The 72,089-nt window shown below is 42.0% G+C and overlaps 1 protein-coding gene across 4 annotated transcripts; it reads left to right on the forward strand.

Annotated features, from left to right (window-relative positions):
• The first annotated feature begins 15,369 nt into the window (after positions 1-15,369).
• Positions 15,370-59,517, forward strand: arhgap12 (Rho GTPase activating protein 12). Of its 4 annotated transcripts, XM_018094772.2 has the most exons (19): positions 15,371-15,521; positions 16,263-16,330; positions 20,302-21,007; positions 39,194-39,457; positions 42,013-42,150; positions 42,641-42,721; positions 43,867-43,992; positions 49,035-49,097; positions 51,198-51,259; positions 52,109-52,181; positions 52,580-52,684; positions 53,617-53,715; positions 53,914-54,031; positions 54,726-54,845; positions 55,205-55,303; positions 55,433-55,510; positions 56,026-56,160; positions 56,417-56,519; positions 57,240-57,879. In XM_018094772.2, exons 3-19 carry the CDS (start codon positions 20,372-20,374, stop codon positions 57,412-57,414), a joined length of 2,475 nt encoding a protein of 824 aa, XP_017950261.1. In that variant the 5' UTR covers positions 15,371-15,521; positions 16,263-16,330; positions 20,302-20,371; the 3' UTR covers positions 57,415-57,879. The 4 variants fall into 4 exon arrangements, with proteins under 4 accessions (XP_031759389.1, XP_017950261.1, XP_004915509.1 ...); XM_031903529.1 differs by lacking the exons at positions 16,263-16,330; positions 57,240-57,879 and adding an exon at positions 59,266-59,517 and having other exon boundaries at positions 15,370-15,521; XM_004915452.4 differs by lacking the exon at positions 16,263-16,330.
• Positions 59,518-72,089: the final 12,572 nt, after the last annotated feature.

The following is a 72,089-nucleotide window of genomic DNA, read 5'->3' on the forward strand; positions in this document are numbered from 1 at the left end:
TCGAAGTAGTACCGCCAGTTTAGGCAGTGGAGATTCATATTGTTCTTTATTTAGAGACAAAACAAACAGTTTGTCGCTGGAACTCGCTTTATAAAAATCGTAGAGACTAATTTCTCTGTGGGACATCAGCCTAAGACTGCAATTCATTTATTGGCAGCCGACGCAGACGCAGCCAATACTTAAGGAAACCCCCCCCCACCGTATGGAACATTGAGATTTCACACAACAGTGACTCATTGCAACACAGAAAATAACCCTAGGAACAGAAACACTTTGTAGAACAAAATGACTAATAAATAAAATAAACTATTTTCAAAGCTGCTAAATTATTTATCAAATGTGGTTTCGTCACTAAACATGAAAATTCCCCTTCATTTGTCTCTTTCTCCAGGCTCATACCGGCAGTTGTGACCGCTGTACAGCACATGGTACCAGGGAACAGAGTTGGACTGGGGTTTCTGGGCTCACCGCTAAGCTCATAGCAACCAATCAGCAATTAGATTAGCTATATCCTATTGTAAGGGGTAAGAAAAGAATACAAACCTTTCCATAAAATCTAGGTTTAAAATTCTCTTTTATCAAATGAAAGTTCTGCTTTGTAGAGGTACAAAGTACAAATAATAGAAATGCCAGAGGGGCTGCTGTAAGTTGCCATAGACAGTCACTATTTATTGGGCTGGTGGGGGGCTGTTTGGTCTCTGTGTACTTCAGATACTGGGGAATATTTTGAAACCCAGTCCACACCTGCAAGAGTCATCTGTAGCTTCTGTGCCACGGCAGCAGGCTTTTTTCTGCATACTCCTTTATGCATCGGGGTTAGGAAATGAGGGAAATATCTATTGATTTGGCGATTTTGGTGAGAGATTGTTATGTGACTGTGCAAGTGTGGCAGTGTCAATGTGTTGTACTACTGTGGGTAATGGGGCACATCGTGCCATTACTCTGACATTACAGATGACATTTATTCAGCTGGCTCCTATACCCTGCGCTCCCTTGCAGGATCTGTGTCAATAATGACAGAATGTTCTTTATCGGTGCCAGTAACGCAGGAGCGCTGTCCAACAAGACGAGGGAAAGCAGCAGCACAATAACACGAGCACATTCCTACACTCATCTGTTTAGTGAGACCGAGAAATAGACAGTCCCTTCATCACTAACATATTGTACTGGGTCAGAAACACAAGTTCTGAGAATAGAAACGCAGAGCTAACTGAGAAATAACTGTGAGTTCTGCTTATGCCATCTGCCAAGTGTGCCCTCTCCCACGCTCTGTGCCCATCAGTACTGACTGCTGAGCATCGAGCCACCATCTTCCTGTTCTCCCAGGTGCTTCAATTCTAGGAGGGCTCATGTGCTGTACAGAAATTTTAGCAAATGTTCTGTACAGAGCAAACCTGGACTGGGATTCAAAATAGACCCCGATAATGCAAACAGCCCCCCACCAGCCCAATAAATAGTGAGTGTCTATGGCATCTTACAGCAGCCCCTCTGGCATTTGCCAAAACCCACTGGTTGCCAGTCTGGGTCAGGGGGAAGCATGGAAGATGGTAGAGCAGCCCTCAGCAAAAGTGCTGGGGCAGTTTTTGAAGAATAGTAGTGCCAGCCTGTTTTCCTAATTTAAAGGAGAACAACACCCCCAGGTCGAAAAGCCCCCTTAACTGGCCTGCACAGACTCCCCTCACCTCAACCTTCTGGCATAGTCTGCAACTTAAAAAACTGGCCCTATCGAAAACCCAACCTAAAAAAGCAGAGCAGCGCAGCAGTGTCCATGGCCATCATCTTTTGTCCCTTTGGATATGCTTTGGGTCTCAACGCTGATACGGACCCTGCTTGGGAGATTTCAGAAAAATTGGGAGAATGCTGTTGGGGGATGGGAGACTGGTGGAGAGCCACCAAAATAGGGTAACACATGAAGATATGAGGGGGCGGTTGACAGCTCTGCGGTAGTCATACAAGCAAAGACAGGATGCAGTTCCCTATCAGGTCCGCCGGCCCCCTACACAGCCTGACAAGGGGGGCATCAGGAAGTGGAACAGATGGGCGGGACTAGCAGGGTTTAGGGGGAATTTCTCAATAAATCAGCCCCAAAACACAACTTTTTTAAAGCACTATCCCTCTATATTTAAAAGAGTATAATGCAGTGGAACATTTCTGTTTATCACACAATATACTTCCTTTACGAAAGAGCAGTAGAGAGAATGGAATGTAATAATCCCCACGCAGGTGTGTGTATATCATGTATTTTATGCGCCATGGCCGATGTACAAGACACCAGCTGCCTCGTAATGAATTATTCGAGTGTAAATGTCTCTTATCCATGTCTTTCCTGCCTAAACCAACGCATGCACAATTCATGAACGTGGCGCCTCCTGACATATGGCAGCTAGACACCGGAGTGAGCGCGCAGAGTATAAACATAAACAGTGGAAAATAACAATAAGCTGTGAACATTTCCACCGACTGCTTATGGGTTTATTTATTCTTTCCTCCGGATGTTCCATTGAGCAGCCTCCCATCACTCATTCCTGCTTTATTCCCTTCTAGATGGTATGGAGTCCTGTCAGCGTGCTGGCTTTTCTCGTTTCTAAATTTAAAATTATGGAAAATGTATTTCATGCAAGGGCAATAAAAGCATAGCATTTTCAAAAATTGCCCTCATCATATGGCCAAAAATCTTAAAAAGCTTAAAAGAATAGCTACCCTTTAGGGCAGGCAGGCCTGAGTGCATCACACACATGGGCTAATAAACCCTGAGTGTGCCATAAATGGGTCAGTAATCACTGAGTGCACCATACATGGGCCAATAAGACCTGAGTGCACCACACACATGAGCCAATAAACCCTGAGTGCAACATAAATTGGCCAGTAATCCCTGAGTGCAACATACACGGAACAATAAGACCTGAGTGCACCATACATGGGCCAATAAGACCTGAGTGCACCATACATGGGCCAATAAGACCTGAGTGCACAATACATGGGCCAATAAACCCTGAGTGCAACATAAATGGGCCAGTAATCCCTGAGTGCAACATACATGGGATAATAAGACCTGAGTGCACCATAGATGGGCCAATAAGCCCTGAGTGCTCCATACATGGGCCAATAAGCTCTGAGTGCTCCATACATGGGCCAATAAGCCCTGAGTGCTCCATACATGGGCCAATAAGCCTTAAATGCTCCATGCACAGGTCAATAAGCCCTGAGTGCACCATACATGGGCCAATAAACCCTGAGTGTACCTACCATACATGGGCCAACATGAGCGCACCATACAAAGGCCAATAAACTGTAAATGCACTATACACAGGCCACTAATCCCTGAGTGCTCCATACACAGGCCACTAATCCCTGAGTGCTCCATACACGGGCCACTAATCCCTGAGTGCACCTTACACTGGCCAATAAGCCCTGAGTGAACCGTACACGGGCCAATAAACTGTTGACCTAAGGTGGTCATATATGGGCAGAATTATGATGGCAAACAGTGCAATCTTTGTGGGCTCAGGCTTTTGATCCAGCCCTGCTGCTGTAAGCTATAGGGGTGTATTTGATAACATTTGAGACAAACATAACCATTAATGTTGCTTATAACAAGGAATCACATCTTTGCTTTTGTTTTCTAGCTTGTAGGTAACCGTTTAAATCTAATTGCTGATTGGTTGCTATGGGCAACATTACTGTAGATTTTTGTCTCCAATGTTAATAAATATGCCCCACAGTGTAAATTTCTGGGCCCATCGGCGCCAGTTTTCAGACAGAATGCCACCTTTACACATGGGCTGTGGATGTTTGAAATGATCCATGCCTATGCAGTGTATAAACAGATTTTATTTGCAGTATCTGTATCTGGTAATGACTTTTACTGGAAGCTGCTGAGGTTCTTTAAAGTATTTGCTTGAGGCTGTAGAAATGTTTCATACAACTACACAGAGCACATTCTTGGTAGCTGGGTTAGTAGAACCTTCTGACACCTCTTGTGTTCAGCCTTTCAGCTTCTGTATTTACATCAAGGCTACAGAAACAGGCAGCACATTATCAGCAACTTTCTGTTAGTTTATTCAGCAAGGAACATCTTATCCCTAAACAAAGGGTGCAATACTGATGTGCCAGCAACAGGGAGACCTAGCAGAACAGGCACTGAAAATAATCTACTGCAGGCATTGCAGTGGTAAAGACACAGATACTACAAATTTGGCCACTACCTGTGTACCCCCGATGGGCCTACCCTACCGATATCTGGCCAATAATTGGGAAGATCTCGATAAGGCAGGTTTGATTTTGCCCTTTGATCAGAGACCACATCGGCTAGTTGATGTGGTCCGATGGCCCATATACCAACTGTTTTCATTTGATTGTTTGGCCCTAGGGCCAATCAATTGAATTAGCCCAATATCACTAATCGTAGGTATATTGGGAGACGATCCGCTCATTTGGCGGCCTTGCCAAAGGAGTGGTTCGCACAGTGTATGGCCACCTTTAGGTGACAGATCTGCTCGTCTGGCTCTTATAATGTGTGGCCTGCTTTAGTCTCAGCTTTTAACAGAAACAGCCCCCATATGGTCAGCTTAGGAAGCTATTGATGGATGTGCTCTACAGCAGTCCTATGGCAGCTTACAGAAGCCCCATTTGCCAGATTGGACCTGATCTGTATCAAATGCCAGGTAAAGGGTGTGGAAAAAAAATTCTCATAATTTTTTCAATTTCTTTTGTTTTTACTGCAATTTACTATTGATTGTGAAAATATATCCTGAGTATGAAATACCTCCCCAGAGATGTTTATAGGAACATTTCTCATTTATGACAACGTTAATATCTGCAAGTCTGTATAGGTTCATTTAATATATAAAACCAAAACTCCCATCCTTGCTATCCCTAATATTTCAAAAAGCCTTTCCCTAATACTATGTAACCCAAATAATAACATTGCACTGTCATCTGAATGCAGCTAAGGAAGCTAAACTTTATTTACAGATCTGGTTCTGTTTTCACCTAATTAATTCCTATAAATACAAGCATTGTTATGGGAAAGAGCTCAGCCGCTCATTCCAGAGTTCAGGACTCCTGTGAGCCCCCGACAGTGTTTATAGTAGAAGGGGCGTAAGATGAGACTTGTCTGTGCAGGACGGCCCATGTTGCCTGGCTGCCAAGCCAATAGCACTTTATGAGCTGAAATGGTTCGAGTTGGCCCTCGTTTAGAGAGATGCTCAGAGACAGATTGTTTTTTTCACATACTTTAAATATGAAAGTGGCTTCCTTTTGGGATTAAATGTACTTATGTCGCTTCCAAAGCAAACACTGAAAACTTATATTAAATACTAATGTAAAAATAATTGGTTTTTGTACAAAATATTTTGTATTTTAATAAAAGTTACGCCACGGGGTAAAATTTGGAGCCACTTTCCTATGGGAGGGGTCAAGCAGGGGCAATTGCTCTTTGCACCACACATTGGGGCACATTTACTAAAATGTGTTTTTTTTCTGGGCTTGAAACGCAATATGGTGTAATTTCAAAGAAACCACGATAATTTCTGTAGTTCTAAAATGTCTCAACATTGCTTTTATTTTTTGCTAAATATCACAATTGCGTTCTGAAAGTCACAAAATTTTCGGACCGTAAAGTTCATAAACACTTCGAAAACAGTTCTGGCTTTGAAGCCTTCCATGTTTGGCTTTGGAAGCTTTCCATAAGACTCAATGGCACTCGACAGATCAAACCTGGTGAAAATATAGTCCTTAAATTGCATTGGGCCACTAGGATACTATAAAGTTTAAACCATACACATGGTAGGTGATATTGGGCTAATTTGATTGTTTGGCCCTAGGGTGAAATGATCGAATTACGAGGTAATGTTTGGGCCTTGGTCTACTTGAAATGCCAGGGCCTATTTTTAATCCCAGTCCAGACCTACATCACCAAGATTCTAGATATACTGTACACGTGGTATTAGAGCAGTGATCCCCAACCATTGGCTCGTGAGCAACATGTTACTCACCAGTCCCTTGGCTGTTGCTCCCAGTGGCCTCAAAGCAGGGGCTTATTTTTTGAATTCCTAGCTTTTAGGTAAATTTTGATTGCATAATAACCAGACATACTGCCAAACATAGGCTTGTGTAGGCTGCCAGTCCACATAGGGGCTACCAAATCAGCAATCAGAGCCCCTATTTGTAACCCCAGGAACATATTTCATGCTTGTGTTGCTCTCCAACTCCTTTTACATCTGAATGTGGCTCACAGGTAAAAAAAAGTCTGGGGACCCCTGTATTAGAGCATTCACAAGCCATGAGGCTGTATCAACTATTTTTTATCTGAAAGGCTTTCATTTAGTTAAGAAAGAAGGGGGCGGCAAGGCATAACTTTTGCAGAGCAAACAAATTCAATGAGCCACTGAAACGTGAATTCTTAATGTCTTTGTGTCACCAAATGGCAAAATGATGTTTTGTGACCCTAAGGTGGCCACACACGTGGCGATTTTGCCATACACGCACCGAATATTGTACGAAACGAGGTTTCGTACGATATTATCAGTGCGTGTATGGCCAGCTTAACTCAAGACGCATATGGCTCTATGCACCATTGATGCTTGGTTGCCACTAAACATTGGTTTGAGCTCAGTATCTGCCTATGTGCAAGGCTATTTATACAGTAGCACTCAGTTCACGAAGTGCTAAAAGCAGGAAATGCATGTACACAAGGGCTTATCTAAGGGGCTGCAGAGCTCATTTACAAACCTAGCACAGTGTGCAAAGTGCCACATTCAGACAACATGCATTTAACTCACAATACATCACTGCCTTAGAATTCCCGCTAAGTATCATGCAGCTGCATTTAATAACTGCATTAGCATCCAATTCACTTGCTATAAGTCAGTTAAAGCTATGGATGCAAGCCCTGGAAGAGGATGTATGTTGCATTCTTTAATAATATGTAGTTTAGTTATACTGTTTGGCAGCAGTATCCTAAAGCCAACTTGGCTAGTTCTGTTACATTGGCCTGATGATACATATGCAATCTTGAACATTGTTTTAAAGAAAAACTATAGAATGAATACTTAACCAATAGTTTATATCATATTACCGTATATACTCGAGTATAAGCCGAGTTTTTGAGCACAAAAAATGTGCTCAAAAAGTAACCCTCGGCTTATACTCAAGTGCACCTCCTCCAACCTACCTCCTTCAACTTCTGCCGACTCTCGATCTGATCCGCGCTTGCACACATCCTACACTCCGACTTTCCTGCATAAAACTCCCGTGACGCAGTACTGCCTGCGAGTCATGTGACAGCGGGCGGGTTACACAGACCACTCATTGACAGACTGCTGTGGATGCCGCAGAGTAGGCATTACCTGACAATAACGTTTTATAGGGTTGGTAAGGCAGCAGTTGTGTCTCTTTAGGGGGGCAGTGTTCAGCTGTGTTTGATATGGGGGCGCTCAATAAGACTGCTATATGCTAAAGTTGGGGTAGCACCCCAAAATGGACCGCCGTCCAAGGGGGGGGGGGGCGCGTGTTACATCTTCGGCGCTAATTAGTACTGTGGTGGGACTTGTACACTGGGGTCCAAGTACTTGATAATTAGTATGGCAGCTTCCTTAGCGTTCCCAAACTTGCTTATGTCTGCTGCTGTAGCATTTTTCTTTCCCTAAAGTTATCTATTTATTTATCTGTTATTTATTTGATTATTGAAACTTAGCAGTAGCGGTTGCATTTCCCAACCTCGGCTTATACTCGAGTCAATAAGTTTTTCCAGTTATTGCCGAGATCACCTGACAGGAAATAATGTAGCTCGAACTGTTAAAGGAAGAAGTGTGGGAGTAAAAGACAGAAATCTGTCAGTTCATTGGCTGATGTAGCTTAATATGTACCCATGTATGTGTGCCCGTGGTTTGTTTGTGTCCACCGTGAAACTTATGATCCGAGAGGGGAATCCCTAAGTACTTAAAGGAATACTGTCATGGGAAAACATGTTTTGTTTCAAAATGCATCAGCTTCTCCAGCAGAATCCTGCACTGAAATTTGTTGTTTTAAAAAAAAAAAAAAAAACAGATTTTTTTATATTTAATTTTGAAATCTGACATGGGGCTAGCCATATTCTTCATTTCCCAGGGTGCCATAGCCATGTGACCTGTGCTCTGATAAACTTCAGTCACACTTTACTGTTGCGCTGCAAGTTGGAGTGATATCCCCCACCCCCAGCAGCCGATCAGCAGAACAATGGGAAGGGAGCAAGATAGCAGCTCCCAGTAGGTATCAGAATAGCACTCAATAGTAAGAAATCCAAGTCCGGCTTGGGACTCCTCCAATTACATGGGAGTAGGAGAAACAATAGGTTAGATGAAAGCAGTTCTAATGTGTAGCGCTGGCTCCTTCTGAAAGCTCAGACTCAGGCACAATGCACTGAGATGGCACCTACACACCAATATTACAGCTAAGAAAATACATTTGTATTTTGTACATTTTGTTGGTTCAAGAATAAAATGTAAATGGTAGAATGAATTATTTGCTATGTAAACAGTGTAATTTAGAAATAAAAAGTACCCCCTAAAAATCATGACTGTATCTCTTTAAAATGGCTTTTTAGGACTACCTAGGGGTCCATACTAGTATATAAAAGTATGTTATTATAAAAATGGTTTATTTAGATGAAGCAGGGTTTTACATATGAGATTGTTTATGCAATATATTTTTATAGAGACCTGCATTGTTTGGGGGTATAGATTTCCACTATGTGTTTTAGGCTTTTCATTGGACTTTTACACAATATTGTTAAACACTTCTTTTTTTTTGTTACGTTATTAATGTTATTTTAAGTGCTTTTCCTATAATGCAGCGTCTGTATGGTTCCAGTTGACCTTAAAAGGGTTACACTCGATAAAACTTGATTGAGGCATTGACCCAAAACATAACATTTACCCGCTACCCTAAAACTCACTTGCTGGAGTCCTCCTTCTTAAAGTATGATTTCATTAGATGACCTTTAAGTTTTGCCAAGATAGGAAAATGTTTATAGAAATAACTGACTTTTAATATATGCTTTGCTGAAAATGTGTGCTGCTATGGAAATGGTAAGTTTGCACGGTAATGTGAATCATGGATATGTTCCCTAGGCAACTAATCTTGGCATCACATTGCACCGAGTGTACCTGCTGCACGTTATATAAGTACAATTAGCACTGCATGATTGCATTTAGAACTCGTCCGATGAATTAGGTAACAATCACTGGTCAATGTACCTGCTACGTGCAAGTGTAAAGTCCTACATTACAATTTAGAGGAATATTCAATAGAATTAGTAGGGAGTATTGCTCAGGTTTTACTGTAGTTTGCACACCGATTGCACCAACACACCTGGAGTACTCACACACTTAATTATAATATAAAAAGGGCTAAAATATTTTTTAAATGTTAGAAATTCCTATCTGTCAACCATTTTGGTGGCTTTTCCAAAAAAAGCTTTCTGCTGCGGGGGAGAGGTTGTTGCAACTACAGCAACTTGAGTCTTGTTAAATGGAGAGAAAACCTTTTAGATGCAGTTCTTATCTTGGAAGTACCAGTAATGGTCTTGTCTTGTCTTCAACTGAACTGACTAACCATTGTTCTCTGTCTAGGCCCTTTAGTCAATCATTTTGCAAGATCAAACTATGACAACCTTGAGTACACTCGCTAACTGGCTGATGTTCTTCATCGATGAAAGAGGGGCTAATCAACCAACATAGGCATAGCAATTAGTGCATCTCTTCTACTCTTCTTCTTTTTCCTAAATCACCCCCAAATTACAGCCTATCAAATTCCTTGTTGATTGCTAAATAGCCTCCCTCGCACTGTTCAGTGAGTGCTCGGAAACCTAGGGGTGATACTGAGCTCAGATGCAGAGTAGCAGAAGTGCCAGGAAGAAATGGTGCAATAGGCACAAGTGTAAAATCAGGTTGAGAAATAAAGGTTGCGATAGAGGAGGTCTACAGGCATTATCAAGGTCAGGACCCACAAGGAACAGAGCCAAAGTCTAATACCAGAAGTGTTAGACAAGAAGAAGCTGAGTCAAAATAATAAGAATGCTCATTGTCAGTCATAGAGAGGATCATCTGACACTGAACTGGCCAATTAGGGTAGCAGCTACTTTTTTATGGCTACCAAGCACCAGAAAATAACCTGCCATAGACAATACTGAGAATTGCCTCTGCTAAAACACACATAGAGACAATTATCAGTAAATGATCAGCATTGTCTATTTTAGTAGCCGTGACAAGTAGCTGCTACTAGTAGCTCTGTGTGTCTTCATCCTTAGGCTGTATGCACAAGCCTCAAAGCATGAATGCAAATGCGTTGGGGCGCACTTGTACCCCTGAGAACACAGTGATGTGTGCCCAAAAATACTTTGACCAGAACAGATTAGCTGGACTTACCCCAAAAATGGCACCTGTGAAATTTTTAGACAAATTCTTAGACAAATCTAATTCTTTATACTACCTGTGAGTGGTAGCTTCTACTGCCCCCCCAGTTGATACACCCCTGCCAGAACTTCTTATGTTATATTTAGCTCAAGGACTGAAACAATAAAATTTGTATTATTTAGGCACGTGTAAATGTTGAGAATCATGTGGGCCAGCTATACCAAATGTAGTTTGCAGCTTACAGGGAGAATGCAAGGATAATGCAAGATTCTGAAAAGTATTAATAGAATTAAAAGAACAGCGTGGGAGAAACAAGAAATCTTGAAACGAATGCAAATCTGACAGCCTTGCCTTGACAGGAGTGAACTTGCTCATTAGGTCACCAGCAAACTTATGGAAGCCTGGGATAATTTGCTCTTTACTTCTCAAGGCTGGGGCTTCTACAGAACAGGATTATGAAAAGATCAAACTCACTCCCCCCCCCCTGTTCTGTTATAAATTGTGCTCTGTATGATAAGGAGGCCCCAGGTTTGGATGGAATATTCTTCTGAAAAACACATTTTTGTTTGCCTTCTGCTGGATCAACTTGTAGAATGTTTTTGGAAGAACTGAACTTGATGGACTTGTACAACCTTATTTATAATGCAAAACTTCGGCCAATCTTATGATGCTAGGGAATTGGCAACAATATAAGCACCTGCCATCTGTTAGTACCGTATAGTGAAACCAGACGGACAGAAGGATATACTAAGGCACCTATTTGATGGGTAAGTCACCACACTGTGCTAAGTGTACATTGCATAGTGTGGAAAGGATGTTGATATTTTATCTTCCATATAACTCTGCCTTAGCTGCCTAAGCATGAGCTGATCCATGATTTGTTAGGCTGGATTTAGGGCAAAGCAAACAGTGCTCTGAGTGATTAGCCTGTACTGCATAATGATTCTGTCAACAAATGTCTTTCTTTTATATTGTTGAAAATACCTCCTAATAATCTTAAATAAAAACCATATCATTGAGGCGATGCTGCTGATACCCCATACTCCTGATACACCATGGGCACTCTACATTTTGCACCCTATCCAAATAGAAAGCCCAGGCTATTGCTTAGCCTTGGTCCTTATATCCACTACATTCAGCCCCACTTGTCAAAATGGATTTTCATTCCCTACTGATCAGCTGTGATCCAATGGGTCTCTCAACACTCTTGGGCCTGCATATCAGACTACAGGCAATTTAGACTAAAACGGCTACCTTACCTGACCATATGCTCTGTGTGACTAAATAACCACACAATTGCCAGTAAATTCCATGGAATCCTCCTTAAGGAAAATAAATGTAAATGTTTGTTTTATGAAAACACATAATGACTCCTGTTAGTCACACAAGATTCCAACGGCAATTGACATTTACACCCTCCCACAAATGCTACTTTTGTCCCTGACGCTGGAAATACTGACAGGGAAATATGCAGCCGGAAGACACCATTATAAATATATAATTTTTTAAAATAAGTTTTGCAAGTTCTAAGTGGCTGCCAGTCCTGTAAATAGAAACATAATACAACAGATTCTGTAATACTCTTAGCAACAAATGTATGCAAGGTGAGCAATGTAAATGTACTGTATATATATAGGGGGAAATGCAAACATTAACCCATAAAAATTCCCCATTATTCCAGTGATTTAAAATTCTGCTGATAAGTACATAAGCCAACAGGAGTCCTACAAATACAGTGAAAGGGGGATTTCACAGGTGGCTGCTAAATCTATGTACAGAATAAAAGGTTTGTGAAGCAGATGGCATGCCTTTTGTGTGTGTTTGTTTGTGTTATATTAAACAAATGGATGGATGTGATACTTTCAGTCATACCATGTATATGCCCCACTTGTGGTTTATATTATACTATGTATAAATAACTAACATTCGCATTGCACTGTAGTAAAAGAAAGCAGAGGGAAGATTTTAATAGAAAGCAAACCAAAAAGAACGGAACCTGTTGAGCCCAATTAGGCCCCATGCCCAAGGAGGATGCATGGTGCCCACCTCAGAATGAGAGTCCAGGAGGATTGCTGATGTTAAAGTATGTGCAGGGCTGGGGAAGGGAGGGCTATTACTTTTTCAGACGTGAAAGACTTGGGGGCCACAGTATTGGGCCAAGTGTGTCACAACCTGCTTGGGAGCCAGACTGTACCATGAAAAGAAGGGGGCCAATGAATGACAGCAGCAGCCAGCAGGAGAGAGTGAGAGGCAGTCACCCATTGCCCACCCAGCAACAAGAGCCCCTGGAACCTTCCAGCCAACAACATTGGCCCTATTAAAATGGTCCAACTTGGGCCTTGCCGTTGAAAACATGACCCTGTATCCTCAAATGAGGGTAATGTGCTAAGAGGCCCCATAACTCAGGGGGGATACATAATTATCTGAATCCTGTAAATAAGAAAGCAACTTCAAGCCAAGGAGAAATAAAGCACCACTGCAATCTTGTTTCTTTGACTGAACTTTTACCTCAAATTATGCTTTAATGACAGAGACTTGGGCAAGATGGGTGCTAAATAACAGATAGGGTTGAGCTTTAAGGGTAGGAGAGTTTCAATTTACTGTCCTTATTGCCAACTATTACCCTTTCAGGCTTATTGTCATTCCTACAAAATACTGCTGTTTTCAAGCACCTGTCTGACATGGGCCAGAGACCAGTGGCTGTCACATCCCAGTCAGAGGGGGGGGGGCTACAGTGCAGCAGCCTTATTGCTCCACTCAGTGGCTGTCACATCCCAGTCAGAGGGGGGGGGGGCTACAGTGCAGCAGCCTTATTGCTCCACTCAGTGGCTGTCACATCCCAGTCAGAGGGGGGGCTACAGTGCAGCAGCCTTATTGCTCCACTCAGTGGCTGTCACATCCCAGTCAGAGGGGGGCTACAGTGCAGCAGCCTTATTGCTCCACTCAGTGGCTGTCACATCCCAGTCAGAGGGGGGGGGGGGCTACAGTGCAGCAGCCTTATTGCTCCACTCAGTGGCTGTCACATCCCAGTCAGAGGGGGGGGGGCTACAGTGCAGCAGCCTTATTGCTCCACTCAGTGGCTGTCACATCCCAGTCAGAGGGGGGGCTACAGTGCAGCAGCCTTATTGCTCCACTCAGTGGCTGTCACATCCCAGTCAGAGGGGGGCTACAGTGCAGCAGCCTTATTGCTCCACTCAGTGGCTGTCACATCCCAGTCAGAGGGGGGGCTACAGTGCAGCAGCCTTATTGCTCCACTCAGTGGCTGTCACATCCCAGTCAGAGGGGGGGCTACAGTGCAGCAGCCTTATTGCTCCACTCAGTGGCTGTCACATCCCAGTCAGAGGGGGGCTACAGTGCAGCAGCCTTATGCTCCACTGGCTGAGGCGGCATTTCTGGGCCATAACTGTAAATGAATAGGGTTGGGTGCTCAGGCAGGCAGTAAATAAAGTCTGTGTAGCTGACTCTAATGTAACAGCTGTGGGTAGCATCAGCCGGGAGTCCTGACAGGACTGCAAATGCAGCCCCAAGCTATTAGCCATCTCCATCGCCATGGCATTAAAATTAAGGAAAAAAAAAAAAATATATATATATATGTAACCACTTTTTGGCTAAAAAGCACTTTCGAGACCAGGCTAAGGGTAGAGCATGGGGCACATTGGGACTCATTTTCAAAGGAGGGTATGATTTGCACAGAGAATGGTAAATAATGGAGCGGAGGTTGTTGTGTAACTGCAACTCACTGAGGCTATGTGGCGCAGATGTATCAAATAGGATGCCAGAAGGTTCTTGATGAATAACTGTAGAACGGTTTATTGTCACAGACAAAGTTGAAGCAGGGTTATACTCACAATATTTAAGGTAGAATATCAGAGTGGTTAGTGGCAGTAGGGAAATACAGAAACAGTGCAGAACCACAGAGGAGATCAATAGGGTTGATAGCCAGGAGTCCCAAGGGTGAGTACCTTTTACTGGACCGGATCCCTACAGCCAACGGTGGTTCAGGGGTAAATACTAGCCTGATACCTGTGTCTTAACTGCGGTCCCTACAGCAAGGCAACAGAGCCTGGGGTATGCTAAACCCTTAATGTCTCCTATGTTGGAGCTACAGCCGCTCTTTCTAGATAGCTCTAACTACGTCACACTCCTAGAGCGTGCTATAACAGAGTTAATCCTACAACTAACTTTAACTCATTCACGTGGCCCTGTCCCCGACTTCACTAGAGTACAGAGGGCTACTCTAGGGCAGGTGGCTTTACTGGGGCCTATTCTGATCCCAGGCTCAATGAAGATTTTCCTTGACATTCAGAAGGCAGCCAAAGAAGAAGCCACCCCTCCTCGCTAGACACTTTATCAGTCTGCAGGGGGAGTGGTCATCCTAACTAACCCAATGGGCATAAGGCAAACTATAAATTGTTACAAAGGCTTCTGCCCAGTAACAAGGGAAGCTATGTGAAAAGTAGGGATTCACTGCATAGGGCATTTAACCCTATGGGTCCCTACATATATATATATCTCATGCTCATAAAACTAGATATATAAAATACACTATATAAACTTTATATAATAATAAGAGTGCTTGTCTTTATTGGCCTAGTTGGTTACAGGAAGATTCAGCACCGTTCCACTCTTGCGCAACTCCCTTCCCATTCAAGCATACAGAACTACAGCAGCCAGCAACAAACCCCACAACTCCCGACCATGTGACACAACGCGGTGACGTTTCTCCTGCTGATTTGCCAAGCGGAGGCAAGGGGGTATACTAGGTACCCAATGCCTGAAGGCTTCGGCTTGTCTCCTCCCCCCTATGGAGAGTGACACCGGAGGTGGGGTGTACAGTGAGTGACACGGGGGGCGGGGTTTGAGCCTCTCAGTGCTGAGGGGCGGGGTTTGGGCCGCTCAGTGCTGAGGGCGGGGTTTGGGCCGCTCAGTGCTGAGGGGCGGGGTTTGGGCCGCTCAGTGCTGAGGGGCGGGGTTTGGGCCGCTCAGTGCGGAGGGGCGGCTGCGCGTCTTACTTCCTCAAAGTGGTCTCTGTGGCGGGAGGGCGGCCGCTGTGACCGCAAGGCAGGGTGCTGACCCGGGGAATCCCTCTCGGCGTGTGGCAGCTTCAGCCCGTGTGACAGGTAGAAGGTGAGTGGGGAGCGGCCGGGGTGGGACACACCGAGGGGTTACGGTTCGGAGAGGGAGAGAGCGGTGTGTCGGTGCGCACTTGTGCGGTACGGTGTGTTCCCCTGCCTCATACCTGATTCAACTCACAGGGGGTAAAAGTATGAAACTTCCTGCCTCCCCCTCCCTTCCTCCCGACATGTCTCAGCAACCTCCAACCTGCTACTTTCCAGCTTTCCCTGAACTACATTTCCCAAGAGCGTTTGGTGTGGAGGAATGCTGGGATGGATTGTTGTTCGTCCGTAGTTATAATACCTGCTCCCTCTGACAGGGTTTGTAGTTACAGCTGATATTGAAACTACAATACCCAGCATGCTTTGCACTCTTCTGTTTGTTCTGCCACAGAGGGTGACGGCTTGCCAATGTGTAGGGTTTGGCAATCTGTAAGTAACCAGGGAGGTTCATTTTATTGTACCTGGAGGGAGCAAAGCCATCAGCCATTCCCTGGCTACAGCCCTTAGTAGTGCTCCTTGTCTCCTGACAGGGCTGGTTGTTAAGGTGCTCAGCTTTACAGGGGGTCCTTCAGTTGTCATTTTTAAAAATGTCTCACTTTATATAGCAGTGACATGCCACAGTCTTGTACTGAGATTATACGCAGTTTCTGTTCTTGTCCCAGTGGAGCTTACAATCTAAGGTCCGTATCACACTGACACACACTAGGGTCAGTTGTACCAGGAGCCAATTAACCTGCCTGTATGTTTTCAGTGGGTGAGGAAGACCAAGTTTACAGTGAAGCCAGTCTGGGATCAGCATCAGGACCCCTGCGCTACAAGGTATCAGTGCCATCATACTGCCCATCCAGCCTGCAGCTGAACCAAAACTCCCAAGTATCCCTCTAGCAGCCTTCAACCATCAGGGGAGTGCAGGGATTCATGTGCCCCCCCCCCAGCTTTTCTACATTGGCCTGGTGGCCTCTCCTCAAACTCTTTCCCTGTTCTCACAAATGTCTGTTTTCCATCTTGCAATCCATATCTGTTCTGCCTGCGAGCCTCCGGCTGTTAAACTACATCTCCCAGAATTCGTAACTACCAAAGGCTTTCGAGAAAAGCTTGTTTACTAGCAGGGTTAAAGTCTTGCAAGCGTGTTGGAAGACGTTCTGCTTCACCAAGCAAGGGTTATTGTTTCCCGTTACCCCAGTTTGATTGACTGTATCGCCCCCAGTCTTTGGTGCATTGTTTCTTTTGGGAGATGGTTGATAAATTGTAGGTCTATTGCTGTTTCTGAAACTACAACCAGTTGCTGGGAATGAAATCCAGCTATTGGCTAACCATCACTGATATAGCTCTTTCTCATGTTAACATCCCATGACCTCTCCCTTTGTTTTCTCTAATGCTTTTTTTTTTCTCCCCCCCCCCCCCTCCTTTGTTGTCCTCCCTGTCAGTAGGATAAAGCAGACGTGATTTCCCCCTGAGGGGCTGTTTTATCTAGCCCCCCCCCCCTTCCCTGGTTTTCCTACAGTAGAGGACATACATCTGCTTGACATGAGAGGAGTTAATATTAAAAATAATCACTGTGCCATTTCACTCTGATTACCCATGTCATGCTGGAATGCTTAAGTAGGTGCCTGGGGTATGTTCTGACACTTGCTTTTTACCAGGGTAGAAATTAATAATTCATTTCAGGACAACAGCAGCGCTGAACCATCAGCTATTTAAAAGCACATATCTCCCTTTCCTGACTGTGCCCTACCCACTCCTTGGCTTTCTCTTGTTTCTTTCCTTCTAGTTTGGAAGCATTAGGTTATTTAATAGTGCCTCCTTCATCTTTTATATTGGCCTGTATTTATCTTTATTGCTGTTAAATCCCAGTAGGCAGGGTTGCACAATATATGCATGATCATGACATGCTTACATTTATCACTAAAATTAGCATATGCTTATTAAGCCTATTTGCATGGCCTTGCATATTGTTACATAATTATTTCCTAAATTTGTTATTATGCAGTGGTCACCACCTAGTGTGCCCAAACAGGCAGATGGAGGCAAGGGGCACCCCAAAAATATATTGCATTATATATATATATATATATATATATATATATATATATATAAATAATATTAGGGCTGGGCGATATACTGTTTAATACCGAATACCGGTGCTTTTTTTTAAAACTATATTCATTTTTCAGATACCGCAATACCGGGGTGTCAGGGTACTCACCCGTGCGGCCCGGTCTCGCGCGCCTCCTTGCGTGCGCGCGGCCCGATGTCCGTGGCATGTCAAAGCGTGCACGTCCGTGACGCGCTGAACGGCGCCGGTTCTGCGCATGCGTGGGGGGTATTTAAAGCTATCAAACGCCTCCTCCTGTGCTATGTTGTCTGCGGCCTTGCCTGGGAAACTAAGCCTGCCTGATTTACCTTACGACTTTCTGTTGCCGATCCTTCGCTTGCCTGACTCTGATTTTCAATACTGCAGTAATTATTCTCTAATTTATTAGGAAATGGGGTTAGGGGTTAACACCTAATCATGCATGGGAAAAAAAAAATACCGTCAAATACCGTGACACCGATATAATTTTGAATATATATATATCAGAATTCATGTGTTGGTGTTTTTTCTAGGGATGCACTGCATCCGCTTTTTCCAGATGTTGCTGAATGCTCAATCTTCCACAAATTGTTTTTGTCTGTCCTAAACCAAATCCTAATTTGCCTACACAATCCCAGGGGCAAAAAAACATCAATTTTCACTGTAGTTATTTTAAGTGTTCCAGTTTAGTTCAGCCAGGCACTTGAATTCATCTGAAAAGGCCAGAATCACCCTTGATTTTCCTGAACCCCTGCGTTCCATGCGGTCTTTCGACTTTTTGACAACCAGGGTGACATTTTGGACAAAACCCAAATATACCAGTTTACGAAAACCTATTCGATAATCTAAATCCCAAAATTAGAATATTCAATTCCTGTAGATAAAGGGGTTCTTGAAAGTTTGTGAACCCATTCTTTTTTTATATCGGTGAGAATTGACTTTGATTCCATTTTAAATTATTATCTGATTTTTATCCCTTTATGTCCTGCCGCTGTGTTGTGTCCATACTGCAGTTAGGAATGCAGATTTTCAGTGCTGACTCTCTTTAAATCCCTTAATAGACAAGAGTTATTCGTATAACTAGCCACTTCTTTTAGGATCTTGTATTCCACTTTATTTTTCCATTCCAGTGTTCCGCCATCTGTTTCCTTGAATGGCCAGCATTTTTGCCTTTTGTTCAGTGAACCCCAAGTGCAAATAACACGAGTGCCTTCAGTGCAGAGTAAATACTCATTTATAAGCTAGAGATTGTTCTGGATGGGGGGGGTTAAATCATTATTGATTATTGCATAACATAGTTTGGGAACATGACCGTGCCAATAAGCCTGAGTAGCTCGCTGCCAGTGCCTGGGCGTATAAGCTGCATTATAGCTAAAACATACAATTAATAGGATGAAGGGATTATGTATGCTCCCCCACTAATGGGAAGCCAGTTGCAGGTGTTTTTTTTACCCTGCTTTACGTTGGGAGGGGGCCCATACAATTGCAAATGCTACTTGCCCTAGTTATAATACTGATTCTGATCATTTGTCTGCAGCGGTAAAGCAGAAAGAACTTGTTTCTGCCTGCAGTACTTTCAGTACGTAGCAATGTGCTGAAATCCTCTTGTGTAGGCTGTATGCAAAGCCTGAACAGCATGTGGTGAGAGGGACGTGTAGTCATTAGTGCTCGGTTCAGTGGGTTTCAAGCACACTCGTTTTTCATTGTGAAGTTGAGCAACAGCCACTGTGCCGAAAAGAACTGCTATTTCCCCACTGAGAATTGCTTTTAAAGTTATCACATTCAAAAAGATAAATAGATAGAGTTTAGTTTCGTACTAGCCTAGTTACTTGCTCGTGTATTTGTCAAACTGAAACCACATCTGTTGGCAGATCTGTTCTTCTGTATCTTGTTTTTGCTGTATCCTGTGGGATATTTATAGATTTGGGAAACATATTACAAATGAAGAAAATACCATCCATTTACAGCTGTACTTGGCGGTAGGTGTCCGGCCTACTGCTAAATTCAAATATTTTTGGGCTTTGTAAAGCTTGTTCCTTCTGGGCCAAGACTATCCATGACGATCATCAAAAGTAAAGTATATTCTGTGTAGAGTAGGAATGTATTACCTGAAAGCCTTCAAAAATTGTTAAACTGCTAATTATTATTTTTTACTTTTTTTAGGGGGGCTGTTTCTAATTGAATAGCTTGAGACTGAAACATGGGTTTCTGTTCTGTTTAGAATTGATACCATAATCTTCTTTAATATTTCTTTCTACAGAGCAGAATAGTAAACAAAATAAGATATCCATTCTTGGGTTGCAATGGTCCTATTCCCTCATTTCACTTTAGTTGTACAGACTGATCTTATTTAGCTTCTCTTGAACAGGTAATTGCTAAAACGGGGAGTTCAGTGTTACTTGATATAAAATAGACAGTGCTTGTCTATTCTAGAACTCCTATCTTCCTACCTGCTCCCCAGTATTAGATAGTCAGCAGCTGCTGAGAGCTGCAGTTCTGCAATTGCTGACTTGGCAAAGTTTGTTTGTTGGTATGGCATAACGTTTCCTTCCATGCCCTTAAGCATTCAGACTTCTTTATTTTTAACCTTTCAACAATGAAACCATGGTTCTTCCACTTTCATGAGGTTATGTGGTTTTGAGTGTTGTAAAATGCAAAATCTGAGGAAGACTTCTTTTGTATAATGTCTTTATTTTTCTCCTCCCATTGCTTTTAGGACTCCAATAAAGCTGTCATCATGTTGCTTAGCCTTTATCTGAAGAGGTGAAGAGTTCTGAAAAAAAGAAATGGCCGATAAAAGCGGCAAGCCTGTACCCGGCCCGGTGTACATTGAGGTGGAATATGATTATGAATACGAATACAAGAACAAAAAGATTGTCATAAAACAAGGTGAAAAATATATTCTGGTGAAAAAATCAAATGAAGACTGGTGGCAAGTAAAAAAGGATGAAAATGCGAAACCTCTCTATGTACCTGCACAATATGTTAAAGAAGTTGGTAGAAAAGCTTTGATGCCCCCTGTTAAACAGCAGACCTTGCTGCCAAACAGCCCGCTCAAAGTTGCTCATAGGTCCACAGAAAATATCAACAAATCTCCCGAACTTTCCAGTTTTGGAAAAACCTCTTCGTTCCGAGATGCCAATCAGAATATGGGACCCAGCAGTAGCCCAGGGCCGACTAGAGCACTGACTCTAGATCTTGTGCACAACAATGGCAAGCTGAATTGTGATTTGCATTCACCTAAAGGTACTAGCCGGAGTCCGTCTGCCACTCACTTTCCTGGCCCCGAGTTGATGGAAGTAGAAAAGGCAAGTCTCTCAAACGAGCATTCGGGGGATTCTGCTGGCGATAGCTCTGAGAAAATTCTTCTTGATTCCGAATCTGGAGATGAACTTAGCAGTAGCTCAACGGAACAACTACAGGTGAGGCACCATTCTGACTGTTACCTATTCTCTGACACTCGGTACTTTGTTGTTAGGGGCAGAGATTCTAGGGGTTTCTAACAGTCAGGTTTTGCTTTTTATCTAATGGCATGTAAACATGACTAGTTATGCTTTGCTGTGTTTTTTCATTGGCAAGGTTGCCAGATCTTTCACTGATATGCCCACCTTGAGTTGGGTGATATTTCATTGATCTGATTGTTCGGCCCTTGCGCCAGACAATTTAATCACATTGATGTGATGCAGGCTATCGGGATGAGGACAGCATCAAGGGCTCCTCTCTGACAGGTTTTTTAAACCCGCCCGATCAACATCTGCCCGATTTTCACCAATGTATTGGTCGGGCAGGCCTGTCTGAGGGCCCCATACACAGGCCTGTAAGCTGCCTGCCAACCATTGGCAGCTTTTATCGGCCAGTGTATGGCCTCCTAAAGCTGTAACCACCCCAAATATTTTTTGCCCAAATGCCACCTGTCCCAGTGCCTGGCCTGATGCTACCCTCAAAGGTCCATCCATTTAGATGTCATCAAATAAAATTTGCCCTCTTTTGTGTTTCTTTATGCTAAAACCCCAAAAACTCTGCTGCAAATATATATGTATGGGATGTTCCAAATGTTCAAGGTAATTTTTGGTCTGTCACTGTCTTTATTGTAAAGGAAAAAACCCTATGCTGGATATTCCATAGTTTTTCTGTACACTGCCTGTAGGCACTGTAAGACTTCTATAAAGCATAAAGGCTGCCAAAGTATCTGAAAAATTCTGTCTGAACGTAAATTGTTTGTGTTTGTACTGTGTGGGTGTGTTGACGAAATTACACTCAGCAAGGTGTGATCTTCCTGCTTGCTGCCTGAAGAATCTAAGGACTTTGGAACTGCTATATCCTCGTCATACTTTGGCTCCTTTGGGAATAAAATTTGTGCAAATAGAATAATACTGTGGGGTTCTCACATGATAGCAACGCAAATATTGTAACTGTGACAGATCCCAGAGCAATTTGTTGTTCATATTATTATAATTATTTGCGTATGTAGAGCAGACAAATTCCACAGTTCATAATCTTCATTTTAAACTCTCTAAACTTCAAGGGTAAAAAAAACCAATGCTGTGTTTGTGCCTTAATTAAAAAAAAAAATGAAGACAGAAATTAGGCAGAAAATAGAGGTCTTATTCAACAGAGGTGTGTTTATATACAGTAGGTGTATATTGCCCCTTAAACAGAGTGCTTTGATCATAAACTTTATTATTACTCAGCTTTAAATGTTTATTTTAGGAAGAGAGAGTAAAATGATTTAGTTCCTGTCTTGCTTTTGGTGAAAGGAACCATAATATGCTTTGTATAAGGATCTGCTGCCAGTCAGCAAAATAAAGTGCTATTCTGCATAACTCTGATTATACAAGGTGGTGGTGTTACAGAGCAAAGAAGTTAATACACAAGGGAGTGCCACTAGAATCACCCACAGACTGGCGCTCCTGTTAAGTAAAAATTGCACTGGTCCTGGGATCTTGTTCAAAGGTATTTTTTAATTTTTTTAAAGGTGGTTATTTTTTTTTATTGTAAGGTAATGCATTGTCAGTGAGAGTTTCTATAACTGTATAAAAATACAGAGCCCCAGGTCATGGAATGCAGTATAGATATATAATATACACATACGGACACAGAAGTAACCTGTGGGTGTGCCGCTGCTGTTCCATCTGTTGTATCTACTTCCATATGGAACAGTCACAAATACATGGGCATAGTGGTGCAAGTACTTAGCGTGGTGACCGGAGCTGACCGCGAGGAGATACTAATACTTAATATACTGAATGGGTCTGTTTGTTATCTCTGCTTACAAAGGTAACAGATTGTGCTTTGGAAAAGCACCCACATTGATATTTAGCTTATTTAATGCTCACTCCCTATATTGATAGTACAGAGATTTGTTCAATATGACTGATAACCAAACATCCTTCCTTTATGAGAGGCCTGTAATGGTTTTCAGATGCTTCCATTCGACTCTTTCCCTTGCCAGCATCCTAAATTATAGTGTGTTTGCATTGTATAAAGGATAAGTAAAACATATGGTTTAGGTTATACTGCCTGTTGACTTGTCAGTCACTATATATTTGTTTCAGTGGGTGGAAATGTCATGCTGCTTATTCTGCTAAGGTAAAATGTAATGTCTCCTATGGACATTTTTTTTGTCAGCATAAATGCCAGTATAATGTATAAACGGCTGTGCAGTTTGTACCAATGGGACAGGTTGGGCACAAGCCCACAAATTGTCTGGAGAAGTGAGACAAAACATGTTAGGCATTTTCCTTGGGAAATTTAAGGAATCCCAGCTACAAGGTGGTTTTGTGTGTTTTGTTCAAAGCTGCCATATCAAGAAAAACCCTTCTTTTTCTAGATATTTGCCTTTTGCTTATCTCTTGTTTTTTGTAGGCTGCTACCTTGTTTCTTGGTTGCACCAGGACACATTGCATACTGTTTATATAGATGTGGGATCTGTTATCCAGAATGCTTGGGACCTGGGGTTTTCTAGATATCTGATCTTTCTGTTATTTGGCCCTCTATAAATAAAACAAAAATCATTAAACAATGAAATAAGCCCAATAGGATTGTGTTGCCTCCAACAACAATTTATTATATTTTAGTTGGGATCACGTACAAGCCTGAGACCTGTTATTCAGAATTCTTGGGACTTTTGGTCTTTCAGATAGGGGGTCTTTCCGTAATTTGGATCTCCGTACCTTAAGTCTACTAAAAAATCAATTTAAAACATAATTTAAACCCAACAGGATTTTTGTCTCCAATAAGGATTAATTATATCAAGTACAAGGTACTGTTTTATTATTACAGAGAAAAAGGAAATAATTTTTAAAAATTAGATTTATTTTTTTATAATGACTCCATTATAAGAAAGTAGTTCTAATTCTCTATGGGAGATAATTCGGAACTTCCTGGATACGGGTTTCCGGATATTTGATCCCATACCTGTACAAGGTTCTGTTTTGTTATAGACAAAAACTTAATCATTTTTATAAATTATTTTTTATTATATTTGATTAAAATGCAGTCTATAGGAGTTGACCTTGCTGTATTTCAGAGCTTTCTGGATAATGGATCCTATACCTGTATTAATATTTGAACAAGCCGTTTCAGCCACGAGCTGGTTAAAGTTTTCGTTCGGATCTTAGTTTTTCAGATTTACAGCTGAGCATTCCTCCTGCAAACAAAGCATTGTTTTCCCAGCCATTTATTCACTGGAAAAGCGTGTGGGGCTGTGGCTTATTTGCAAAGACTTAGTCTTCTATCCTCTTAAGTGGCGCGCTATTGCCTCAGCCGTGATGCACGTGGATTACAAGGAGGCCTGTCCTGGTTTCATTAATTGCAAGTAGTTAAGATTCTGTTTGAAAATCACCCTGCTGTGTTTGTAATCCGCATCGAGCACAACTCCCAAAAATAAACTGCTGCAAATAGATATACAGATAGCTACGGCCACAGTTTGTACAAGGTGTTACATATGTAGTTCAACATCCGCTAAAGGGGCCCGCATGTAGTAGTTTTTTTTTTCTTTAAATGCTGACCCTGATAGAGCAACAAACAGTCACTATTGATATAAATATTTATAGCAAGGGTCACGATAATTTTCTTCTCTTTATCTAATGCTGACAATATGGTTTTAGTATACACAGACTGTAAGGGAAGCTAAAGCCCTAAGGCTGTTCTACAGTACACTTATGGAATATAATGTGAGAGTGTTTTGGACATTTTTTTTTTTTAATGCTTTTGAAAATCATAGATAACAGCTTTCTATCGGTAAAGTTAAATAAAACACTCAGATGATGGCAGCACTGGCATTGATGCAGTTCGTTCCCTACTAGTCTTCCTAGACCCCCATCATGATCCAGTCATTCGTCTGCAGGTCAAACATCGTGTCATGCCGATTTGGCCTAGGGTGTTTGTAGGCAAATCGGGTAAAAATTTGCTCATTTTGGAGACCTTGCCTATGAGTAAATATCCAATATTAACAGAGAGGGAATGGTATAAGTGCCAAATGTTAGGCCACAGAAAGAAGATGGCGGTGTGGTGCTCCTACAGTAGTACCCTGTGCTCAATGAACAGCAGCACTGGCCCCGATCCAATGGGAAAATCAAACCTGTCCGATTGACATCTGGACAATTTTAGGCCAGATATCAGTCGGGTATGCCCATCAGGGGCCCCCATGCATGGGCAGATAAGCTGCCAAATCATTCTGAAGGACCCGATTCGGCAGCTGAAATCTTCCTGTGTATCGCCACCTCTTCTACTATTTTAGGGGTTGGATACATGTACCTACATGGTCAGCAGAAAACCAGGTTTTGAAAGTTGACTGGTTCAGAATTCTTGAATTTGATGACCATTATCCAGAATGCTCCGTACTTTAGGGTTTTCTGGGTAACTACGGTGTTTCTGTAATTTGGATCGCCATACCTTCAGTCTACTAAATAATCTTTAAAACATTAATTAAATTGAAGGTGATCAGCCCCTTTAATTAGGATTGTCCTGCCTTCAATATGGAAAAAGGAAATATGGTTGATATGGTAGGCAGTGCAAGTAAGGGATGGCAATGTGGTTAGAGCTTCTAATTTCACATTTCTTATATATTATACAGACACCAAATTCACAATTTAATCAATTCATGATAAAACTGCTAATCGAGAAGGCATGACGTTTGGGTATGCTGGAGTAGTTTGGGTTTGTGGGTCACCACTATCAGCATTACTCTTGTTATTTCCCTGCCCTCTTTTCACCTTTCGATACATGACGTTCTCTTGGGCTTTGTGGTTTCAGCACCATAAACAAAGAAGTCTATTTTCAGTTTCAGAGCTGCTGTGAAATGCTTGGTCACTAATTGCATTTCTTTAGGCCCTGGGCTATAGCTCTGTTATAGGCTTCAGGGGAACAGAGCTCTCAGTGTTGCACTTTGCTTTCTCTTGCTCACACATTAAATGAATCTTGGCACAGTTCCCGTTTGTTTGGGTCATTCACTGGCTAAGTCAATTTTAGCAAATATGTAATCCCAAGACAATTCTAGACTCAAAATGCACATCAGATATAGCAGATTTGCTAATACCTGTAGAAATATTACTGATGCAAACTGTCATGTAATACAGGTATGGGACCTGTTATCCAGAATGCGTAGGACCTGTGGGTTTCTGGATAAGAGAAATTATGTTATGTAATTTGGATCGCCATACTTTGCCATTTAAATCAACCCTATAGGACTGTGTTACCTACAATAAGGATTAATTATATCTTAGTTGGGATCCAGCACAAGCTACTGTTTTGTTATAACAGATAAAATATAAATTATGTTTTTAAATTTTGAATTTGGAACTTTCTGGATAATAGGTTTCTGTATAACAGATCCCATACCTGTATTTGTTTTTAAATGGGAAATTGGACACTAGTGTCTCTCCAACTGCATCATATTCAGACCAAAATGTCCATGGTAATTCCTCCAGAGGTTCATCCACTGTCCATTCTGCTTTCTGAGGCTTGCTACCTTACTACACACTAAAGCAATTTGCTCCTCATAAACTCCTAGCACCACCACTATGTATAATGAGCTTCAAAACAAAATCGACAGTGCTCTGAAAAGAAGACCTCTAAATAAACAACCCCCCCCCTTTACCCAGATACAGTCTGTTAGGCTTTAAAATAAAGAGCAGCTGAATGTGTGTATGTATAAAATAAAAGTACTTATTCAATAATCCTTTAGTCATACATTGAAAACATCAAGGAGGCTCAATTGACCCTAGATTAACTATTTGCCAGGGACAGTTTCCCTAATTTTGTTCTAAGTTCAGCGGAAATTCTTCTTTTATTAACATTATATTCAAATAAGGGGGTTATATAAGATGGGTTAAAAAATTACTTCCAGTTCCAGAAAAAAGAAAAAGGCAAGTCAGCATAAAAACATCGAACTAATCACTTCTTTGTTCTAAATTTGTAGCTTCTAATTTTCCCCGCAGATCTTTCTGCTGTTCCAGTAAGCAGAACATGAAATAATAGCGTGTTCCAGCACAGAGCCGTAGAACAGAGCCAGTGTGTGGCAGTTGTGCTTTGTGCGGCACTTAGCCTCTTCTGAACAGTGGCTGCTCTCCTTCACTTCTTTCATTTACTGCATTTGAACTTTTAACTCCTTAAAAAAACAAACCTGTGGGAATGTTATTTTCATTATTTATTATTATTGTTATTATCATTATTCTCTTATAGAACTAATATATTCCACATTGATTTATAGAGATTATACATCATTGGCATCAGCCCTTTACTGAGCTTCATATCTATGGTCTCTGTCCATCACATTCACACTTGCCTATATACAGGTATGGGATCTGTTATCCAGAATGCTTGGGACCTGGGGTCTTCCGGATAAGGGATTTTTTCTGTAATTTGGATATCCATGCTTTGTTTACTAAAAAATCATTTAAACATTAAATAAACCCAACAGGTTTGTTTTCCATCCAATAAGGATTAATTATATCTTAGTTGGAATCAAGTAGAAGGCACTGTTTTATTATTACAGAGAAAAGGGAATAATTTAACCATTAAATAAACCCAATAGGACCGTTCTGCCCCCAATAAGGGGTAATTCTATCTTAGTTGGGATCAAGTAGAAGGCACTGTTTTAATACTACAGAGAAAAAGGAAATCATTTCTAAAAACTAGAATCATTTGTTTAAAATGGAGTCTATGGGAGATGGCCCTTCTGTAATTGGATAATGGGTTTGCAGATAACAGATCCTATACCTGTACTTTGGAGTGTTGGAGGAAACCCAGGCAGAACATACTAGTCAAGATCAGGTCTGGAAGTGTGTTGCCACCTTTATTTGTTTTATTTATGCCCTATGGCTGAGCTTCAGATAGCTAACCTCTTTATTTGGTGGGATAGTGTTTCTTCTGGAGCCTGGCTTCTTCTGTCATTATCTCTGAAGTCAGCTAGGGCAGTGCTGTCCAACTTCTGTGGTACAGAGGGCCGGAATTTTTCCGACCTACGTGGTGGAGGGCCGATAATGGAAGCCAGTTTTGACCACTCCCCTTTTTGAAACCGCACCCACTTGAAACCACACCCGTGTTATCACATGACCATACCCATATTAATGGTTGTAGTACAGCAAAAACCTGCCATACACTGCCTGCCCTACCCTGCCTGTGTGTGCCATACTCTGCCTTCCCTACCCTGCCTGTGTGTGCCATACTTTGACTGTGTGTGCCATACTTTGACTGTGTGTGCCATTCTTGGCTGGTATGTGCCATACTTGGCCTATTTGTGCCATACTCTGCCTGCCCTACCCTGCCTGTGTGTGCCACACTCTACCTGCCCTACGCTGCCTGTGTGTGCCATACTCTGCCTGCCCTACCCTGCCTGTGTGTACCATACTCTGCCTGCTCTACCCTGCCTGTGTGTGCCATACTCTGCCTGCCTTATGCTGCCTGTGTGTGCCATACTTGCCTGCCCTACCCTGCCTGTGTGTGCCAAACTCTGCCTGCCCTACCCTGCCTGTGTGTGCCATACTCTGCCTGCCCTATGCTGCCTGTGTGTATGGGACACACAGGCAGCATACAGTGAATGCTGGCACTGTTCCTACAGTCTGCACAATAACTATATATTAAAAAACATTTTAATTGCAGTACCACCACAGTATATGTTCTTTTTGTAGTGTGCAGGGATTATTTGTGGGTTTCTACTGCTCCTCCTGCTCTGAGGTGTGAACAGGGGAACAATGGGGGTGATTACAGCCTGAGCCTGAGGTGTGAACATTGCAGGGGGTGAACAATGCAGAGATTAAAAGGTGTGAACAACACAGGGTATTACATATTTAAACAATACAGCCTAATTACAGCCTGAATCTGAGGTGAGAACCATGCAGGGGGCAGTTAATCACAGTACTGATACCATTTAAAGCTTACACAAGAGTAAGCAGCCAGACGGGTGGGGGGCCGCACAGAGGGGGGTTGCGGGCCGCCAGTTGGACAGCACTGAGCTAGGGGGACAAGCCAAGTTCATGTCCTCATGTCCCTTCTTAACCATAGACTAGGTGGGTTGGGTTAAGGTTAGGGTTGCCACCTAGCTGGAATTTTATCAAACTAGCTGGTAAAACACATGTTGGGGCAGGGCAACATCATTGCTAAACTTGTCCCTGTCTTTGAGACCAAGGCTGTCAAACTTATTTTCATTTAGGGGGACATTTATTAAGGCACGAATGCTACGAGCGTTCTGAGTCTATTTTGTGTGACAATTTTGTACCTTTCAACAAAATTTGTGCGACAAAATCGTATTGTCGTGCCGAGTACGAAAGTTTCCGATTCATTCAAGCTTCGTTATCGTGACTTTCCTTGGGCCGGGTTGGAGCTGCAGAGTGCCATTGAGCCCTATGGGAGACTTTCCTTGGGCCAGGTTGGAGCTGCAGAGTGGCATTGAGCCCTATGGGAGACTTTCCTTGGGCCAGGTTGGAGCTGCAGAGTGGCATTGAGCCCTATGGGAGACTTTCCTTGGTCCGGGTTGGAGCTGCAGAGTGCCACTGAGCCATATGGGAGACTTTCCTTGGGCCGGGTTGGAGCTGCAGAGTGCCATTGAGCCCTATGGGAGACTTTCTTTGGGCCGGGTTGGAGCTGCAGAGTGCCATTGAGCCCTATGGGAGACTTTCCTTGGGCTGGGTTGGAGCTGCAGAGTGCTATTGATTCCTATGGGAGGCTTTCCTTGGGCCAGGTTGGAGCTGCAGAGTGCTATTGATTCCTATGGGAGGCTTCCAAAATCATGCACTGAAGGATCAAAGTCAGAAAGGTTTTCCCGCTGTTTACAATCATTCGGTACGAAAATTTTGTGACTTTTGGATCACCAATACGATACTGTGACTATTCTGATTTTTTCGTGATATTTGCGATCATCAGGAATTATCGTATCCAATCTGAATTTTACCCATTTCGGGATTTGAACTTGTGATTTGATAAATGTAGCCCTTAGTGTACCAAATATATAACCCATTAGATCAGATATTCGGGGCTAATTACTTGAAAATAATGATATAATTCTTTGGAGACTCTGGGCAGGAGCAGCTGTTTGTGTGTGGCCAGGTAAATTGCAGGGTATAAACTGACATATTCCCTGTGGTGCCTTTCTTACTACTACTTTCCTGTGAGAGAGCTGAGATAGGATTACTAAGCAAGTCCCCAAAGAGCAGCGTTGGTATATTTATTTACTGCATGATCATTTGGAATGTTGTACAACAGTAGCGCCTAAGCTCTCTGCTTTCTGGGATGCACCTAATAATAGCAATACAGCATTTAGATATCTTTATGTACAATGGCCTGGAAATATGTCCTCTTCGACATGATAAAATACTTATTTTATCCATAATTGTACATTTCATGACATTCAATGCCAAGAGTTGAGATCATAGAGGCAATGGAAATAAATAATGCAGTGAAAAAAGTCGCTGCAACTCATATTTTAGCCTATGGCAGCTTAATTGCCGAATTTACTTGCTGTGACTGAGTTTTTAAAAGTCACGGTGACTTATTGCCCCATGTGTCTTTGCCCTAAAGGTTTCAGGAGGTTATTAAAATAATATATGAGCTCATTTTCCTCATCACTTGAGATGACTGCTAATGGACACTGCAGTCAGCCTACTTGAGCCTACTTTGCTGCTATCGTGGCAGCAGATATTATAGTTAATTTGGGTTGGAAAAAAGACAGTTGTCTAAGCTTTACATTTAGGAACAAAATCCTTTTGCCCATGGTACAATTTACCTTAATTTTTAGCTCTAATGGGATTAGGTAAAAGGAACAGAGTATTTTATTTTAGCCCCAGTTGCATGTGAAGCTTAACCTGTCACCTTTCTATTTTTTTGTTCATTCGGGCCAACAACTTGAATGGTTGGAACAGAAGAAAGTAAAGAGGGCTGTACTCCTTTTGGTAGCCTCCCAATGCACCATAAACTGGCAGACATACTGCATCAGCAGATGAAAATTTATGTTGTGCCAGTAAACAAACCTATAGGCCAGTATTGCCTCTCCACCATAAGTGTACTGAATTCCTCAATCAAACATGCCCAATTGACATCTGTACATGAGCAAATAAGCTACCGCATAGGTCTGAAGGGACCGAATAGGCAGCTTAAATCTGCACTTGTGTGGCCAATGGCAATGACAAATGGAGCTACTGGTAGGCAGCTACTTGTCTGGCCTACAAAATAGACAATACTTTACGTGTGTTTTAGCAGGAAAAATGCTCACTATTGTCTGCTGTTGTCTGGCATTTTGTAGCCACTACAAGTAGCTCTGTGTATCATAGCCCTAAAGGTCCCCATACACGGGCCGATTCTAGCTGCTGATATTGGTCCCTGAGACCGATTCGGCAGCTAATCGGCCCGTGTAGGGGCACTACTGATGGGCCTGCCTGACCGATATCTGGCCTGAAATCGGGCAGGTTAAAAAATATAGTCAGATCGGGGACCGCATCGGCTCATTGATGTGGTCCCCGGACCGACTTTGACTATACCCGCCGTAATAATTCGATCGTTTGGCACACCTGTAGGTGGGGATATCTAGAGAAGATCCGATCGTTTGGCGACATCGCCAAGCGAGCGGATCTTAAGGTGTATGGGGACCTTAACTCTTTGAACCTGGAAGAGGATTCACTGTTATTCTTATCTTTGCAGATATTGCTAATCCCCATTTATTGAAAGTAAAAGTTTAGTGAATTTTTTGTGCTAGTGAAACATAAATTATGGGGGAAAACCACCTAAATTGCCTGAACCTGAAGTGCTCTCCTACTCATGGAGCAAGGTGCGGAGACATCACCAATTTCAGCGGGATGTGGTTGAAATAATAAATCCCTTTGCGCAAGGAATAAGGCAGTGGTTGGTGTTACTGTTTGGTTCTGCCAATTTTATGCTGCACATTAGTATCAGTGAGAATGTTCTCAAAATGCTGTTGGTTCTAACTGATCCTCTGAATGCTGATCCGGAATTATATTTGAGCACTGTGGGAGGGGATGGTTTGTTATAATTAATGGCAAAGCTCCAGATTACTGCATGCTGCTCTCTCAGCACAAAACAAGAACTCGCTTCCTGCCATCTCAGCTCCAACTCACTTTGGGTTCATTCGCTTATCACTAAGCCACACAGACCTTTCTCTGAATTCCACCGCATTTTATAGTCACGAGTGTGATGGATCTGTAGTATTTTAACTCTTATTTAAAATGTGTTGCTTTTCCATAAAGACTGTGTATATGTTTCAGTACCCTACGTGCAGGGCCAGATCAAAATGATAAATAGCTGGGGGTTAATAGCTGCACCTAGTACTTATTACATTGTGCCTATCTTGTAGGGCAGTGATCCCCAACCAGTGGCTCAGGGGCAGCATGTTGCTCACCAACCCCTTGGATGTTGCTCTCAGTGCCCCCAAACCAGGGAGTTATTTTTGAATTCCTGACTTGGGGGCAAGTTTTGGTTGAATAAAAACAAGATTTACTACCAAATAAATCCCCCTGTAAGCTGATAGTGTGCATAGAGGCCCCTAATAGCCAATCTTAGCCCTTATTTGGCACCTCCATGAACTTTTATGGTGCTTGTGTTGCTCTCCAAGTCTTTTTACATTTGACTGTGGCTCACGAGTAAGAAAGGTTGGGGACCCCTGTTGTAGGGGATCAGTTTTGCATTTAGTGCAGAATCCTGTTGCCCAATTTATGTTTGTTTTTAGCTCCAGTGGAATTAAGGAAAAGGAACTTCATATTGATTTTTAGCTCCAGTTATGTGTGGAGCTGAACTTGTCATCTGACCTGAATTCTTTTGTAAATCCTTCTGCAATAATGCTTTTATAGTACAGATATAGGACCCGTTATCCAGAATGCTTGGGGCCAAGGGTATTCTGGATAAGGGGTCTTTCCGTAATTCGATTCTCCATACCTTAAATCTACTAAAAAAAAATCAATAAACCATTAATCAAACCCAATAGGACTGTTTTGCTTCCAATAAGGGGTAATTATATCTTAGTTGGGATCAAGTACAGGTACTGTTTTATTATTACAGAGAAAAGGGAATCATTTAACCATTAAATAAACCCAATAGGATTGTTCTGCCCCCAATAAGGGGTAATTATATCTTAGTTGGGATCAAGTACAGGTACTGTTTTATTATTACAGAGAAAAGGGAATCATTTAACTATTAAATAAACCCAATAGGACTGTTCTGCCCCCAATAAGGGGTAATTATATCTTAGTTGGGATCAAGTACAGGTACTGTTTTATTATTACAGAGAAAAGGGAATCATTTAACCATTAAATAAACCCAATAGGATTGTTCTGCCCCCAATAAGGGGTAATTATATCTTAGTTGGGATCAAGTACAGGTACTGTTTTATTATTACAGAGAAAAGGGAATCATTTAACTATTAAATAAACCCAATAGGACTGTTCTGCCCCCAATAAGGGGTAATTATATCTTAGTTGGGATCAAGTACAGGTACTGTTTTATTATTACAGAGAAAAATGAAATCAATTTTAAAAATCTGAATTATTTGATTAAAATGGAGTCTATGGGAGATGGCCTTTCCGTAATTCAGAGCTTTCTGGATAATGGGTTTCCGGATAAGGGATCCCATACCTGTACAGGTCCCAACAGTACCAACTTAGATATAATTACTCCATATTGGTTGCAAAACAATCTTATTGGGCTTATTTAACGTTTATATTTTTTTTAATGAAGATCCAAATTATCGAAAGATTCCTTATCCGGAAAACCCCAGGTCCTGAGCATTCTGAATAACAGGTACAAGTATGGGATCTGTTATCCAGAAAGTTCTGAATTACGGGAAGGCCATCAAATAAAAATTAAATAAACCCAATAGGATTGTTTTGATTATGGGATTTTTTTTTAAAGGACATGTCAACCCAAAAAATAATTTTTTGCCTAATAAAAGAGAACTTATTCTAAGCAACTTTGCAATATACATTCATTACATATTTGTAATGGTTTTTGAGTTATTTGTATATATAATTGCTATTAAATGCAGTGTCCTGTTCCCTGCCCTGGAGCTCTGGTGTTTGAAACAATTTAACACAAGGCAGCAGCCTGACAGACCTGACTCGCTGGAGGAGCCTTGTATTTGCAACATTGTTTTAAAAGTAACAACCAGGAGTTAAAGCAAATACTGTTTTCAATAGCAATTACATTTACCAATAAATTCTAAAGCACTAAGAATTTTTAATAAATTGATATTGGAAAGTTGCTTAGAACTATGTTTTCTTTTTATTTGCCAAAATTATATAAATATCCTTTATTCAGAAAACCCCAGGTCCCGAGCATTCTGGATAACAGGTCCCATGCCTGTATATCTACATGGTATTGCACCAAGATAACAGAGATTCATGCACTCAGAAAGGCATTCTACGGCGCAAATAATCCAACCTGACATCTATTCTGTACTTTATTATTATTGACATGTATTTATATGAGTACCAACATACTCTGCAGCGCTGTACAATGAATGGGTTTGTACAGAATTACATACAAAGTAACCAATAACTGATACAAGAGGTAAAGAGGGCTTACAATCTATTAGGAGAAGAGTTTGAGACACAAGATGTACAGAGTTTGATCATAGTTCATTCCTGACATGCTCTGTGCTGCTGTCACTTACCTGAGCTTAGGGACCCACTCACAATATACTGTATTTATAGAATATAAATGGCACAACATAAGGCTGATTAGTAAATAATACAGATAATTACTACATGGCAGTGTAGTTTAATAATCAGCCCTGTTGCATCAGCTTAAATGACAAGCCAACATTATCTGCTTGATAATTTGCGACAACCCCTAAGATCAGATTCTCAGCAGCAGCCCAGAGCCCACTGAGCATGTGCAGTGCCACTGACACTTCTTAAAAAAAAAATTCTGCAACCTATTTGAAGGTCAGCTATACCTGTATTCCATGTTGTATATGTTAGGCAAAAGGTAAAGCTTTTTTGGTAACCAAGCTCTCTGTACCCTTGCACCTTTCTTGAGCAAGAGGTAAGTACAGGGCTCCCTGTGCATGTTGTTCCGAAGGCAACCTCACAGGGACCCCCACTTTCATTAAATTGCATGCCAATTGTATAATTGACAATACTTTGATGGGGCATGGGTTACTAATTAGCCAACAAGTTTGAAGCAGAAATAACACATCATGCACAAGTACATGCAAAGTTTGTGGCAAACGAAATAATGCTAGGAAAGAAGGTTGCATTGTATGTAGAAAATGATTTGCATTCATTTAGTAAATGTGGCCCTTCCTCTCTCCCTGGCTTCGCATGTTACTGTAAGACATTAGTCAGCTTGTTTGCTTTGGAGATGGCAACACCTATTGCACAGTCATTCCTTCGGCAAGCATGCAGGCAAATGCAAACAGGCACAAGTTATGTAAACATTGTGTTAAAATGGAGACGTTTCTGCTTATAGTGCACAAAAGCTTATTGCTATATAGTATAGCTTTGCCGTATCAGCCCAGCCAGTATTAGAGATTTTTGAGTTTCTGGTCATGGCACGCAGGCATTGTAATTAGTGCTGTCCTGAAATATCTGTAAGACTAAATGGGAAGCCATAATATCAGCTTCAGGAAAAAAATATCATAGGGCTTATACGGTATCTGTTGATTAGTTCACTCATTACTACAGAATGCTCCGTATTATCGGGTCAGTGTGCCCAACATGTTCATTAGGATATGCTTCATTCTGATCAGATTCTGGTTAGAAACCTGAACATTTGAGGCAAACTCTTGCATACATAAATTGCTGTTTTGGTTGAACATGTATTTCTGTGTTAGTGTACGATTTTATCCTATTGTGACTTATGTGTTTTATGATTGATCCCAGACTACAGTTGTCTGAAAGCCTAGTGAAGTCTTTATTCTATAGAAAAAAGAGCAGTGTTTCTGTTTAGTGCAAATCTTGGGCTAATCCTTTAACTGCGGCAACTCAGTTTATGATACTTCCGTATCTGACTTCAGGTACCCAAAATTGCTTCCGACGCCATATCACTGGGATAAATGCAAGCCAAGGATGTGCCTTCACCCAGACCCATTCCTTCAGCCTGGTGCAGGTACCCGGAGTGGATTTTGGCACGAAAATGCAAACTCTAGTATTCTTGTGCTGAAATCCACCCAATGTGCCTGTACCCCAGCTATCCCAGTGGCTCCAGAAAGCAGTTAGGAGTGTAGGGGTGGATCCTCTGCCTGCGTTTATCTGGATGTCGAGAATCTGCCTGGTGGCACTAGACTAATAAATTGTGCTTGTATTGATATTTCTATTTGCCATTTGTTAATACATATCTTACATGTACAGGTATGGGATCCCTTATCCGGAAACCCATTATCCAGAAGGCTCCGAATTACGGAAAGCCCGTCTCCCGTAGACTCCATTTTAATCAAATAATATATCATTTTAAAACTGATTTTCTTTTTCTCTGTAGTAATAAAACAATACCTTGTAATTGATCCCAACTAAGATATCAATAATGCTTATTGGATGCAAAACAATCCTATTGGGTTTGATGTTTTATTGATTTTTAGTAGACATAAGGTATGGAGATCCAAATTACAGAAAGATCCCTTATCCGGAATACCCTTGGTCCCGCGCATTATGGATAACGGGTCCTATACCTGTACATATTTTGCCCTAAACAATGCAGAGCACTGAAGCCGGAACTGCTTTAATTTTACACTCAGTCCGCCCTCCTTGGTACTTTTAGAGAAGTTTTAGGAGGGGGAGAAGGTAGTTAATAAAATTGTTCATTTATTTGAACCCCTTCTTCTTATTCTTTAACCTGAGACATGGGCAGAAGTGAGGTAACGGGAGATGCTTGTAAATGCCAGGCTCTTCTGGACAAAGGGAAGGTAGTAAGGCAGGGATCCCCGTCCTTTAGAACTGTTGAACCACACGCACATGTAAAAAGTGTTGGGGAGCTACACAAGCATGAAGAAAAGAACTTTGCGGATGCCAAATAAGGGCTGTCATTGGCTATTTGGTAGCCCCATCTGGAGGTTCTGATTGGAGTAAAACTGTGTCTGTGTGCTTCCCAAAATTGTCTCCAAGCCAGAAATGTAAAAATAGCTTTAGGGATGCACTGAATCCAGGATTTGGTTCAGGATTTGGCCAAGATTTTGGCTTTTTTTTTTAGCAGGATTTGGATTCTGCCAAATCCATGGTCCTGGCCGAACGGAAACGTTAAAATCACGTTATTTTTTGTCACATAAGCGTGGAAGTTGAAAGTTTTTCACCGCGTGCTGTGATCCTTCCATGATTAGGATTCGGTTCAGTATTCACCCAAATCTTTCACAAAGGATTTGGGGTTCAGCCAAATCCGATAATAGTGGATTCATGCATTGCTAATTTGTTTTGAGTGTTAGTTTACATTTCCTTGCCGTTTCCTGCAGAAATCTATGGGACCTGCTCTGCTCTTGATAGTCGCTGGCGATGACATAAAGATATAATACGTTACTGAGCAGCTCAGTGACCACATACAAGGGCAAGGTCAAAGGCAGAGTGCTTTTATGCAGGTCATGGAACTCTGAGATCAGTGGTGAGTTTAGTGAGTCATGTGACAAATTATATCACTAAGCACCAAATATAACCAATGACATCATTGTGCGGTTCTGTTTCTGTAACTGATGGTTTGTACTTCTCCATTCTTTAATTTATGCTTTGTTGCTTACAATACTTGGATTTTGTTTCTTTTCCTTTGTGTTAAAATGGGTTATTGTTAGGCCTGGACTGACTTCTTTTGGTTTTCATTGGTGTGGGGCCATATCAGGCGGAGAGTGATTCCTGTCTCTAATCCGGAGTAGGAGGAAGTGTGTTATGAGTTACAGTTAAAGCCAAGTATTCTGTGGCTTTAGAGATTATTTCATTGCTTGCCAAGTTATCCATCTGAGGAGCTATGGATCATCCTTGCCTTTATGGGCAGTGACGGGCGTGCCTCTTGTTTGCATTGGTGTGACCCCCTGCTACCCTGCTTGTCTCCCTCAACTCCAGGGATTGTTTTTACCTGCTTTTAGGATTACTGTCCTAAAAATGTCTGCTAAAGACAGCATACACTTTATAAATCCATAATAATAATAAACCCCTATTTCTGGTAATTGGGGGAAGCTGGGCATTAGTTGAGCACAATTGTCAATGGAAAATATTTAAACAGGGCAGGAGTTGGGGAAAAAAAAAAACATTACAAAGAGTTTAGTCAGAGTGTCAACATCCCCTTTTATTGTAGCTAGAATTGACTATGGGCAAGATAAGAACAAATTGTTCTGAGTGACTAAAACGCAACATTGAATTCTACTAATTATAAAAAAAAGTCTAGTATTGTGGAGTGGGTAACACTGCTGTTGGTCTTCTAGTCTCCAGCTTAGTATCTTCAGGGAAATTGTCATCTAAGCTCTGCCATCATTTGTCTAATAGAGCTTCAACAAATCATGTCTGACATGCCGTTGGTTTTGGAGTACTCTGTATCTGCAGTTTTCTTTTTTAGACTTCAGAATTCATGAAAGTAATATACAAGAAGCCTATATGGATACTTTAAGGGCAGTGACAGACGAGGAGATAAGTCGCCGTGCAACAAATCCATACAGTTACATACAGATACATACAGTGTGCAAAAATAAGCATTGTGTATGGTATCCTCTCTCAGAAAAATAAGCCAGTCCCCATTGATGATGCCAGTTTTCACATCCCACTGGCCATTAATTTGCTGTTAATTGTAGCTGCTGAAAGACAGAGGGAATGTATTCATGTGAAATTGGATTTTCCATATTAACAAAGTGCTCCCAAGTGTTTCCAGCAGGTGCATGACTTGCATGAGTTTATAGAATAGGGAGTTCTGTGGGGACATCTAGTGGGGCTGAGCTACTACAGGCTTAGATTTATGTATCCATCTTATTTATAAGCATTACTTTTATATATGTCAAACACTTTTGTATGAAATAAACTTGCTCTTGCAGTATAACAGCTGTAGAAGTTTCTATTTATTTTTATAGTTGGGGCGTACCGTACTGTGTGAGGATTCTCCTTTCTGTAGTTGGTACAATGTGCCTGTAATGAAGCTAATGTAACCCAGTATTTAGTGTTTTCCATACTTTTTACACATTGCCTTTTTTCTCCTCCTAGTTTTCCATTTCGCCTGCACCACCAAGATCAGATTCCCCTGTGTATGCAAATCTGCAAGAGCTGAAAATCTCTCAGTCGGCGCTGCCGCCGCAGCCTATGTCTCCTCCGGTGCTAGTTACAGGCGAGTGGGAGACCCATAAAGATAACAGCGGCCGTTACTTTTACTTTAATAAAGCAACTCAAGAAAGAACATGGAAGCCTCCACGGGGGGCGAAGGAAGCCGGCCCTGGCAAATCAGAGTCCTTCAGCCAAGCTGACCATGAGGTCTGTTCAGGAATCTTTGCACCTTCTGGTTTTGTGTGTCTGTATTGGTCATCAAGGGAGTGGGGAATAAAAACAAAATGAATGTAACTTGGACACCTCACTAAATCCTTATAATCCCCAATCAGTTGGACAGCAATGGAAAACTTGCAGGATGTTCTTTTTATGTGTGTGTTAAACAAAATAACACTGCAATTAAGTATTGGCTGTTTCAGTCCTACACAGAATCTTTAGTACTGTTTTTTTTCCTCAGCCATGGCAAAAACCCCAGTTAAGGGGGCAGTAAACGCCCTTTTTCATTGAACATATTTTGTGCCTGCAATTTTAGTTAGGTAATATCTAATTTTTTTCATTTCTTGCTCTAAACAGCAACATTTTTACATGAAACTAAAGTCAGATTCTGCAAATGAGAAGCCTGCTAAGAAGCCCTCTGTGTAAACAACCCCTCTCATACTCAGCTGCAGCCTGTTATGTTTTAAGATAAAGTGCAGCTCTTCATACAAAGGCTTCTCAGTAGGCTGCAGGTTTGTTTAACTTTTGGGATCAAGAAGTAGAAAGTGGCTTTAGTCTCATTTTCAATTGTTGCCCTGTTTAGTGCATGAATTAAAAAAAAAACATAGATATAGGAAAAAAGTATATTCAGCAGGAACCCTACTCATAGAACCAATGTTGAAAAAGGGGTATACTGTCGCTTTAAGTGCCTACCAATGGCGCACAATAAGCCGTGCCGCCATGCTGTACTGTCAGAAGTAAATGTATGAATACTCTAGGGAAAGATATTATGCGTTCCAGTTTGTGTACTAATAACATTTTTTTAGTAAATTAATATTTTAATAAGGGTTTCTGGTATTCATATTATCACCTAATGCCAATGCAGCAATTCTACAACTGAGCAGATTTTTAATTGGTAAAGTCAGTGGCCGCCAAGCATTTGACATTCTTTAACATTAGGTGCCTTGCAGTAGCATTCATATCACCCTAGCTGTGGGATAGCAAGGCTTCTACTTTGGATGGGGAGGCAATGATGTGGTGTTGCAAGAATTTTGGGGCACCCTGATATAGGCAGCCATATGCCCCATGACAGGGCTAAAGTAAGTGTCATGGAGCTAGGGACTTGGAGAAAAAAAGCACATGGGTCGATACGGCTAGATGCTGTGAAGACATGTAGCCTGCAGCACCCCCAGGCAAGAGCCCAATTGGATGAGCTGCTGCCATTGACATTATTGTTTTCTCTACAAAACTGAGGCGCCATTGGGGAAAACAATTTTGAGGCGATTAAGTGCCTAGTGTTTTGCAGTAGGTAACGTCTTTGCACACTGTTCGCGGTGTTTTGCACTGGGTTTGCTTCAGGTTTTTAGGGTGATACACACGTCAATTTTAAAACGATGCTCAGTGGGATGGAGATGATTCATATTTCTGTTCTCGAACCACACTGGTGTTTTCTCTGTGTCTGGCATTACTGTCCTGCTGAAAGGTGAACCTTTGCCCAAGCTTCTGTTTCTTTTAGCAGCCTCAGGCAAGGTATTCTGGCAGCATATCCCTTTACTTGGTTCCATCCATTCTCCATTTTGTTTGTACATACTCATACAACATACTCTGCCCTTGCTGATAAAAAGGAGCCCTGCAGCCATCATACTACAGTATAGATGTGGTGGGGTTTTTTTTTTTGAGGTGTGGGCAGTGTTTAACACATATTGCTTCAAGCTTTCTTCTCATCTAACTGCAACTCCTTCTCCCATATCATGTCTCTCTCCCACTTTTTGAGTGTCACCCTCTAAATCAGGCCAGTGGGCTGACCCATAGCTACAGAGAGGCAAGGTATTGATAGCTTTATGCATTGTGATTACTTTTCATCAGCGGGGTATGGTCCTCTTGTTAAAACAGACAGAAGAATGGATGTGATGGCAAGCCCCACAGACAAGCCAGAGTACACTTTTGGTGCTGTTGTAATTACCATTGCAGTTAATTCTGCAAAGTACTGGCAGATAAAATGATTTATTATTATTTATTCCATTCATTAATTAATGCCTGTTTATTAATCGCTGTGCCTTATTTTGCTACATTGATGTGTAAAGGCTATAAATCTTGCTATATAATCCACACACTGCCAGTGTTCTTTCTACCACCAATTAAAAAGGTTTCTTCTTTATCGTTTTTCTAATTTTACCAAGTATTGCCTCTTTGGTAATACTGTTACGAGGCTTTTGTCTCTGCCTCTGGGAAGCTGCATAATTAAGGGGAATCGGCATTACTTGGCATTACCTAGCTTGGCCAACACATTATTACTGCACTGAAGCTTTTGTGCTGTTTGCCCACAGCAGCAAGCCGCTTTGCTCCCACAGTATAGCATTTTTGTGCGACGGGCTTCTGTCTAAATGTCAAGTAATGGTTTCCCTTGATGCTTCTCTCTAATAATTAAGTAATTGCTTGCTTTGGTTCTATTTGGTTCTTCTCTGTATTAATTTTTAATTTTAATTGCACTCTCTGCGATTGCCTCTTTCTGATGCTGATCAACTTCTGTCTCTGCTTGCACCAATCATTCCCATTTCCGAGAGCAGCTTTCAGCAGACGACATATACCACAGCACTTGTGACAACCAATCAGATAGTCAGTACGGTTCTCCTCCGAGGGGCTGGTCGGAAGAACTGGATCAGCATGGCCACACCACCTTTATAAATGACCAAACTAATGAAAAGGTACATTCTTGATATTCTATTCAAGTTCAAGATAATTCATGTGCCCACTGATGACCATACAACGTCCGGGGTATTTCTAATGACAGTGCTTCATTTTGTCAATATCAGACTGCTTATTGGATGGTGTATGTGTCCTTGATGTAATGGCCATTTCTGAGCTTTCTACACGACATTGGGACAAACTGTTCAGCACAGTACATCAAAGCTGCAGTTTTGGGCCACAATAGTACTGTCCATTTGGAGGCTCGAAACAGGCTTGGCAGGCCCAGTCACCTTTAGCCAAGGACACAAAGCGATAACTGGCTAAATGTCAAGTGATTTACATACTCAAACAGTAATATTGTATAACTGTGAGTGATTCCCTGCCTGTTCTGTGTAGCCTAGTTGTCCTCACTGACTTAAGTGCTTTTTTTCCCCAAATGACATTTCACTGTATTTAGTTCTAATGTTAGAGGTTGATTCAACATTTTTTGTCTTTTTTTTATTGCAGTGGATAAAACATGTTGATGATCAAGGCAGACCATATTACTACAGTGCAGATGGATCACGTTCGGAATGGGAATTGCCAAAGGTAATAAATGGAACCGTATTTCTTATGTGCTGATGAAAGGGCTTTGGCATTTCTAATTCAGATTTATGGAACAGAAACCTTAAACATAAACACTGTAAATGTAGTGCTGTTATAAGATTTAATCCACCTGCCAGTGGGGATACGCAGTAAGTTATTTGTCTTGCCTTAGGAGCCTAAGGTTGAAGGCACGCAGGCGGTTTCACAACCAGCTTATTTCAGCAATGGAGGAGTGCCTGAAACAGTCTCTGCTGCCTCCCATTTTCCTTAATTGGAAACACCTGACAGTGCCAGTACTTGTGATTTTTAGTCCAAAATAGCTTGCTGTATTTTTATTTTGCAGAAAAATGCCTGTGGTTGTGCCGTGGGGCACTTTCAGTTTAAATAAATGGAAGGCGGCAGGGGCAGTTTCTGTTGCTTCTCTGCCAGCTGAAATATGGCTCTGAAGAAGCTTCCCCATAAACCTAAAGCAACATTGCTTTTGGTGCTACTTAAATGTGTAGTAATAGTAACCAGTGTGGCACTTCCCAATTACCATATAGATGTACGGTATTTTTATTTATATATTATTAGATAACACCGATTAGAAGATGCACATATTGTTAGGAGATAATAAGGGGAAGGCTTTAGCAGGTCTGTGCTGTAAGGGCAAGGGCACACTAAGCAGATTGACCGCTTTTGTCCACAGGCGGTTTTTATAGATGTGAAGGAATGTGGATCCGCTCTTATGCGCACACTCCCGTATCGCTATTGACAGGCCTGGTGACAGTCTGTGTGCAGCTACATGGATAGCATATTGGCAAAAAATTGCGAATGAATGCACTGATACCCTGCCCGCGAAGCTCCTTGGAGACTGATGCTGGGTCTGTCAATGGAGCTGGGGGGGGGGGGGGGCACATAAGAACGGAGTAGGAATGTGGCCAATCTGCTTAGTGTGCCCTTGCCCTTAGAATCTTAAGCACAAACTGCTCATGGCTGCCCTGTACTGAACTGGCTCTGATTTTGTCCATGTTAGCCAGATAATGTACAACTTTGGCAGATTTGGAATGCAGAGGCCTCTCTCCCTGTTAACTTCAGTTGTTTTTATAGAGGTTGGCAATACAAGAGCAGATATATCAGTGTTTAATTCCTTACTTTGTCCCCTGTAGTATAATGCCACATTACAGCCCCTGCGGGAGATCACTAAAAGCCGAAGCCTTGACAGAAAGCTCCAGGATCCCATAGTCTTCACCAAGTGGAGACATAGCACAATCCTTCTGGACACTAACGACAAGGTAAGCGTTGTTTGGCTCAGTGCTGGTGAATGTAGTTACCGTTCCACTCAACTCTTAACGTGAGAGATTTTAGTGATGCCCTTCTGCATACAGAGTACCACACCATGGTGACCCTTTTGTATTACTATATACAGCCATATTTCCTGGATATCCATGTTCACCAGGCTTCCTTAATACACTGTTTTTTTAACAAGCCTGTGTTAGCCAGTTATAAATTACACTGCAGTCTGTCAGCCAGGGATGTAAAGGCTTCTTTCCAGGAAATTACTTTTTGGAAACCAATATTGCGGCACCAAGCTTGCTGAAAGTCATTAGATTAGATGTTTAAATTATATCAAGGCCTTTGTAGTTATCAGCAAATCTAGGCATAAATACACAACATCATACAAAGCCTGTGAGAAACGCCTGCACTTGCAGGTCGTCAGTCATCGAATGTGATTTTACAAGGGCAAGACAAAGGAAAAATTTGACAAAAACTGAAATATGCAGGTTACTTAAAATTTTGGTTAGAGATGATTTTTCTAGAACTGACACCTATATAGTTTGTGTATATGATTGGCAATAATCTGGTGTTAGCTCATTCAGCGAAAAATTAGTTTTTGTTGTTAGATACATACATACATACATACATACATATATTCCTCTTTTACAATTGTGGTGCCCTATGATATGTGTTAGGGGGCACTAAGTTTGCCCAGAAGCAGTAACCAATAGCAATCAGCAGGTAGAATTTACTGGTCACCTGTTTGAAAGCAAACATCTTATTGGTTGCTAGGGGTTACTTCTGCTGGGCAAACTTAGTGCCTTTTATTACATAAGGGGGGTATGTGTTCAATGGCAAAGAAGGTACAAGGGACCTCAGTGCTAATTGTAGTCAAAATAAATGACATTTTACACTTGGTGGAATTTGTAGTCTTGTACATATATACAGTGTCTGTCAGAAAAGTTTTCAGACCCACAACCAGTTCTTTCATTTTACTGAAAACCAAATCCTACGCTCAGATTTTATTCATTGTGATGTTTTTAATTCAATGCTCTGAGAGTCAAAATGAGCTGATTAAACTTTCCACTGTTTATATGTCGAAAATAGTAAAATTAACTGAAATATTATACACATATGCTCTTCTGCATATTTGCTCTCTCAGGTGACTCTCATGCACCTCAATTTTCAAACAGCTCTCAGCTGTATTGACATCTGTTTTTTTTTTTTTTTTTAACCTGAGCCATTGTAGGGCATTCACCTTATATTCTAGTGCCACTCCAGTGATAACTTTTGCTCATTAGCAAGGTTTTCTGCTACCTGTATTTTTTTTTTCCATTCTTATCTGCGGTTTAACAAGAAGCCCAGTCCCTGCTAATGAAAAGCACTGGATTTTGCTACCACCCCCAGGCCCGGACTGGCAATCTGTGTGCCAGAGGGGCTGCTGGTGGGGGGCTGTTTGGGCCTCTGTGTACTTGAAATGCCAGGACCTATTTTGGATCCCAGTCCAGGCCTGACTCCCCCCTTTCCCCTTCATACTTTATTTTTGGTATGTGGTCTTTAGAGATGTGGGCACATTGCTTTGAACTTTGTGTTGGTGGCACCATGCTTCTAGGAAGCTTTTCACAAGCAGAGATTGGATATCTTGTTAAAGCAGGTGGTGGTTCCAGTTTGCCAGGCACCCCCAACCCGAGTGGGGGATTACAATAAATTATATTGCTGAGAACAAACCTTTACTGTGGGATTTGCTGTACAAAAATGAGAAAATTGGGTCAAGGATCTGATCACTTTGGCAGGTAGTTTTATTATAACTATATATTTACCAGTCATCAGAAGTCCCATCTCCATCTTTGCAGTTGCATATCAAGCAGAAGCGTAATTCTTCTGTCACACCGCACCTTGGTTGTTTCATTCCAGCCTATTCACAAAAAGTTAGTAACCGACGTTTGATCTGTCCCTGCTTGTTTGCCTGTGTGCAGTCACATACCAGAGATTCTTCTGCAGGGGAGGAATATGAATATACTTGCCTACCTCATACTGACAGCACGTACTGGCGTTTGGTGATAGGAACAGTGCCCACCTAGGCACATGCTGCAGGCCCCACTCACTACTGATTTCCTACACTTTAGAGTAAGGGCAGGCAATGATGTGAAAAAGCGCTGCCTCACATGTTGGCGCTTTATAATAAATAAATAATATTGGGACTCTTTGATTGGTGCCAAGGGGCCTCAGTTATTGCTTGAAGCACATAAACCCATGTGATATCTGCTGAAAATGCTACTGCACATTTAATCAGGGTTGAATGATTCAAATTGCAGATAGCGGATAATTAATCTTGCTGAGAATTCTGGAATCTAGGTTATAATGCACGATAGGACCGTGGTGTGTAACAGGGAGGAAGGCCATAAAATCAGCTTGAGTTCTGTCACATACAGCTCTCCAGGCAAGCAGATAATGTGACTCAATACTTTAGCTTGAACATGAATCACTTTTTACTCAGCATTACACTCTGCTTTCAAGCAACAAGGATTTTATTTCCCTTGGGCCGTAGAAGCCCTTGTTGCTCATAAATCGTGTAGGATTGGGAGCTGCATTAGTAAAGGTATGTGACCTGTTATCCATGCTCGGGACCTGGGGTTTTCCAGATAAGGGATTTCCAAGAAATCATACAAATATTAGTTCAACCCAATAGGCTTGTTTTGCCACTAATATGGATTCATTATCTCTTAGTTGGCGCCAAGTACAAGGTTCTGTTTTATTACATAGAAAAGGAAACCATTTTTAAAAATGTGGATCATTTGGTTAATATAGGAGATGGCCCTTCTGTAATTTGAAGTTTTTTATAAGGGTGGAATAAGTGATGGTAGGCTGGTTTATTCATTTTTCACTCTTTGCCTCTATTGGATCAGTAAAAATAAGAAACCTGTTAAGAACCCAAAGAGACTATTGCAACAGATGGCTTGCCTGTTTGTATTTACCAGTATTGTAGTGCAGTGGTGCTGTTATGGCCAGTGGCTAGCAGTCTGAAGGAGCAACGCTCTGTGCCTGTCTAGCCATTAACCTTCTCACTGGCCTTTTCTGTGTGTACTAACAACTATAACACCCGGGGCAGATAAATCTCAGTCAAATGTGTGCTTGCATTTACTGTGAATAAGAGCAAGGTTACAAGCAGAACTTTTGATTTTGCTTGATTAGCAAAAGAAAAAAAAAATATTGGCAATGGGGATTGTATCTATTTTCAGGAAGCAAGTTAAAGTAGACACATAAGATAAACAACAAAAAAACACCCTAATCTTGTAGGCAATAATGAATAATATATGGTGCTGGTTTCACTCTGGCTAAAAATGATCATTAACTTTAAAAATTACCTCTAATGGAGCTCCCTATAGATCCTCTGTGGTCTCTGTGTTTCATATAATGGGTGGGCGTGTCCTAACGGTCCCTGCCAGAATCAAAGCAGGAGGGGGATAGCCAATCACAGCTCTGCAGTCACACAGGCTTCAGTTCCCTATAGGGTCAGCCTAGCTGCTGATTGGTTCCTATCCTACAGTGCAGTGTACTGAGTGCCCCTGGGCCCCCCTTGCACAGCCTGGGAAAGAGGCAGCAGGAAGTGAACCAGATGGGTGTTTTTGTTTTGGGGCAGAGCAATAATAATAGCCATGGGTGCTGTATGCACCCTTAGTAAGGCAGTACATTTACATTACTTAGTTACTCTGGTTGTAAATGGTTGTAAAAGGAGTGGTGTATACATTCAGCTATTCTATGAAGCCCCCCCCCCCCCCCCCCACAGGCTTTTCCTAGTACTTTGTACTTAATAAATGGAAAGAAAATGGAATTCTAAGCTTTCCAATATATGTACACGACAAATGTTTGTTTTAAGGTTATTTGTAATAAATGTAATCACCATTGCACACATTATATTTCTGGCCTTGTCGTTCTCTGCACTCCTGGCTCTGACTCCTGAAACAATGTTGCAAGTCGGCTGATTAACAGAGGGGAATGGATTCCTGTTGCATTGTTTTAAAGGAGACATATCCTATAAAAATTAAGAATGTACCAGTGAATTATACTCCTCTAGATATAGAAGGAATGTGCTTAAAAAAGTTGTATTTCTGACTGATTTATGGAGAAATTCCACCAAAACTCCACTAATCCCACCCATCAGTTCCACTTCCTGCTGGCTGACTTCTCTGGATGAGCTGGGGAGCCGGCGGCCCTCCGTACACTGCACTGTAGGATAGGAACCAATCAGCAGCTAGGCTGACCTGATAGGGAACTGAAGCCTGTCTGTGCTTGTGTGACTGCGGGGCTGTGATTGGCTCTCCCCCTCCTACTGTGCGTCTGGCAGGGACCGTTAGGACACGCCCACTCTCCATTTCAAACTCGGACAGAGAAGTGATGGGATCTATAGGGAGCTCCAATAAAGGGGCCATTTTTACAGATAGGATTAATTTTTAGCACAAAGTGAAACCAGCAACGGATATTATTCATAATTGCCTACAAAATTAGGGTTTTCCCATTTATCCTATATGTCCCCTTTAAGAGTCAGACCCAGAGAACAGCAAGATGTAAAAACTGATTTCAGTAGCAATTATAATTACTGTAAGACCATTACAAAAGTTTAATATATATTGTAAAGTTTCTTAGAATTGTGTTTTCTTTCACTATGCAAAATCGGTAAGGTAAAGGATCCCTTGAATTTTCAGTAGGAGCTTAGTGCCCTGTACAGTCTCAAGGCCGTTTTGAAATTCAGAGGGCAATATAGTGTCTTGTAAATGAAGATGCACTTGGCTGATATGGATAGTTGCGTGCCGCTGTGCCCCTGACAGTGTTGCAGGGTTACATAGAGAGGGCTGAGCCAGCATTACTCACACCTTAATATGCCACTTTGTCTCAGAAACTAATATCCAGCATTACAAATCCCTGCCCAATTCAGCTCTTCCATTGCAGTGCTTGTGCCCCGGCCTTGTGCATTTGGAATGTACCAAGAGGCTTTTTCAGACATCTTGCTCTTTAAAGGCCATTACGTTAAGTTAATTTATATGGGCTTTGCTTTTTACAGGATTCATCAGCTACATCCAAACCTGACGAGACATCTCCTCCATCTCCAAAGCAGCAAGTAACAGTCAGTATATCCCTTTGCATTACTCTACTCATGCTCTGTGGTCCTTGCCTTATAGCATTCATGGTTGCATATGGCAGATGCAGGACCATGACCTGTACAGCACTTACACCATTATTTAAAGGGGTGCTATACACCTATATACACCTTTGCTGGAAATTAGCACAATAAATAGGACTATAAATCCACATTTGATTTTCACTAAACTTCCCCTAGAAACTGGGTAATTTTAAGGAGCTGTGTATAAATCAGTCCTACTCTTCTCTAAAGCTGTGGCCTTTGATAGGCTTTGAGATAAGTTATATCTGTGGACAATTTATTACAGGTATAGGACCTTTTATCCAGAATGCTCGGGACCAAGGGTATTCCAGATAAGGTGTCTTTCCGTGATTTGGATCTTCATATCTGAAGCCTACTAAAAAATCAATAAAACATTAATTGAACCCAATAGGATTATTTTGCATCCAGTAAGGATTAATTATATCTTAGTTGGGATCAAATACAGGTACTGCTTTATTATTACAGAGAAAAGGGAATCATTTAACCATTAAATAAACCCAATAGGGCTGTTCTGCCCCCAATAAGGGGTAATTATATCTTAGTTGGGATCAAGTACAGGTACTGTTTTATTATTACAGAGAAAAGGGAATCATTTAACCATTAAATAAACCCAATAGGGCTGTTCTGCCCCCAATAAGGGGTAATTATATCTTAGTTGGGATCAAGTACAAAGCACTGTTTTATTTTTAAAGAGAAAAAGGAAATCAATTTTCAAAATCTGAATTTTTTGATTAAAATGGAGTCTATGGGAGACGGGCTTTCCGTAATTCGGAGCTATCTGGTTTCCGGATAAGGGATCCCTTACCTGTATTTATATCAGGTTCTATTTTGCTTGGCAGAACCAGGAAGTATTTAATTAGAAGATCTAAGTGCTTTTTTTTTTTTTTTTTTTGTGTGGAGTGCAAGAAATAGGAAAAAAATAAATAGCTATTTATTAAAAGAACAGCAAAAATGTAGTTATGCCATTGATAGTTATGTTGAGTCATCTGAGGATAGACCTGTAAGGAAATATAGCTGAATAGCCTTCAAGTTCTTATTCCCAGTGACTCTTTCCATCTGGCTGCGCCTCTCTACTAATAGAGATTTTTTCTCTACTGTACCTAGATGTAATATTCTCCGAGGTATGGGAGCTGCAAGAAAAAGTTGTTCCCCAGGCCATCTTACTGTAGCATAGTCTTAGGAAAGCCACAGTGAGGAATGCAAGACTGACTCAGAATAATGCCCACGGGCTGCTGAAGGGAATTGGGAAATCACAATCTCTAGTCATGGCCTGAGTTGTTCCTTGGCAAACACTGAAATGATTAGGAATTGTACTGAGTATATATGTATTATAACAGCAGCCTGGATTAGTAGGCAGTAAAGTAACTGTTATATGCAGTGAAAACAAGAGAACTGTGACAGTGAGATTCTTAAAGGAACAGTAACACCAAAAATATAAAAGTAATTACAATATAATATTCTGTTGCCCAGCCCTGGTACAACTTAGAAAGACTACTATAGTTTATATAAACATAGCTGCTGTGTAGCCATGGGGGCAGCCATTCAAAGGAGAAAAGACACAGGTTACATTACAGATAAAACACCATTGTATTCTACAGAGCTTATCTGTTATCTGCTATGTAACCTGCCTTTTCTCCTTTTTTTCAGTTTGAATAGCTATCCCCATGGTTACACAGCAGATTTGTATAAACTATAGTAGGGTTTCTGTAGGAAACACAAGCTGGCCGTACACATTAAGATCAGCTTATTTGGAGAGGTGGCCAAACAAGCAGATCTTCTCCCAATATGCTGCCCACCTAAGGTGGCCAATATCGCACTAATTTGATCGTTTGGCCGCTTTAATTTCAATGAGAATTGTCTCTAACAACCCTAATTGTTTATAATCATTTGCTACAAGTTTTGTTGATGTAATTTAGTTTCATAACATCAGATATTTAATATTTGACTTCTTATGGCCTCTGCCAGATCGAACACAACCTTGCCTTTGCTATAAACAACCCTTTTTTTTTTTTTTTTTTAGTAAATTTGTTTTTTCATCCCCAGGATCAAGAAAAATATGGTGTATTACTTGTCACAAAAATCACAGAGAATGGAAAGAAAGTTAGGTATGTATTCCCAGCACCAAGGCATTGAAATGTATGTGGGTTTGTCATTTAACCCCAGAGATTTGTCACTTACAGTGAAAAAGCACATGAACTGTTCCCAGCCAAGTCTCTGTGGCATGCATGATTCTAATGATAAGCGTCATACTAAATTGCAGACAGGAACAATACAATGATAAATACAACAGGCTTCCCATGAACTGGCCATACACATACTGATAAAATCGTATGGTCTTGTAGGATTTGCGGTACGTGTATGGTGGCCCAAGAGTCTTGACCAAAATCAATGTACTGTCAGATAGTTGGTCGAATACCATGCAGGTATAGTTCCTGGTGTTCGATGTGAGGGACAGAAGCATTCAATGTACAAATATTTTTTTGTTCATTTTGTGTATAAAGTTGCCTTTTAAAACAACGTGCAATAGACCTCTTTTTGTTTTTATCATGGGTTTATTAAGCGCCAGGAAATAAATTGTTTTTTAAATTACAACACTAAAGGTGGCAGATTCAAGTCCTTTAGATCGATTGTTTATTGGGAACCCCGATGGGCCTCTCTGATCAATATCTGGCTGAAAATCGGGCAGGTTAGATTTTCCATCGATTTGGGGACTGCATGGGCTCTTTGATGCGCCCCTCTGTCTAACCGAATGCCCATTGTTGTGATTCAACCATTTGGCTCTAGGCCCAAACAATTTAATTAGCCTGATATTGCCCACCTTAATCTTAAATGTGTATGGCCACCTTAAGGCTAAACCATTTTGAAATATGCTTGTAATATAACCTGATGGCAACAAACCTCTTGGAACACCTGGACAGAAAATTATTTTTACTAATTTTCAATTTTCATTGCAGGAAAAACTGGATGTCTTCATGGACCGTGTTAAAGGGCACTACCTTATTGTTACAAGCAAATGCAGCTGGATGGGTAATATATCCTCAGTCATTATTAGTGTTTCTGTCTGGAACTTCTTCACTAATACAGAGGAATCTGTCTTGCCCAAGGCTAATTTCATTTATGAGGCTTAAGAAGGACCAAATAATTTTAGCTGGCTGGATAAATTATATCATTAGACCATTTTCTCAGCTTGCTTTTGTTATGCCTCATAAGCATTATCCTGTTCCAGCTTTAGTAATCCTTGTGCTTTCTATTTTAATAATAAATGAATTGGATAAATGTAACTCGAAATATTTTATTCAACTTACGCTAGCTATTAGTGGCTTCTTCTTTTTTTATGTGTTTTGGATTCCATTTTTTCCAGCTTAGGAGCACAGTCTGCCCTGACACATAGTTGCTAAAAGCACTTTCTTCTGTTCTGTATCTAGAAATTTGGCGGTAATCAGTCCAAACCAGAATTTACAGTGGACATTAAGGGTGCATCTGTTGATTGGGCTTCAAAGGATAAATCCAGTAAAAAAAATGTTATAGAGGTATGTGTATTTATTTTAAATGTTGATTACTTATTAACCGTTCCTTTTATTTAAAAGGACAGTATAAAGGGCTACTGTACTATTGCCTTTTCCAGAACCAATATAGTGGGGGAGAGCACATTTTTTTTATTGGTCAAATCTTTATTTGCTGTAGTACAGCCTCTTAAATATCAACCTGAGGGCACCCATAGCAGCCATAAAAACCAGGCATGACTGACTGCAGCCAGCAGCCTATCTCTGCCTCTGCTAAAGAGTGCCGTTTAGGAATGCCTACTGTGGGCAACTGTAGACTGCATGCTTTGGAATTAATCATCTGTTCGATATTGGAGTCAGTCCACAGTCAGTTTCAAATACCACATTTGCTCAGCGTTATGTCCCATTAAGTAAAATACTATTCACATTGTGACTGTAGCACCCAGCAGTTAGCCACGGGCTTTCAACCTTAGTTACTCACAGCCCTGCCTTTGTTTTCCCCAGGTCCCAACATGTTTTTTTCCTTATTTGTTTTCTTTAGGTAGATATTAGTGATGTGCGGGTCAACAAAATGTTGTTGGCCTGCACCGGTGCTAACCTGCCCGTGGCCAGCACGACCCAGCAAGGTACCTATATTTATAAACCTGCGACTGACCCACCCCATCCCTAATGTCACAAAGGGGACGGTGCATGCAGCCGAGCACCTATAAATATAAGTTGGCAGAGGCAGAAGCCAGGCAGAGCAAGGTCACAGCAGAAGGGAGAACTCAGCCCAAACTTGCCCGCAACCTGCAAGTACTGTGTGAAGTTTGGCCCTATCCCGCCCAACCCGCTGATAAACCCACGGGTTTTGGGCTGACTCACAGGTCACTAGGAGATAAGGAGAAATATTTCAGAATGACTAAATCATATTTCTTATTTAAATAAGTTTTAACATATTTTTCTATCTATCATATCAGCTCAAAACCACTTCTGGAACAGAATTGTTGATACAGTCTGACAGTGATACTGTTATTAAAGATTGGTATACAGCATTCTGCAACACTACTGGCACTACAGTAAGTGATCTTATTGGGTACAAACTTCTGCAACCGAAAATTGCTTTTCTTGTAGTGAAACCTTTTGGGAGGGGGGATGCATCCCTAGTTTCAAACTAGCAGCAATGTCATTGTCTTTCTTGTAATACTAATTTGCTTGTTGTATGACATCAGAACTTAATTCATTCTGTTGTTTATTGCTGTGTATTTTATTTCCAGCCTGGAGATTTGGAGGAAGCCTGTGAAGATAATGTTCCAGAATCCCCAGTAGATAAACACGGAAAAGAGAAATTTGACAAAGAGAAGGACCATGACAGAGATTCTAAGAAAAATCGATGTAGGGTTTGTTTATTAACTTATTGTGTGTGCAGAACTTTAAATTACAAGCAGATAATAGAAGTCTGTAAACACAGCTTCCCTAGTGGTCCAAAAAACAGATAAAGGCAGTAAGACCTTTTTGTAAGATGCCTTTTATGTCACTGGCTAGGTTGCCCTGATTTGTTGGCCCGTAGATGGTCAGTGCATATGGTCATTCTGTTATGCTTTTTGTTGGTCAGTGATCTTTCCAAATTGCAGAGGTCTACAATATTTTCTCAAAATCCAGATTTATACAACTCATCTGAAACCTATAGGCAAATGTATTACTAGTTTTTAAAATGATGTTTTTCTGTCGGTCTGACTTTGCAAGGCAGCCATTCTAGACTCAGTGCCATGCTGGTTCATGTGTATTAGATTTAAGACATTAGGTGCAACAGTTGTGTATATGTCTTAGGTTCATCCAAACTCTATTTGCTGGCTAACATTTGGTTAAAACACAATGTTTACAGTGCTGCGGAATATGTTGGCCCTTTATAAATAAATGTTGATAATAATAATAATGTTTAGTATATTTAGAACTGCTATTGATCATTTACCCCACATTATAATTGGCCTTCTGGCACACCAATGATTGGCTTGGGCTTATGGGGGGCAGCTCCACAGTTCAGGAACCTGTTTTTTAAATATTTCTTCTGTCATTTCTGTTTCAATAGCATTTAAGCCAGCTAACAGTATCGATAATGCTGAGCAGAAGAAAACAAAAACAAAGCTAAAGAAGTTTCTTACTCGCCGACCAACTATGCAAGCTGTACGTGAGAAGGGATACATTAAAGGTAAGGAACTTCAGTCTTGCTAGTGCTTCCATTGACACATTTGGGGCCCTATTTGCACACAAGGAAGGGGTAGAATGACACTGGCAGCCTAAAGGCACAACTGATTGTGGCAAAAAGGGACAATACTGTATTCCCTTTAACTGTAAAAAAATGCAACCCATTATATAAACTGTATTTATACTGTTAGTAGAAGTCGAGTCATTTATATATTCTTTACTGAACAGTAGCAGATACTGATCCAGAGAATAAATAAATCTTTGCTTTTATAAAAAATGCATTTTTGCTACCTAATGTTTCTTACTTAAAGAAGCAAATAGCATTCTGATCACTTGAAATTTTATCTTTGCAATTCTTTGCAGATCCCGTGTTTGGCTCTTCCCTTGCAAGCCTCTGCCAGAGAGAAAACACTACTGTACCAAACTTTGTCAAGATGTGCATTGAGCACGTGGAAGAACAAGGTATGTGATACATCGCTTGGTAAAATTAAATAAAACTTCCTAAAATGGTTGCTTGTTGGAGGTGGTCCCTCAGACACCATTTGATGCCATTGTACTTTATTATATAATTTATCCCTGCTTGTATTTTAGGGCTGGATGTTGATGGCTTGTACAGGGTCAGTGGAAACCTTGCTGTGATACAGAAACTCAGATTTGCTGTTACACATGGTAAGTGAGCCCCCTGTTGAACACACTATATTCAAGGGTTGCAGTGGAGTGTGTACAGATCCACCCTTTTATTTAACATTTAGCTGCCAGCTCTGTGGAGCATACAATGGGTACATTCAGTGTAGATTGCATCAGTCTAACCAATCCGCCTTAACACCTGCATCTGATGGCTGCGTGACTTACAATCCCCTGCTTGCCCTAAAACGTAAGGCAGTGCTGTCAACTTACTACTTGTTATATAACACGTTCAAGGGCCTTAATAAATGAAAATTATAATGTTTATACTTTATAAGTCTGTGGAGCATTTCAGCAGACTTTGCGCCATAAAAATCCTCCAGAGGGGCATATCTGTCCCAGGGGCTTCTAGTTGAACTATTGTAATAAAACTGGTGGCAACATGTTTATCTACCCTTGCTTGCTGTCCGCTTCCATTTAATTATCAAAATAAAAAGCACTCGTACTGTATTGTATGATCACATACCTGCCTAATGTTGTCTTCTTGGATTACATTCTAGATGAGAAACTGGACTTGAATGACAGCAAATGGGAAGATATTCACGTCATTACAGGGGCCCTGAAGATGTTCTTTAGAGAACTACCTGAGCCGCTCTTCACCTTCAGCCACTTCAATGACTTTGTGAATGCCATTAGTAAGTGTCCACTTAATGTTGCTGGCATATAACCTCTGTTATACACGTCTGAGCTGCAATTTCTAATCTATTTTGTGTTTTTGTGCCACGGAGAGTGGTGCCGTTGAGTGTTTATTGAGGGCAAGACCCAGAAATGAGTACATAATGCATGTATGAATGGTTCTGGCAGTGGCAGTACTTTCCCACTTGAGGGCACTGCCTGTTAAAGTATAAGACCTATGCATACACAATTCATAGAAGGCAACTTCTTTTCCAGAACAAGAGCCCAAGCTGCGTGTGCAAGCAATCAAAGACTTGATTAAACAGTTGCCAAAGCCAAACCATGACACTATGCAGGCACTTTTCAAGCATCTCAAGAAGTAAGTGTCTTGTTCAATTTAGTAAACATATATATTTCTAAATATCAGTCTATATAATGCTGTACTTACACAGCACACAGCCGATGTTATATCTATCTATTTATCTCCGTAATGGTCATTGCCCTTCAGTGGATTTTATATTGATGCATTTGTCTGCTTTAATTTTAAATTACAGTCCATTTGGGCTGCAGTCGTATTGGTCAGGTACCAAGCAGCAGCATTGGACTGAAGGGTCTGGGGCCCACCAAGGCTATCACCTTAGGGGCCCCTCCACCCCAGTCAAGAACCATCCCCCCCTCCTCCCCCCAGTGTGGCCTGCAGTGCTGCACTTCATTTGCTGGCCCCCTGCTGTCAGTGAGCTGTAAAATTGGGAATGGAGGGTAGGAGCTCTTGTGCCTGCATGTTCTTTTTCCTACACAACCTTTCTTACTGCTCCTTTTCTCACTGAAGTCTAAGTCCTGGTAGAGCCGCACAGGGATTGGATGGGTGACGTTTGAATTCCCCCCCCCCCCCCCAGCCTTTCTAATCCCCATGCGGCTTTATTGGGACTTGTTAGAGAAAAGAACATGCAGACACTCACCGTCCTCACTTCTGAAATCTGCAGCTCCCTGACAGGCAGGGGGGCCTAGTTAGCAGCACGGCCAGGTCCCCCTAACACTCAAAAACCCACCAGACCCGGGACTGTGAGAAGTAATTTTCTCTATGCTTTGGCCTCTGTAGGGTTGTTGAAACTGGAGAAAAAAACAGAATGACTTATCAAAGTTTAGCAATAGTTTTTGGACCAACCCTGCTGAAACCGGAATCAGAGACTGGTAATATCGCCATCCACACAGTATACCAGAACCAGATAGTGGAACTCATCCTACTGGAATGCAACTCTATTTTTGGCCGCTGAGTCCAATGGTGAACGACAAGCAGGAAGCAACCACTGATAGGCCATATCCTTGGGAAGGATCCAGCTGTGCCGTTTCATTTCTCATCTCTGAATTTTATTTTGTGGACCAATGAGCTGATGGGAAACTTTTTTTTTTTGTCTCCTGCACTTTTTTTTTTTTAAGATGGTGACTGTGTCTCATTTGTACATATTTTTAACCTGTTGCCAGGTTATTGTATTTGGACGGTTTTTTTTTTTTTACTGTGTGTGCGCACATGATAATTCCCTAGCAGGACTGCAAACCTAATGTAGACACTGGATTTACTGGAAACAAAATAAAGCTACTAATTTCATTCTGTACAAACGGACTTCTACTCACTCTTGGAAGCCGAGCTTGGTTCGCTGTGTGGTAACAGATGATGTTCATTTCATTTTTGTTCATGCCTCTAAACAAACTCCTCGTGCAGTAAAATCCATCTGACATTATACTTTGTTGGTTGAGTTAATGATAACCCTTCTTGGTTGACTTGCTTAGACCAGGACCACATGGGCGGCTAGGTCACCCAGCATCATAACCAGCTCTGTCTGGGAGCTACATTGCATTAGCTACTGGGGCACGAATGGGGCACCCCATAAGGGCTCATAGCTATTGACTGTACCACTCAATATAGCAAAACAGTCAACACTCATCTGAATAATGTCCAGCAAGAATGGGCATTAGCAGTTCAGCCAATAAGAATGGCTTAGACAGTGGCACTTCCAGTGTTGTCCAGAGATTACCTTGGATAACACTTGCCCACAGCCGTAGGGCAACTCAAGAGAAGCTCAGGAACGATTCATAGTGATTGACTATCCAACCAAATATAGAAGTACTTTTGTAACTCATAAGGATAATGTCCAGCAACAGTGTACATTGCCAGTTTAGCCAATGAGTATGGCCCTTCCAGTGTTGTCTAGATAGTGTCTTGAATGACACTTGTCTGCCCACAGCCATAGGGCAACCCAATAGGAAGGAAGGCTTCTAGCAAGTGACCTCATTATCCAGATGAGTGAAGACTATGCTGCTGTATTCAGTAATGTCCAGCAACAATGGGCACTTCAGCATTCCCTTGAGTGTCACTTGGAAAATGGCAGTTCTGATGTCCCCCAGAGTGTGTCTTGGATGTTGCTTCTCTGGCCGCAGCCTTAAGGTGGCCATACACGGGCCAATCGGGGCATTCCAGTTGGGGCAGTTCTGACGATGTTCAAATAGAATTGAGCATAAGGACTTAACACAATCAGGACCATTTTGATATACCCTAATGGGTAAGGGCATACCACTCAATCTATAGCGATCAAATTCCAGGTCTTTAAATGAAATGCTAAAGGTTAACAGATACTGTACTGTTATTAATCAGTCTGTGGTATTAATTGGCTTATGTGGCTCATTGTACATGATGACGTTCAAGTATCAAGTGCTGATCGTCATTATCCAGCCACTAAGAACTTGGGGTGTAATAAGGCTCTTCCAACAGATTTCTTTCAATTCATGGTTGAATAAATGACTCTGCTATTGGCTAATATAGTATCTCACAAAATGCAAGACATACGCATTTTGTAATCTACTATATTAGCCAATAGCAGGTCTCTGCTACTTTTTGATTTGTCCTCAGACTTAACTCAGCGCGTGAGAACTAACTGGATGCACTTTTAGGTTTTAAATATTTTATGTGCAGGTAGAGACATTTTAAATAAGCAAAAAAAAAAAAAAAATGGTACTGGAAATATTTAATCGGCTTTAAACCCTTAAGCCGAATGGGGTATTTAATATGTACAGTGTATTTTAGAGGGTGGTAGATGTACATGCCTTTTTTTTTTTTTTTTATTATTTAGGAAGGGTATCCACGTACCGATTGGAAATATTCACTTTACAGAACAAACAAATGAAATTTGGAGTATTAGTACTTTTTAAATGACGAATGTAAAACTGTTTTTGTACAATATAAAGTGAATTTGGAAGATTTTGTTACAGGTAACAGTCCGGAGATTTTTTTTTTTCCTATGTATTTTTGTAGACTAACTGCTGTATGTTGTATTTTACTGTTCTCAATAAACGCATACATGACCCGGGACCTGGGATACGCATGTTTGTCTCTAATGGCTGTTGCTGTTTCTGATAGAGAAAGAAGACATAGAAGGATAATGAGGGAGGCAAAATCTGCACATTAATTTCATCCAGTCCCTATTATATATATACTGCTAAACCGTAATATTATATTGCTTCACTTCCAATAAACTGTCCCCATTAGGGTTACTTTACGGGGTTTGGTCCACCTCTGCCATCTAGTGGCAAACTGATATATGAAACTCCCCCTTTTGCTTGTTTTCCCTCCTGTTATAAAATAGAACTCACCCTGGCTGATAGACATGGGGGCTTATATATGAACATCTGCCGCAGGTAGTAACCCATAGCAACCAATCAGTTATGAGTTTTGTTTTCCAGCTGGCTGTATTTAGAACAATCAAAGCCAAATGTTAATAAATGAGGTCAAGCTTGGAAGCAAAATGCTCACCGTAATCACAGGTCTGCTATCTATTAATGGGGCACTATACCACCTTGCTCAGCATGACACAAATAAGACTTATGCTTTTTCCTTATTTTTTTTTTTTTTTAAAGGACAAGAAAAGGTAGAATCACTTGGTGCCAAGACATTAGACAGTCCCAGTTATTCTAGTCTCTTACTTCAGACCCTGGGCCGCCATTCTTTTCCAGGGGCTCTAGCATCTAATGTGTTTGCGCCTATGCAGTATAGGAACAGGCAAATAATTTCTGTACCTGTGCTAGAAGCATTGTGGTCTAACGACTTGGTTTAAAAAATACAAGTTTTTGTTATTGCTGAACAGAGCTTAACAGCTAGATTTCAGAATCCCTGGTTCTTGCAAGCAACTGATAAGAAGCCTGAAGTTAATCAGATTACCACTGTGCTCTCCCCTGCACCATGGATTTCTCCTAGCAAACAAAGGGAGGAGGTTGTTTATATAGAGTTAACTAACTAACTAAACTAACTCAGATGATTACAGTGGGAAGTAGTAAGGGTAAAAACAAAATCCTAAGAGTCCTGCTCTTTTTAAATTAAAATAATAGTATAAGTTTTGAGAAAAATGTTAAGTTCATATAAAGGTGTATGTTGCCCATTTTAAGCACATTATATATATATATTTAAGCCTCAGGTACCATCAAAGAAATTGGTGAGAATTTCAGCAACTTTTAAATGGAGTAGATGAAACGTAGAGCTCTGATGCCATTCAGTGAAGCTTTACAACTCTGGGTATTTGGGGAGCGTTCAGCTCTAAAGGTGGCCATACATGCTAAGATCTGCTCGCTTGGCGAGGTTAACAAGCGAGCGAATCTTCTCCCGATATCCCCACCTACAGGTGGGTGATATCGGGCTAATTTGGTCGTTTGACCCTGGGGCCAAATGATCGAATTAGAACGACAGGTATAGGCACAGTCGGTTCGGGGACCGCATTAACAAACCGATATGGTCCCCAATCCAACTAAAAATCAAACCTGCCCAATTTCAGGCCAGATGACGGTCAGGCAGGCCCGTCGTTAGTGCCCATACACGGGTAGATAAGCTGCCGAGTCGGTCTAAGGGACCGATATTGGTAGCTAGAATCTGCCGGTGTAAGGCTTAGCAGTTACTTGTCACGCTAGTACTAAACGCCAGAAAATCCCCTGCCATAGACAAAACTGAGAATTGCCTCTGCTAAAACGCACGTAGAGACAGTTATCAGTAAATGATCGGCATTATTGGTTTCTGTAGTTGTGGCAAGTAGCTGCTCGGTGTGCCTTCACCCTAAGGGGCAGATTTCTAGGTGGCCATTATTTTGTTTCATTCTTATCATTTGTTTGAATCCTTCAAACACGGGGAGATTAGTAGCCGCGCGACAAATCTCCCCGCAATGCCATCCCACCGGCTAGAATGTAAATCGCCGGTGGGATGGCATACGCGGCGCCACAATTTGCTGAAGTCACCTTGAGAGGAAACTTCAGGCTATTTCAGTAAATTGTGGCGCCGCATATGCCATCCCACTGGCGATTTACATTCTAGCCGGTGGGATGGCATTTCGGGGAGATTTGTCGCGCGGCAACTAATCTCCCCGTGTGTCACTCTCCTTCTTTTTAATAAACCAGAGTTAGGGCAGTAATATACAATATCCCAATGGAGCCGGGATCCTAGGGCGCGGGTTGCACGGCCCTGACACTAATCTCTGCTATTTACTAAGCAAACAAATCCTGTTCATCTGAGTGAATTCACATATTTATGTTAAACAAATACACGGCTGTGTGTCGGCTTGTTACAGCCAATGCCCAGTTCTATGTGAGTATAATGGCTACAGGGCACTTTGTTTGCTTTTAATATTTTCATACCCCTGTGGCGCTGGGAGTTTCAGGTGCAACGCTCACAGCTTAAACCAAACACCTGTTCCCTTTTAAAGCAGAAGGATCATCAGAAGGAATATTTATGCCGAAATCAATATCTAAGGTTTTATCATTATATCAGTGTAGAATCCATATTGGCGATAACAATACAGCCACCGGTATTAGTTACTGAAGGCTATATACTTCATGTTCCTCCTCCCTCTTGCAGGAAGGTGCCTTTATAGCTATAATTATAGTTACTGATTATGTTCTGCCACCTGCAAAGGCAACAGGAATTATATCCGCAATAAAAACTCCCTTTGCTCCAATAAAAAAAAAAAAATGCAACTGCTTTGCAGGGTAATTTATTCCCTTATTTCCTTCTCTTATGTAAAAACATCACAAGGCTGTAGGGTGTGGGATATAGAGGGAATCTAAGGCCACTGATGCAGCCCAGCCCTGTGCAGCCTCTGCCAAGCAATAAACTACTGTACATAAAGTAAATATATAATTCTGACTCATCATTTGTATCCAGGGCAAGTCTGCTTAATGGTTCGTGGCAATTGCCATTGGGATGAATGGGAAAGAGATCAGGGGTCGCCAAGCGAGCGGATCTTCTCCCTATATCCCCACCTACTGGTGGGCAATATCGGTTGAATTCAGGCGAATTTGGTCCAAATGATCGAATTAGATTGCCGGTAATAGGTGCAATCTGTTCAGGGACTGCATCAATGAGCTGATGCAGTCCCTGATCTGACTAAATTTTTTAATCCGCCCGATCGATATCTGGCCGATTTCAGGCCTGTTGTTTGTGCCCCTACACGGGCTGATAAGCTGCCGAATCGGTCTAAGGAACTGATATCGGCAGCTACAATCGGCCGTGTATGGCCGCCTTAAGTCAGTGTAGATCAGTGATCCCCAACCAGTAGCTCGTGAGCAACATGTTGCTCCCCAACCCCTTGGCTGTGGCCTCAGTGGACTCAAAGCAGGGGCTTATTTTTGAGTTTCTGGTTAGGAGGCAAGTTTTGGTTGCATAAAAACCCAGTGTAATTGCCAAACAGAGCCTCCTGTAGGCTGCCAGTCAACATAGGGGCTATCAAATAGTCAATTATAGCTCTTATTGGCACCCCCAGGAACATTTTTAATGCTTTTGTTGCTCTCCAAAACTTTTTCCATTCGAGTATGGCTCACGGTTATAAAAGTTTGGGGATCCCTGGTGTAGATAAAAGCACGAGGCTGCATTTATACAGGTCATGGAACTCCTCTGTGACTTCTAATATCCTTTATTGGATACTTTAACACAAATTACATCACTAAGCACTGATTATAACTGATGGCATCACTAAGGATATAAATTATAGGATATGAGAACAAAAAAAGTGGGGTTATCGCTTATTTTCATCATATCCCAAGCAGCTCAGTGTAGCTCAGACCGATGCATGTGTTGTGTCGGGCTCCCCAGCAGCTGCGGAATCCTCCCGCTGAAGCCAAGCGCTCGGCTTATTCATAAGGAACACAAAACATTGCTCAGTGTACGGAAATAGTTTCTGGTCGTGTCTAAGTAGCGCTGCTCCATAATGGGACCACACAGCGGAGCCGCAGGCAATGTGGGTGGCCACAGGGGTTTCTCCCTTTCTTTCTACAATAGAAAAGTGCTCTTGTCCATCTTTTAAAAGGAAAACATAACACACATAATTAGGGGTACTACTATATTACACCATTCTGTGTAATTATGGGATAATGATAGCAGGACTCTCGCCCAGGGCATTTCCAATAGACAGTGCCTTTATGTCCCACTGCCATTATGGGCGTTATAGTTTCCAGTGCAGCTGCAGACTCACAAATCAGAATTCAAATCAGAATTCAAGTCACTTTTGAAAGGAAAACTTAACACACACACACACAATTAGGGGTACAGGTATAGGATCCCTTATCCGGAAACCCATTATCCAGAAAGCTCCGAATTACGGAAAGCCTGTCTCCCATAGACTCCATTTTAATCAAATAATTCAGATTTTTAAAATCGATTTCTTTTTTCTCTGTAATAATAAAACAGTACCTGTACTTGATCCCAACTAAGATATAATTACCCCTTATTGGGGCAGAACAGCCCTATTGGGTTTATTTAATGGTTAAATGATTCCCTTTTCTCTGTAATAATAAAACAGTACCTGTACTTGATCCCAACTAAGATATAATTACCCCTTATTGGGGGCAGAACAGCCCTATTGGGTTTATTTAATGGTTAAATGATTCCCTTTTCTCTGTAATAATAAAACAGTACCTGTACTTGATCCCAACTAAGATATAATTACCCCTTATTGGGGGCAGAACAATCCTATTGGGTTTGATCAATGGTTTATTGATTTTTTAGTAGACTTAAGGTATGGAGATCCAAATAACGGAAAGACCCCTCTTCCGGAACACCCTTGGTCCCAAGCATTCTGGATAATGGGTCCTATAGCTGTAGTACTATACTTCCCCATGCAACAGTCTTTTTAAATGATCTACTGCTTATTGGTCTGTGCAATGTATTCATCCTTCCTAATCTGCCATCAGTGTTCCAGTCCATTTAAAGGGGACCTGTCACCCTAAGAAATAATGCCAAATCCTTTTGTATCATGTTAGTAAAGCCAAATAAATTTTACTTACACTATATAAATGATTGAATTTCTTTTCCCTTCAGTCTTGGAATCTACAGTCACAGCCAGCAAGCAGCTGCCATTTTGTGTACACTATTATTAAGGCAAGCTTTGTTTCACCCCAAAATCTTATACATTTGCCATCTGGGTGATATCTAGGAAGTGCTAAATGGAAAGTTAAAGTAATCAGAATTGAAAAATCTCAGCTGTCAATCATATATTGCCTGCCCCGCCTCTATAGAGGCGGGGCAGGCAATATATGATTGACAGCTCAGATTTTTAAATACATTTATAACAGGTATGGATGAGTTAATTAAAAAAAGAATTTGGGTTTCATGTATAATTGGTAAAGCACTTTTATTTGTAGAGTGTAAGCTCTTTTGGGCAGGGCTCTCTTCACCTCTTGTATCGGTTATTGATTGCTTTATATGTTACTCTGTATGTCCAATGTATGAAACCCACTTATTGTACAGCGCTGCGGAATATGTTGGCGCTTTATAAATAAATGTTAACAATAATAATAATAATATTATGCAGCTTTTTATGTGTGGGTGACAGTTCCACTTTAACAGCTTTATAGGGGATGTGCGCCTTTCAGAATTACCCTGTGTAGTTTAAATAGGGACCTTAGATTGTTATAGTTCCCAGTGCAGCCGCTGCCATTATGGGAGTTATAGTTCCCAGTGCAGCCGCTGCCATTATGGGAGTTATAGATCCCAGTGCAGCCGCTGCCATTATGGGAGTTATAGTTCCCAGTGCAGCCGCTGCCATTATGGGAGTTATAGATCCCAGTGCAGCCGCTGCCATTATGGGAGTTATAGATCCCAGTGCAGCCGCTGCCATTATGGAAGTTATAGTTCCCGGTGCAGCCGCTGCCATTATGGGAGTTATAGTTCCCAGTGCAGCCGCTGCCATTATGGGAGTTATAGATCCCAGTGCAGCCGCTGCCATTATGGGAGTTATAGTTCCCAGTGCAGCCGCTGCCATTATGGAAGTTATAGTTCCCGGTGCAGCCGCTGCCATTATGGAAGTTATAGTTCCCAGTGCAGCCGCTGCCATTATGGGAGTTCTAGTTCCCAATGCAGCCGCTGCCATTATGGGAGTTATAGTTCCCGGTGCAGCCGCTGCCATTATGGAAGTTATAGTTCCCGGTGCAGCCGCTGCCATTATGGAAGTTATAGTTCCCAGTGCAGCCGCTGCCATTATGGGAGTTCTAGTTCCCAATGCAGCCGCTGCCATTATGGGAGTTATAGTTCCCGGTGCAGCCGCTGCCATTATGGGAGTTCTAGTTCCCAGTGCAGCCGCTGCCATTATGGGAGTTATAGTTCCCGGTGCAGCTGCTGCCATTATGGGAGTTATAGTTCCAAGTGCAGCCGCTGCCATTATGGGAGTTATAGTTCCCGGTGCAGCCGCTGCCATTATGGGAGTTATAGTTCCAAGTGCAGCCGCTGCCATTATGGGAGTTATAGTTCCAAGTGCAGCCGCTGCCATTATGGGAGTTATAGTTCCCAGTGCAGCCGCTGCCATTATGGGAGTTATAGTTCCCAGTGCAGCCGCTGCCATTATGGGAGTTATAGTTCCCAGTGCAGCCGCTGCCATTATGGGAGTTATAGTTCCCAGTGCAGCCGCTGCCATTATGGGAGTTATAGTTCCCAGTGCAGCCGCTGCCATTATGGGAGTTATAGTTCCCAGTGCAGCTGCAGACTCACATGATTAAGTCGAGTACAAATCAGAAATTAACGGTTGGAGTCACGGGTCTGACCTCGCGCGGGAAGGGGCAGCGGCTGCCGGAGCAGCTTCTTTTAACCTACAAACTCTAATTCTATGTGACTGCTCGTCAGAGGCATTAAAGGCCAACTTCCTGCTGGCTGCAGATTAATAGGCTATTGATTTCATCCCCCCGCCGCCCCAACTAAAGCGCCAGATTATCCCGACTTCCCTTAGAAGTGAGATCAATGATTATTTCGGAACCGGCCGCTGATTCTCAGTCTGCAAACAGCAGAGCCGGAATGTTAATCAGCCTGTCCTTGTCTGTTATTCGCCGTAGGAACCTCCCTCCTGAGCCAATCATTATTCTGCCCGCGTCCGCCCCTATCTCTCCTGTTTATATATAAGATTAAATAGTCTCTCCCCTCTGCTGCTTAGGTGGAAGCTTCTTATAACCTCAATTAATCCATCAGCCCACAGTCCCTCTGCTGGGAAACAAGACAATGCCCCCCCCTCCTTCCTTGCAGTCTGCCTGGGAAAGGATGCCTGTGATTGGCTGCTGAAAGGATAACTGTCTTAACATCTGGCCAATGGGCAGAATGAGTGAAGAGAAATGGTGGAAGACGCACGGTGTTGTTATGACACTGTGGGATCATTGTGTGAGACAGCTGAAAGCCGCAGGGTTTCCCATTTCTCTGCCGCGTCGTTCTGCCATGTTGCCTGGCGTAGAAAAATGCTGATTATCTGTAAACAATAATTACGCCTGACACGGAGCTGCTGAGTGAGAGCGTTCCACGTCTGAGCGAGCTACCGCTGACCCGCAGTTTGTTCCTGAGGCTTTCTCACGGGGCCCTCCAAATTAAATTAAAGGCCTGATGCGTGTTCCTAATTAAAGGCATGTTCATCGCTCAGCGTTCTTATTAAAGTTCAGCAGTGCAGTTGCTGGGCAACGCTGGGCACGGTTATCGGTAATCAGGGACCAATAAGGCTTTATAAGGCCTTGAATCCAATGCTTCCCAGGGAGGCTCTGAAAATGGTACTTAGAGGGAACATACAGTGTCCTGCCGCCATTATACTGAATAGAGAGTAATAGTAAATACGCACCTTGTGATCTATTTCCCACTCTCTATGGCAGGGATCCCCAAACTTTTATACCCGGGAGCCACATTTAAAGGGAAAAAGTGTTGGGGAGCAACACAAGCTTGAAAAAGGTTCCTGGGGAGGCAAATAAGAGCTATATAATTGGCTATTTGATAGCCCCTATGTGGCCTGGCAGCCTACAGAAGGCTCTGTATGGCATTATACTGGGTTTTATGCAACCAAAACTTGCCTCCTTACCAGAAATTAGAAAAATAAGCCCCTGCTTTGAGGCCACTGGGAGCAACACCCAAGGGGTTGGGGAGCAACATGAGCCACTGGTTGGGGATCACTGCTCTATGGAGTCATCAGCCGCCCTGGAACTGCATGTATTCAAAAGTAGTGTCAAAAGTAGAAGAGGGGGGTAAATGAAATCTCTTCTTTACTGTCTCTCTGAGATGAGCCCTCGCTGGAAGTGTCTGGAGGAATGGTGTTACATAGTGTTGTTGCTGAACTGTAGCTTTAAGTGCTGTGCCAGTATAAAGATTGATAGAAATGGGCACCAGTGGTTCATATCCATTTACTGACAGTTTATTGAACAGAAAGGGAACGTCCAGGGTACAGGGGAATGGCTGAGGCAATAGATCGAGACCCTGGGCAGGTAGAAGGATAGAATGGAAGGTTAGTCTTGCCATGTACATTACAGTCAAATGGATCCCCCCCAGTGGAAGCCTCTTGGACATAAGCCCAGCTGTGGCCCCTAGCGTCCCTACTGCTTCTTTTTGATGGAGCCCAGGACTTCCCTTGACTACATGCAACCTTGGAGAGTCCCATGCCTGGATACTAGTATGTCACTTGCTAACAATGTATTCTGGGTCCCTGTACTGCTTTACTAAGGGTTGGTACCATGGGGCCCCCTGGTACCTCCACCTCCCGCTATGATGGAGTCCATACGTGTTCCCTCTCCTTTTATATACACTAGGGAACAGGAACTGGTAAACTACCATTGGGCCAATGGGGAATATTTGCTCCCCACAGGGGATAGGCTACTGGCCAAGGACTTCTGGGCTGCAGGCGGAAGTTAACCCTTTAGGGCACCTACATTAGCTTGAATGCATAGTGGGCCTACCAGTCCTATGATCTAAATTGGAGCAGCCATGTCAGACATCCCTCAGGGTTGGCCCCACGTACTGCAAGCTTTGTGTCTGGGTCTCAGGATGATACTGTGCATCTGGTCTGTAAGTGGGAAAGTAGGGAGCAGCGGTCAGTGTTGGACTGGCCCACCAGGATACCAGGAAATCTCCCGGTGGGCCCAGGGATCAGTGGGCCCCCCTGCTCTTGACCATTTGGCATATTTCATGGTCATTCCCTATTTATGAATGGGAACAAAGGAGAAATAAATGCTAGCATGTAAATAAAAGAGACTAGGAGAATAAAGAGGTTGGGTGAGGAAAGGAGGAAAAATAGTTTGGAGATCGGGCCTATGGTCTAAAGTTTTCTGGTGGGCCCCTGGGGTCCTAGTCCGACACTGGCAGCAACTGCCAGTGGGTACAATAAGGGTATAGAGTATAAGCCAATTATGTGCCAATATTACAGCTCATTATCCCACAGATCCAAATTCCAGTTTCACATAAAACAAACTGCAGTCTTACTTTACTCCACTGGGTTTTTTTTCTCCTTGGTGTTTTGATCCAGGAAAAAAAGCAGCAGTGAGTTATCCACGTGTGCCACGGTGCCCGGGGCCTGTTTGCCATTCTTATAACCCTGTCTGTTCCCTGGCAGAAGGAACCGTGGCGCTTATCAGAGTAATTTACATCTTGCTGTTTCAATCAAGCAATAAAAGGATGACATGTTAATTGTTCTGTTGGTATTTAGTGCGTCGGAGAGAGTGATTCGTTTTCATTTTAGTTTTCTAACTTATGAGCAGAGTCGGCGGAACAGTAATTAAGAAAATTGTAGAGGCGCGCTGGGAGCAAACATACTAATAAGCATACGGAGCTTTATATTCTCCCTGACTAACAGCAATCAGCATTCTGTTCCACTAATGAACCCTTCTCATTTACTTACACTGACACTCCTATAGAGCGTATAATGCACCCTCAGGGCCGGGGTACAGGGGTCCCATTGTACTGGTTACCTGTGCTACTCTATCATGCCGATAACCAGTTAAAGAAAATGCTGTGAGGCTGCATGGGTCTGTATGTGAGTGGATAGGTCAGTATGGGTCTGTATGTGAGTGTATAGATAGGTCAGTATGGGTCTGTATGTGAGTGGATAGATAGGTCAGTGTGGGTCTGTATGTGAGTGGATAGATAGGTCAGTGTGGGTCTGTATGTGAGTGGATAGATAGGTCAGTGTGGGTCTGTATGTGAGTGGATAGATAGGTCAGTATGGGTCTGTATGTGAGTGGATAGATAGGTCAGTATGGGTCTGTATGTGAGTGGATAGATAGGTCAGTGTGGGTCTGTATGTGAGTGGATAGATAGGTCAGTATGGGTCTGTATGTGAGTGTATAGGTCAGTATGGGTCTGTATGTGAGTGTATAGATAGGTCAGTGTGGGTCTGTATGTGAGTGGATAGATAGGTCAGTATGGGTCTGTATGTGAGTGGATAGATAGGTCAGTATGGGTCTGTATGTGAGTGGATAGATAGGTCAGTGTGGGTCTGTATGTGAGTGGATAGATAGGTCAGTGTGGGTCTGTATGTGAGTGGATAGATAGGTCAGTATGGGTCTGTATGTGAGTGTATAGATAGGTCAGTATGGGTCTGTATATGAGTGGATAGATAGGTCAGTATGGGTCTGTATATGAGTGGATAGATAGGTCAGTATGGGTCTGTATGTGAGTGGATAGATAGGTCAGTATGGGTCTGTATGTGAGTGGATAGATAGGTCAGTATGGGTCTGTATGTGAGTGGATAGATAGGTCAGTATGGGTCTGTATGTGAGTGGATAGATAGGTCAGTATGGGTCTGTATGTGAGTGTATATATAGGTCAGTATGGGTCTGTATGTGAGTGGATAGGTCAGTATGGGTCTGTATGTGAGTGCATAGATAGGTCAGTGTGGGTCTGTATGTGAGTGTATAGATAGGTCAGTGTGGGTCTGTATGTGAGTGGATAGATAGGTCAGTGTGGGTCTGTATGTGAGTGGATAGATAGGTCAGTGTGGGTCTGTATGTGAGTGTATAGATAGGTCAGTGTGGGTCTGTATGTGAGTGGATAGATAGGTCAGTGTGGGTCTGTATGTGAGTGTATAGATAGGTCAGTGTGGGTCTGTATGTGAGTGGATAGATAGGTCAGTGTGGGTCTGTATGTGAGTGGATAGATAGGTCAGTGTGGGTCTGTATGTGAGTGTATAGATAGGTCAGTGTGGGTCTGTATGTGAGTGGATAGATAGGTCAGTATGGGTCTGTATGTGAGTGGATAGATAGGTCAGTGTGGGTCTGTATGTGAGTGGATAGATAGGTCAGTGTGGGTCTGTATGTGAGTGGATAGATAGGTCAGTATGGGTCTGTATGTGAGTGTATAGATAGGTCAGTATGGGTCTGTATGTGAGTGTATAGATAGGTCAGTATGGGTCTGTATGTGAGTGTATAGATAGGTCAGTATGGGTCTGTATGTGAGTGGATAGATAGGTCAGTATGGGTCTGTATGTGAGTGTATAGATAGGTCAGTGTGGGTCTGTATGTGAGTGGATAGATAGGTCAGTGTGGGTCTGTATGTGAGTGGATAGATAGGTCAGTGTGGGTCTGTATGTGAGTGTATAGATAGGTCAGTGTGGGTCTGTATGTGAGTGGATAGATAGGTCAGTGTGGGTCTGTATGTGAGTGTATAGATAGGTCAGTATGGGTCTGTATGTGAGTGGGTAGATAGGTCAGTATGGGTCTGTATGTGAGTGGGTAGATAGGTCAGTATGGGTCTGTATGTGAGTGTGTAGATAGGTCAGTATGGGTCTGTATGTGAGTGTATAGATAGGTCAGTACGGGACTGTATGTGAGTGGGTAGATAGGTCAGTACGGGTCTGTATGTGAGTGGATAGATAGGTCAGTATGGGTCTGTATGTGAGTGGGTAGATAGGTCAGTATGGGTCTGTATGTGAGTGTATAGATAGGTCAGTACGGGTCTGTATGTGAGTATATAGATAGGTCAGTATGGGTCTGTATGTGAGTGGGTAGATAGGTCAGTATGGGTCTGTATGTGAGTGTATAGATAGGTCAGTATGGGTCTGTATGTGAGTGGGTAGATAGATCAGTATGGGTTTGTGTGTGCTGGGTTTAAATGGAAGGGTTGAACTTGATTCTGGTCTTTTTTCAACCTTATGCAACTATGTTGTTTGTGGCCTGATGGTCAACAGATAAACATGGCTGAGGATAAACAGATAGCAAACATGGCCCTGCTGTAGGAATAAATCTAATTAGCCAGCAGGCAGGAATGTCGTGCCCAGACAGGAGGTCTGTTTGCTGGTTGGGATACGCAGGGCGCATACAGAGCCAGACAGAGGTTCTGCACAGTACAGACAGGATGGGAGCAATGGAGTGGAATTAGGCAGAATGAAATATGACAGCAGCAGGGAATGAACAGACAGGGAGCTGCTACCTGCCAACTGCATGATCAGTACAAGCCCAGAGCTACAGAACGGAAGTACCGGGGTAAAGAACCCACTGTAAATAGACTGGTGTTAGGTTAGGGCATACATTAGAGGGGCCCCTTATTTGTAAGCAAATAGAAGTACAAAGAATTCTATGCCGGAACTATTGTTAGGTACCTCACCAATAGCCTTGTGTCAGTAGTCATAGCTGTAGGGCTGCAAGGTTTTATATTCCCGCCCAAGGTGTTTCCCATAGCCCAAATGGTGGCCTGGCCTTC

This window comes from Xenopus tropicalis, chromosome 6 (assembly GCF_000004195.4).
Source record: "Xenopus tropicalis strain Nigerian chromosome 6, UCB_Xtro_10.0, whole genome shotgun sequence".
Classification (NCBI taxonomy): Eukaryota; Metazoa; Chordata; class Amphibia; order Anura; family Pipidae; genus Xenopus; species Xenopus tropicalis.

Bases quoted from the DNA above. Each gene is read 5' to 3' on its own strand.
- arhgap12 (XM_018094772.2), top strand. From the start codon at position 20,372: ATGGCCGATAAAAGCGGCAAGCCTGTACCCGGCCCGGTGTACATTGAG. The intron at 42,722-43,866 runs GTAATAAATGGA...TGTCCCCTGTAG, and splicing joins CGGAATGGGAATTGCCAAAG to TATAATGCCACATTACAGCC. The intron at 54,032-54,725 runs GTAGGGTTTGTT...CTGTTTCAATAG, and splicing joins AGATTCTAAGAAAAATCGAT to CATTTAAGCCAGCTAACAGT.